General features: G+C 33.9%; 2 protein-coding genes, 1 long non-coding RNA gene and 1 pseudogene across 4 annotated transcripts in view; 1 reads left to right on the forward strand and 3 right to left on the reverse strand.

The window, feature by feature from the left end:
• Nucleotides 1–3,388: 3,388 nt before the first annotated feature.
• Nucleotides 3,389–17,143, reverse strand: LOC120079723 (LUC7 related protein). The gene is made up of 13 exons (XM_039034058.2): nt 16,750–17,143; nt 16,396–16,448; nt 14,197–14,365; nt 14,019–14,082; nt 11,778–11,857; nt 11,491–11,644; nt 11,154–11,215; nt 10,946–11,008; nt 7,390–7,448; nt 6,968–7,049; nt 5,571–5,617; nt 4,545–4,787; nt 3,389–3,778 (listed from the first exon to the last, which is right to left on the reverse strand). Exons 1-13 carry the CDS (start codon nt 16,894–16,896, stop codon nt 3,760–3,762), a joined length of 1,242 nt encoding a protein of 413 aa, XP_038889986.1. The 5' UTR covers nt 16,897–17,143; the 3' UTR covers nt 3,389–3,759.
• A 5,761-nt stretch (nt 17,144–22,904) lies between these two features.
• On the forward strand, nt 22,905–27,247 carry LOC120080108 (uncharacterized). Its single transcript, XR_016529945.1, has 4 exons — nt 22,905–23,023; nt 23,096–23,187; nt 23,262–26,944; nt 27,041–27,247. It is a non-coding gene; the product is annotated as an uncharacterized LOC120080108 (long non-coding RNA).
• Nucleotides 27,248–61,861: 34,614 nt separating this feature from the next.
• On the reverse strand, nt 61,862–62,585 carry LOC150035542 (agamous-like MADS-box protein AGL62; annotated as a pseudogene).
• Nucleotides 62,586–64,103: 1,518 nt separating this feature from the next.
• TCP-1 (T-complex protein 1 alpha subunit) overlaps nt 64,104–72,089 on the reverse strand; it is an 11,328-nt gene continuing 3,342 nt past the window's right edge. Inside the window, exons 9-19 of one of the 2 annotated variants that reach the window (XM_039034571.2) lie at nt 71,853–71,918; nt 68,810–69,027; nt 68,470–68,566; nt 68,014–68,100; nt 66,678–66,812; nt 66,220–66,324; nt 65,902–66,030; nt 65,724–65,827; nt 64,627–64,717; nt 64,446–64,529; nt 64,104–64,335 (exon numbers count right to left, since the gene is read on the reverse strand). In XM_039034571.2, the coding sequence (XP_038890499.1) occupies nt 64,446–64,529; nt 64,627–64,717; nt 65,724–65,827; nt 65,902–66,030; nt 66,220–66,324; nt 66,678–66,812; nt 68,014–68,100; nt 68,470–68,566; nt 68,810–69,027; nt 71,853–71,918 (1,116 nt within the window). In that variant the 3' untranslated portion in view covers nt 64,104–64,335. Of the gene's footprint in view, nt 64,530–64,626; nt 64,718–65,723; nt 65,828–65,901; nt 66,031–66,219; nt 66,325–66,677; nt 66,813–68,013; nt 68,101–68,469; nt 68,567–68,809; nt 69,028–71,852; nt 71,919–72,089 lie in introns of both variants that reach the window. The other variant, XM_039034570.2, reaches the window with a different exon arrangement.

Here is a 72,089-nt window from a genome sequence, read left to right on the forward strand (position 1 = left end):
GTAGATTTCAAACAGGTTATCTATTCACATGTGGAGGAACTGTTGTATCATGGCGGTCAATGAAACAGACCATAACAGCTCCTCAAATCATGTTGAAATTCTTGCAATCCACAAAACTAGTCGAGAATGTGTTTGGTTAAGATCAACGACTCAGCACATTTGTGGAACATGTGGCTTGTCTTCTAGTAAAAATCTTCTACCAATATTATATGGAGACAGTACAACATGCATATCCCAAATCAAAGGAGGATATATTAAAGGAGATAGAGCAAAGCATATTTCACCAAAGCTTTTTCTACACTCATGATCTTGAAGAAAATGGTGACATCACTGTACAACAAATTTGTTCGAATGATAACTTAATACACTTATTTGCAAAATTATTACCAACCACAACCTTTGAGAAATTAGTGCACAATATTGGAATGCAGCAACTCAGAGATCTCAAATGATGTTTTCATGAGGGGGAGTAAATATAATGTATTCTTTTTAAGAGTATTAGATTATACGAAATATGTAATTTTTTTTCCTTCACTAGGAGTTGAAGGTATTGCACTAAGAAAGACTCCTGTCGTTGCGTCAGGTCAGATTTTCACTGAAGTTATTTCTTTAAAAAGAGGAGCAAGCACCACTAGATCTTCAACAAGGTGGAAATTCTCATATTCTGTATGGAACTGAGCGGCAAGCAAGTGAATGTGATCTTGCCCTCCATCAGCCAGTGTGTGTGAGAGTGAAGGTCGGAAGGAGGAGTGTTATAAGCTTTGAATGGAAGCCCCGGTAAACGGCGGCAGTAACTCTAACTGTCCTAAGGTTCCCATGGGTTTTTTCTTAGTAAGGTTTTAACGAGACATATTTCATATATATATAATAGGTTTGAGGGAGTGTTATAAATATCACAAATTATGTGTAAAAAAGATACCCATTCTTAGTGTGAAAAAACCAAGTGTCACTCCCTATACACTTAATATATATATATATATATATATATATAACTATGTGTCTTGTAAATACTCACTCTTAGTATCCATGTAATCCACTTTCTATTTGCCAAATTGTCTATAAATAATGACATTTTGTAAATTTTGAAAGACAATACATTAGACAAAATCCATGAAAATTAGAGAAAATGGAGATTTTAGAGAAATTTCTTATTTCATATTTTGTCAATTTATTTTATTTTATTTATTTATATATTATGATTAATTTATTTAATATTTATTTATTTTCTTATTATATTATATTATATCATATTTATTCTAATATTATATTTTATTTGTATCTATGTTCCTATTGTGCTCCTCAAATTTGTAACAAAATGTATAATGTTGATACTAAAATTTAAATATACGTTGAACTTGTAGAACGAGAATAAATAGAAATGTTAGCGATAGAAATGCATAAATGTCGGTAGAAATGTACTGACACTTTTGAAAATCATAAAGCAAATAAACACAAATCCCAAAATTTAAAAATTAAACATAATTGAAAATAATAAAAATAAGACTTGTTTGATTAACAAACCTTTGAAAAGTTTAGCAGCGGCTTTGACAGAATTAAAAAAAAACAATTAATTACTAATTTTCTTTATAATGGTAATCACTAAAACAATGATAGATTATTAGATTATTAACAACCCAATCAAAGTCAGAACGGCCAATATTAAATTCGTGATCTTTTTTTCATGGCTGCTGATATTTTTATAATATTTTGTACAAATATACCAAGTTTGACTAACTATTTCCTTTTCAATTCATCATATGCTTGCTTGATTCCTAACCTATTTTTTATTTTAAGTTTTGTACCTTCAAAGGATTTCCCTATCTATTTGCAGCATGTGAGATTGATTGGAGATTACATCTTCATTGTTTATAGAACAAGAAATCGAATAAATCAAATCAAATCAAATCATACAATAGAGCAATGTGCTTGTCAAATGCATTATCTTTAGAAGGAAATGACAACACGAGCACAACTTCACAATATTTGACATGTACTCTCAATTTTGAACTTCAAATTCTCTTACTCCCCATTTGTTGTACTAAACGAATTCTAATTATCTATGTTTTTTTTAAGTTCAACAAGTGAGTAAAGCTGAAATCTCTCACCAAAATCAGAGGTATACGCTTTAGCTATTGAGCTATTATAGCATAAAGTTATTGCCATCATAGTTTGGCAAGAGATTTAAATGATACAAAATAATTAGAGCTTATTTTTAAATCTTGTTTTTAAATTTCATTTCCATTCACGAGTATTGTTCCCATGCAAGTAAAATAAAATAAAATGGAGGCATATTCTCATTTTTCAAATTCTATTTTACTAAGCAATGAAAAGGTCATTCGTATTGTTTTTTATTCACAAATTTACATTATAGAAATGAAAAATAATACCAAATGCCTTCAATTTTAAATGAAAAAAGGAAATCAATTTTGCTCAGATATGACCTCTAAATATGCCTACGATTCTCAGAATATAAAAATATGAAGTTATACCATCACAAAGCAGATGCATGGAATAAAAGGGTCCATTTGAATCGACTTTCTATGCACTTTGTTAAATGCTAAACATTAGTATTTTTAAACAGGAAGCCAATCCAATCCGAACAAGCAGAAAGCAAATGGTTATCAGATCCTCCAAAAAGTCTACAAATCCTTCTTTTTCTTTATTTTAGTTTTTCTGGTAGTATCTGAGAAGGGCAAAACCATACAGAATTGCATAAAATGACCACATTTTTCTCCCCAACAGTTAACTCGAAACGACTAACATCTTTCATTCAAAAGCGCAAAAGAGACCAATTAGATCCTTGGATGAAAAAAAAAAAAAAAACAGTACTCTTGCAAATAAAATTCAACTGAGAAATACGTAGTTCTTGTGGCTTGCAACAACAATCTACTGGTTTCAAAATTGTTTCAACTGAAGCACAGCTTAAATTTGATCTGTTTTCCCAAATTAAAACTTGGAAATGGAAACTTACAGCAACTGTGTGGCTAAACTTTCCAGCAACCAACGTTGGCAGTACCTGTTTCTTTTATTGCAACTCAATCTGTACCTTTCAATTCCATGCTTACTGCACATTACTTCAAAAACTCAAACTCAAACTGTACTACCCCCGTTCAATAAATTTTCTGTTTCTTTATTTCTAGTTCTCCATTTTCTAGAATAGAACTTGTGCAAATGAGTCAGATACCATTTCAAAACAAATTTATTCCAGAACTATAATAAACTATTTTTCCAAAACTTGGCAGTAACTTCCTAACAATTCTTCAAATTATGAGTCAGATACCATATAACAAGTTCAACACCGCCCCCCCCCCCCCCAAAAAAAAAAAGAAGATATATACACACACACTACATTTACTTCTGATAAACAAGAATGGAAAAGGGAGAACAATAAAGAAGAAAAAAATCGTTCATCAGGCCTGCCTATTGGTTTAATACATGAAACGGTGGTTGGTCAATAGTTATAGGTCAAATGTTATCAACTTACATCCTGTGATGAAGTCTCCAAAATGATATGAAAAATTGATGTATCCCATAAACCTTAGTTTATATGTGAAAAGAAGACCTCAAGGAAACTACTCTACTAACAGCTACATATAGAATTCCAGTAATCAGTACAACCATACCTCTCAAAAGTATTGTCAACATAACCTTCTGGCGGATTATAAAACATTAGAGAAGATACAGCCAACTGCACTCAAAATAGAGGAAGAAACACAGGACATGAACCTGTACTTTCACTTCCATTGGATCCACAACCGTTTAATACCGGTCCCGGCGCCTGCAACAAAAGAGTGATAATCCATAAGAATTGAGGGGGAAATGGTATAAAGGAAAGAGGGACAAACTGATTATATACTATACTAAAAAGAAGAGTAACGCATGATCTCCATGTGCTATTAAAAATTTAATTAAGAATAAATATAAATATTGAATATCTAATAAGAAATCCAACCAAATATTTAAATGGCTTCAAATCACACGTGTTGACAGGCAAGGAACTCACGGATTAAGCAGGTAGGAAAGAGCATCCAAGGTCATAATTCCTAAATATCCTCAGAAGCAATGAGAATGGAGTACAAAAATGGTAGCTCTAAAAAATGCAGAGGATGTTTTTAAGGCAAATGCAGAGTAGTTATTACTTACAACTTACCAATCCCTAGCAGAACTTACAAGGAAGATGCATATGTATTAAAGAGATCTTTAGACTCTACATTGCTATCATTTAACCATGAATATTCAGGCCAACTTACATGCACATCCACTATCTCCTAGATATTTGACCTTACAACATTGGGTATTGAAAAAACTTGACAGATGTAATCAATATGATTTCAACCCAAGGAGACTTTAATCACTGTGATACTATCTCAATTTCTGAAGGATGGAGAACTAATTACTCGAGACTGTTTAACTGCAAAATACATGCATTAAATGTTTATGAAGTATCAAGGAGTCATGTTTTGCTCAACGTGTGAAATATGAACAATGACCAAAGAAAGGACACAAGATACGTAGCACAAGTTGATATGGTCATTAAACAGTACTTGTGGCGATCATAGTCCCTTGCACGTTCTCGGTCTGTTGATCGTGAGCGTGAACGGCGACGACTTCTAGAATCATAAGAGCGATCTGGGTCTCTGTTGCGCTCTCGATCATAACGATCCCGATCATGATACCTATCACGATCCCTGCTCCTACGATCATTATCCCTTCCACGGTCACGACTATCACCACGATCACGGTCTCTACTAGGTTCTCTATCAGGTTCTCTACTACGCTCCTTTGATCTGAAAGAAAAACATCAAGATAATGAACATACCACTATAAAAGACAAATTATAAAAAATAAAATAAAAAAGAAGTTAACACCATTTTGGCCCTTGTAGTTTATGTTCCATTCCATTTTAGTCTCTATACCATCAATAATCCAATTTTAGTCTTTGTATTTCCAATAAATCTTAAAGTTACTCCCAATACTTTCCATAAAATCCTAAATTTAGTCCTCCAAAGTTAACTTGTATGAAATTTGATTAAATAATAATATTCATTTTCATGCAAGAAAAGATACTAAATAAATATATTTTTGCAATTTATAAAGGCTTCTTCTGTGTCATCTCTCCAAACCCTTCAAAGGAGTCTCAACTCAAGATATTTATCGTTGTTGGACTTCTTTTAGAACATCATTAAGCTTTCGCTTTCAGTTATTAGCTTTGCCCAGTAGTTAAGTAGTTGTCTAATGTTTTTCTTGTATGCAGTATTTTTGTTTCTTTTTGTAAACCTAAACTCTATCCTTGAGCATTAGTCTATTTTCATTTTCTTAAGGAAAAGTTTAGTTTCCTTTTCAAAAAAGAAAAACAAATGCTACCAGTGAATAAATTTTTTTGAGAAAAAAAAATAACCAATAAACTTATGGCATGAACTAATTTTAAGATTTATGGACAACATTTGAAAATTTAGAGACTAGACTAAAATTGAACATTGGAAAATTTAGACTAAAATAAAACAAAATAAAAAATATAGGACCAAAATGGTATTTTAACCACAAAAAGATTCAGGTGTATGAACAATTACCGTCGATCATCATGTCGATCAACTTTGCGGCTTTTGTTTCTTTCTTCCTAAAAAAAAGTGACAAGAAATGAAACTGAAACCACACATCATGGTAATTCAATGGCAAATAACATCATATCAACATCATTTCCCCTGTACTTTTTGTTTCTCACAGAATTTAATAAATAGGTATATAAAATAAAAGGATTAAGAAAAGAAACAAAGAAAGAAAGAAAACTCCATTACAACTCCACTACTCCAACGAGGCACTAATCTAATGGCCAATTGAAAAATGCATAAACCATCCTAGATTAATTAAACCCTGAAACTACAGGTTGCATAACAAATAGGTATATAAAATAAAAGGATTAAGAAAAGAAACAAAGAAAGAAAGAAAACTCCATTACAACTCCACTACTCCAATGAGGCACTAATCTAATGGCCAATTGAAAAATGCATAAACCATCCTAGATTAATTAAACCCTGAAACTACAGGTTGCATAACAATAAAATCCAAAACTACAAATTCTGTTGAGCTTACTGCCTGCGAAGGTTTTGTTGCCTGAGCAAGTTCTTCTCGACAATGGAATAATAACGTAGGCTGATTTTAGGGTCATGAATTTGACCCTCAGTTTTACTAACAGCTCTTACTTAGTTAGAGGTACTAGTTGGGAGGTTATTCTGTTACTTTTTTTCCTTTTTTTTAAAAAAAAAAAAGAAGAAGAAGAAGAAGAAGAAAAAGAAAAATATAGGAGAATTTTATTTTGCAGCTTTTTACATCATTCTGATAAAGATTTCTTAACGAAAAATTGTTTCTTACGGGAAAAAAATACATTTTTCAAAGACTAGTTCTCTTTTTATTGGCTCCAGGGGTTTACATTTTCCACCTTTAACACAGGCTAAGCCACTACCCACTAGTACTGTGAAAACACCAGCAATCATAAACTTGCACTTACTTTGTGGTTTGGGCACTCCACCAATGCCATTCAAGAAATAGACACCAGGGGAACTAATCACATCAAGTAAACCGTAAAATAATATCCAAGCTTGCTGAGGTTTGGCAATAAGGTCGCCTTCAGAGTAAAGTTTTACCATATCCATCACAAAAATGTGTCACAAAAGAAAAACCCATTTGTCTCTTAAGGAAAGGAAAACTCACAGATAAAGTAATAACTCAGAATCTCTATGGTAGAATTTGAAACCTATAGCAGCACCTGAACCCATTCACAGTACCAACTTAAATACACACCTCCAAAGACATTTGAGGACAGTACATAACACACCCAACACCTAAGTAACTAACCATCAACACATTTTCCAATAAAGAATGTCTTTTTTCTTTTTTTGTTTTCCTGCTAGAATGATGTACATAGAACCAAAAATGGGTAATAACATGAACATGAATAAAATCATCTAACCTGCAGTTCCGCTAGCTTTTCACGTATTTGCATGTAGCCAAGATGAAGCTTTCCTCCAAAATGATCTGCCAAACGACGATCACTGAAAGAAAAAGAAATTAAAATGGTCTAACACTCAAAAACAAAAATTCATGAATTTATATATATTCATTCTGAAACTCAGAAAAAAAATATAATGCATAGTTCCCCATAACATTCTAAGGAACAATAGCATGATCCACAAATATAAACAGAAATAACGCACAGTCTTTAGCTGGAAAAGTTATCCTCGTAAAACTGGGCCCAAGAGCCTGCTGGGGAAAAGGAGGTATAATTGTCGGGTCAAAACTGAGCACTTGGAAACCCCAAAAACTAACTTTACATTTTCCTTAGAAAGCTTAGATCATCAAAAGAACATGTATAATTTGTAGAGTCAAATTTACCTGTCATAAACGCTTAAAAATGCCCCACAGATGTCACACACGCGCAGCTTTTGATCCGTCTGGGTAAATCCAAAACAAGTGAGATTACATTACATATTGTATAAATAAATTTATATGCTTTGAATCATATTATAAATCTCATATAGATTCCATACTTATTGAAAATAGACTCCAAAGCCATATTATAAATCTCATATAGATTCCATAATTATTGAAAAATTTAAAAATCCCCATTATACTATTACGAGTTTCCAATCAGCATCCGTTGAAGGGCCATCAAATCCTCATATTCAAAATGAGCTTAATGACAAATGGTTTAGGAAAAAGGGAATGGGGTTATTGTCAAACTTGACATAGAAAAGGCATTTGACAAGGCCACTAGGGTTTTTTTTTTTTTTTTGTGGAGAAAATCTTGATCGCAAAGGGTTTTTGGCACCACTTGGATTATATGGATAAGGGCTATATCTCATCGAAAAAAAGTTCTATTATTATCCACGATAGGCCTAGGGTAGGCCAGAATCCGAGGTGACCCATTATCCCCTTTTCTTTTCATTGTGGTGGATGGTTTAGTAGGCTTATGTTCAAGGAGAAGAGGTGGTTTAATTAGGCTTTCAAGTGGTGAAGGGTCCCTTTTTATTTGTCACCTTCAATTTGCAGACAACATGATTCTTTTTTTAATCTCATGAGTTGGGTGCTCTCAAAATTTTGTTTGATGTTTCCCACCCATCAGTTAGGAAACTTCGGGTTTGGACCTAAATTGCCAAAAATTAGATGTCACCCAAGTGAAATTGGAGCCTTCTATGCTTTGCTCAGAGGTTTGGGTTAAAGGGTTGAAAAGTGGCCAAACACTTATTTGGGTTTCCTCTGAACAGACCTCATCAATCCATTTCTTTTTGGCCCCATCATTGAAAATTGGGGGGGGTGTTTGGATCTGTCACCGTGGACCTCATCCTCTATTGCAAAAGGGGTAGGTAGGGTTACTCTCCTCCGAGCTACCGTATCAAACCTCCCTACCCATTCCTTATCCTTTTTCCTGTTGCAAAACAAAGCTGCTTAATCCATGGGAAACATTTTTAGGAACTTTCTTGGGAGGGGTAATAGAGATGCCTCTCGCCTTCAAATTGTAAATAACTATGGAGACCTCAGCATTCACATTTTAAGGGATGGAAATGGGCTCTCTTCACCAAATGAATTTGGCAGTATAACATTGAAAAGACTGCTCTTTGGGGAGACTTATTGATGCAAAATACAGTCCTCAGATCTAAATGCTTATCCCGGAAGATCTTTTCGAATTCTGCCAATGGAAAATGGAAATTCATCTTGAAAAAGCATGATTCGGTGACTGATCATGATCGGATCAGAACTTCTTTAGGGAATGGGGCCTCTACATCTTTTTGGAAGGATCCCTCCATTTAGCTTGATCTTTACAAAAAGAAGGGGGTTTGAAGGATATATGGAGCACTGATCTTTGTTTCTGGGATTTAAAGCTTTGCAGAAATCTTAAACATGAGAAAATTCTGGACAGGATGAAGTTGGATGTTCACTCACCCTCGCATCTTACATGCCAAGAGCACAAATGGGTATGGTTGGCTGGAAATAACGGTGCTTTCTCCATGAAACCTCTTCTCCTTGATATGTATAAAGAGAGAGATTTATGTGATCCTATCCTTGCAAAGGCTATCTGGAACAACCATTATCCCAAAAAAGTCAAGTTTCTCCTTTGAGAGATGGATCATATAATGTGGCTGCACATTCAGTCTTCAAGAATGAAAGAAACCAAAGAATATTTGTGAACAAGAGGTGTAATTGGGAAGTTTTCTTGGATCGTGTTATTTGTTGCTTTATTTTGGTGTAAATCATCTCCTTATTTTATCTCCTATAACTTGGCTCTTCTTGAAAATTAGGAGAGTTTTTTCCTGATAAAGAACCAAACTTTCGTTATGAAAAATAAAAAATAAAAAATAAAAAAATAAAAATAAAAATAACACAAGGACATCCAAAAGAAACCCACAAGAGGCAGTCCCGCTTAAGGAAGGGACTCTGGTCAAGAAATATAAGTGCTAACATACTTTTGATAAGAATAAGTTCTAACATATACCTACAAAGAGATTGTGTCACTCACACCCAAAGAAAAATTCATAACTTAACAAGGGACAAGACATCACATGGACCCCCTCTCAATGCCTCAAAAGGTTTTATTGTTTCTTTCCCCCATAAACCCCACAAGATCCCGCAAACCCCCACTTGCCAAAAAAACCTCCCTTAATCTCGAAACAAAGGATGGCAGAGAAACTCCTCGATCATCTCCCCATGATCTTTGTACCTACTACCTAGCAACCTAAAAGTCAAACTCAACAAAAAAGTAGCTCCAAAGAAATTTAGGGAAATTGCAACTTCAAAGGATATGAACAAGGTTTTCCTTTGCTTTACAACAAAGAATACAACAAAACAGCCCTATCAAGGAGGAAAACTCCTCAAAAGCCCATTTAAAGTGCTAACTTTTCCACGGATAGTTTGCCAGATAAAGAATTTAACCTTCTTTGAAATTTTTCACCGTCTAAAAAGAGGACAAAACGAATGCACTAGAACAAAATGGGATCAACAGCAAACGAAAGAATGAGCTATAAGAAAAGCCCCTAGTAGGATTGAGCTCCACAGTCTAATCTTAGACTCCCCAACCAATGATAAAAGTGACACAAACCAAGTTAAAGAGGAAGAGCTCCTGAAAAGAACCAAGACATTACCTACCAAGTGATTTCTCATAGAGCTCAAGTGATATGAACAAAGAAATGTAAAGCAAATGGGTTTATCTCTACCCAATTATCCTCCCAAAAATATGTTGTCTTCCCATCACCCACAAAACAATGAACCATATGAGAAAAAGATGGACGCTCATTGGATACTTCTTTCCATAGGTTTTTGTAGGTGCCTTTGATCCCACCTGACATCAAAAGGATGAGAACCATGCTTGCTACAATCCTATACCACAATGTAGACAAATGGGAACCACCAAAGCCATTCAGCCAAAAGGACTTTGTTATAAGCCCTTAAATTCCCTAATTCAAGACTCCCAATGTTCACCAACTTTCCCACCACCTCCCGCTCACAAGATGGTCACCTTTCCCCACATCCCTTCCCACAGAAAGAATTAGCATCCCTCTTGCATGGACTCCAGGACCATTTATGGTATAAACCCAAATATGTGAATGTCGATTTTGTTAATTCAAGATGCAGTCCTTTATACCTCTCAAGGTATACTTCTCATTCCGGGAGCAGTCCATATATATTCATATATAAGAAACCAATGCATTGATGACATGAAAACCTATATCAATGCAAGAAAGTCCATCCTACTACCATTAATCAGGCACATCCATATTGAGATATGAATCACACCTAAGATGAAATAGCGTCAACAGTTCCACCACGGCATCCATAAATATTCTTTTCTTTTGCATTTCATATTTTAAATACTGAATTAGCTTTTAACTGGAAGATAAACATAACATGTTTCGCCAAAGAGATGAGGAGGATTCACAAGAAAAAGTTGACTCACAATTCGCACATCAGCAGCTGTATATTTGGATGAATCCATCACTGGCTCCTGCCTAGCAGGAAGCTGAACAAAATTGAACCAAAAATAACCACCATAAATAACAGTTTATTCCAGAAGTATAATTAGAAATTAGATTTTTTCAAAAATACATCCGTATAAGTAGAGAGCATTAATTTATACTATCACTGCTAAGGAATCAGGGACAAACCTTTTTAAGTGCTTCAGCTTCCTCCAGGGCTTTTTGAGCCTCATCAATCATTCCTTGCTCACCTGCAGCAGAACAATATGGAGATTAACACCTGTAATTAGCAAAACTACAAAAAATGAACTTCCGAAACTCCGATCCCTATGCAACAGAAACAAACTGAAAAATATGCTGACCAACTATTTAACTCTTACTCACAATCACATTTCAATAATTATCAACCCTTTCACGAAAAAAGAAACCATGATAAGATAAATAAAACCCAATAAAAACGATTTACCACATACTTTACAGAAAATAAATTCACAATACAACCTGGTGTTTGTTAAACAAGACTTACCGAGTTCCTCGGCCTTTTTCAACTTCTCATTTATCATCTCTTGTGTACGAGGATCAGGAGCTACAACAGGTAGAGGAGCTAGAGGAGGTGGGTTTGGCAGAGGTTGAGGCAAAGATGCCCTATCTTTGTTGAAAGCATCTAAAAGAAGCATGGACTGTTAAAAAATACACATTTATATGTTAGATAACTCACATTGAATATTGACAAAACACATACCATGGTTAAAATTATAAACATAGATATGAAAAGGTTCAACTATTTTTATCCAAAATTATTATATGATGTACCTGTTTGTCAGCACGTTTGGTCCTCAATTCTTCTACAACCTCCAAAACTCGAATTTTGAGATCTGTTTTGCCCTCAAGATCTGCAATATTTGATACCTCAACTTCTCAATAGGACTTACAAAAAATAAGGACATAAAACACAAAGCAATCAATTAAATTAAAAAACAACTTTAGAATCTCAAATACCTAATAAAGCCACACAAAAATAGGAAGGGAAGGAGAAAGAAGTTTCATCAGTCATTTTACAAGTTTTGCATGTGTGAGCAGCATAGTATTATGAACTGATATAACAAAAACAAACAATATCCTCAAACATAAGTCTTAATTTATATACGGTGAAGTATTGGAGAGTGTTCTTTACATATATTAAGAAAAAAAGGGGAAGATCGCTCATAACTATATCAGCCAATTTGAGAGGGTCGGGCACCTCCTCACATGCTAGTCCTTTCCAAAATAACCAATACCTTACCCACCATCCCGTATCCCCTTGGCTTTACTACATATAAGAAACATGCACAACTAACTAGCTTAGTCACCCAATTTCCCATTTTATCCCTCCTAGTGAACATACTTAAAATAGGAGGCTTAAAATTACCACTGAGCGCCAAAGAAACCTTGTAACAAAGTATTTTTTGAGTTGCTATGTTAATGGCAGTGCTAGGGCTCCATAATTTGCCACAAATTGTTGAAAGTAATCCATAAGACCCAAAAGCCTAGTAATTCATTGAGAGATATAGAAATGGTCCAATGTTTGACCATTCCCATTTTTCCCTATCAGATTCCACCCTAGAAGAAGGGCCTGTGACCCAAATAATTGATGTGGCCACAAGCAAAGCAAGACTTCCTCAAAATGGTAAAAAATAGAAATTTAAAAATGATAGTCCTTCATAACAGTCCAGAGATGTTTCAAATAGGCTTGCAAATCTAGACTATAGGACCAAAATATCACTAAATCCAGCACCACGAAAGTCACTGAATGGGTCAGTCTTTTCCTTCCATTTTTCCTAATGAAAGTGAAAAAAGTGTGAGAGGATATTGTAGATGTCTAGCATGGAGATGGACACAGCCTCTTCTAACGCTAGAGGACCACTAGAAGACACCTGAGACTAGAGCATCTTGTGAAAATAATTGTAAATAAGAGCAAAACACATAGTTCATTAGCATCTGAAAGGTCATCAGCAGGTTGGTGAGGCCAAAAAAGCATGACTAAGAACTCATAATTTCCCTCATGAGTTCAAAGAGTCATTTTGTGAACATCTTCTATGACTCTTATTTAATGGTCTCCCAACTTCAAGTCAAGCATGGAAAAGAGAGGGGATGCAAGCAGTTCATCCGATCCTATCAAAATAGGGATCTCTTTTTAGGATCATTTCTGCATTTAGAGCTCACTAATCAACACACTATTTACTAACACTCAGCCAAATGATCTCCATGTTCAACACTTTCTTGATGAGTTCCTCAATCTCAAATTTCTATGTGTAGGTAACAAATAAGGATGCATATGGCATAGTTCTATGTATAGGGTTTTCTTTTTGAAGTAATCACATAGCTACGTGGAAGAATTTCTTGCCATCCACTCTAGATATTTGGAAGTTATCACTTCCCTTTTTGTACATTTTATTTCATTCTTCTTCAATCTTTTTCTGTTGTTTGTCCGTTCACCGCCACCTCTCCCTCGTTGCAGCCTAAATTGTTAATAAGCTCTCTCTTTGTTGATGTTCTTTCTTCTTCTGTAAGCACTCTCTCTCTCCCTTGGTATCTCGTTCTCTCTCTCCAATTGTGATTAACGTTGGACTATTTCATGTGTTTTTAGTATTGATACTATTTGAAACTTGCTTATCTTTTATATATTGTTCTTTATTGAACTTCATTTCTTTCCATGTCAAATATGGATATTTGGCTACAAACAAAACATTCATGTTTGCTAGCATTGATCTACTAGATCTATATCTCCTTAGATAGACAGGTGAAAAAGATATATACAATCCCAGAACTCAAACATATCCACCTCTCTGGATGATTTTACATGCAGTTCTAATTGAAAAAGAAAAACATAATCCACCACTTGTAACAGAGAGAGAATTATGAAAGATTGGGGATCATTAACATTTTGACACAACTCTTATTATTTCCAATATAGTAAGCAATCCAGGTATGGAAAGAAAATAAATAGGTCTTGGTATTTAATAAAAGCTAGATAAAGAAAGCATCCAGTTCTTCCACCAATTGAAATTTAAATACCATATTGGTCGGCTTCTTTCAACTTCTCTTTAATTTCTTTTGATAACTCAAGTACCTCAGGTATCTGTAAGAACAATCAATTAAACAGATAAATAAAAAATATATATGAATCACCATAAATATATATATATATATATATATATATATATCTTCACTATATGCCCTAACAAGTAAGTACCTGGGTGACTTCAGAGACAGAAATTGCAATAGCTGCCTTTGCATCTTCCTCCTCAAGTCGTTTCAAGGCTCTAGCAATTTTTCTATCACACTCGATAATGAGACGATCTATAACATCCTCCAAGTCTCGGTCATAGTTATGAATCCCTTTAGCCTTTCCCTCTTCATATCTAAATGAAGTTAAAAGAACATTTGTGGAACAAAAGAAGTACAATCGAAATCTTCCAAATCCACTTAACTGCCTTAATCATTTATGTTATTAGGAATCCCTTAAACTAATTTAGATTTAGATAGATATAAACATACACATCTTGAGCAATGGTTTTTCTGATTTTATTAGTAAGAAATGGCCAAGGTACGTTCACAAATACAACAAATATTTGAACTCAGGACTTCTTACCATTCTAAAAGAACAATTCAATTCACTGTTTCTTGTTGAATGTTAGGTAATACATCATACACTTAAGTTTTCCCAATATAAATTTTTACAAGCTACACAATTTATTTTTCTTTTACAAGAAACTTGACGTAGAGAGAGATCCTCCACCAAAGAAAGCTTCAAGAGGGAGGATAATCAAAAATTAAATCATTGTACCTATGCCTCATAAAAAAATAAAAACAAAAATCATTGTAGCAACAACACCACCAAGAAGCATTTAGCTTGCAAGCTACACAATACGACACGTACTGTGTGAAATGGAAGGAAACGTATGGTTTAAAAGATTCAACTTAGTCCACAGATCCATGAATGATATGACAACATATTCTAAGATTCTATGATGAAGGAGAAGGAAATATTACCTTTGGTTGGCATACATCAGGGAAGTATGGTTTGAGTTTAAGCCCATGGATTAGCATTTCAAAGATTTGGAGTAAGTTTGGATCATTTGTTGCATTCAAGTTAGGTAATGGGAGGAACATTCATTTCCGGCTTGATGTTTGGTGTGCTGATTTTTCACTTAAATTGAGTTTCCCTCTACTATTTTGAATAGCTTCATTCCCAAGTGATAGAACATTTGATCACTGAGATTCAGAAACTCAATCATGGAACTTCCTCTTTCGAAGACAGCTAAAAGATGAAGAAACTTCAAATTTACAGCAGTTACTGAGCATCTTGGCTAACAAACATTTATCCCAATCACCTGATTTTAGTCGATGGTCATTGGATTCCTTGGGAAAATTTACAGTTGGCTCCTTATCCAAACACTTGATTGCATCTTCCCCTCTTGAAAAGGAGGTTTATCAGATTCTAGTGGAAATCTAAGAGTCCTAAGCGTATCAAATTTTGGTGTGGATGTCGATTTTGGAACTCAGAATTGTCCTCTACTATGCAACATAAGCTACAGGTGCACTAACTTTCTCCCTCTATTTGTCTATTATGTCTGATGAATAGTGAAGATCTACAACCGTTGTTTTTTGACTGATAGTTCTTACATTCATGTTGGTGGCAGTTTTTATCATATTTTGATCCATATTGGGTCTTCCGAAGCTCTTTTCGGGAGAATGTCACTCAGATCTTGGTTGGCCCTTTTATTATCCTTTAAATCTCAAATATTACGATCCAATGCAGTCAAGGATCTAATATCTAAGATTTGGTTCGAAAGCAGTCAGAGGATTTCCCATGAAAAATCGGTTGGGCTCCGCACGACTTTTTTCCCCATCATGGTGTTCTCAATCTAAGGCTTTCGCTAATTATTCCATTCAAGACATTTGTTTGAATTGAAATGCTTTCATTTATTCAATTTAATAATGTCTTTGTATTACTTGATTTGAATCCTTGATAATTTTGTATGTCTTGGTGTCTTGTATGTTGGAGCACTAGACTCTTTTCAGTATATCAATGCTTTTTATTTCAAAAAAATTTGAAAGTTCAATGAAGCAGCATCTATAAGCTGCAGGCAGGCATGACTTAATTACTCCGTTTGTTAGTAGGTTGAATGAAGCAAAATTGGGTAATAGATTACAGGCATGGAAAATTATAAATCTTTACAAAGAAAACACAGTGTAGAGTTGACTGAATGGGATGGGTCTCCTTCCGGAAACTTTTTATTCCACCAGTACAGAACTAAAATTTCAATTTGAAGCCCAATTATGATAGCAAATTAACCAGCTCCATGGCTCTAGCACGAAATATGACAAGAGTAATTCCAACAATGCTATTAAAAACAAACACAGTGGCCTGTAACTGCATCAAGGATACTCTTTCCTAAGTTGCAAGGAGTGGATCTTCGGACATGGACCCATATCCATTTTCTGAAACAGAAATGAATTTAATTAAAATATAATTAATAAAATGAAAAAAAGAAAGAAACCCCCAAGTCGTTGTGAGGAGAAATCAAATTCCTACAACAAAAAACAAAATATACTCGGCATTTTCCCCTCCATTTTCAGACGATTGATCACCCAGGTTTTTCCTAACAACTAAACCAACAAAAACTCAAGAACCAGCAAAGAAAAGCTCCAGAAAAGTTGCCGGGTGGTGTTCTGACTAAAAAAAGATGTGCCTAAACAAAAGAAGAGGTGGGAAATAAAGGAAAGATTGAATTGATCTAACCGTGAGTTGGAAGAGCTCGTGGGGACAAAGCCCAACTAAGAACATGCGGCACACATCGCGGTCGTAGTACTTGCGGCTCACTTCCTGGACGTCCCCATTTCGATTCGCACCCATTAGCTGGTCCAGTTGCCTTCTAAAAGCATCCATGATGGTCTCTCCGGAGCTCTCTCTCTCTCTCCAGGAAGCCTTCTCACCAAAGGGTGTCTCTGCTCTCTAGAGCGAGGCTATCGGATGCAAGTACAGAATTAGGGTTGGATTTGATTTGGGGTTTGGATTTCCGGGTCAAATCGTTTTCGGTTCTCCGGGTGGAAATGGATTGCCAAATTCTCTTTTCTGCCCTTTTTCAGTTTTGTAAAGAGTGCCTTCACTTTAATCTTGGGTGTAATCGTAATGCAAATTGTGAATGGATGAAAATGAAAATAACTCCTAGTCGTCCGAACGAGTCTAACTCAATTGATCTAGTATCCGTACTATCAACATAAAAATCGATTAGGTTTTATTAATATTAGAGCCAACTAAGAATTAATCTAGAACGATTGATTTTATAAATAAAAAAACTAATCCGATGTCCAATGAAGAATAAAACCAATAGATTGTTTTTTATTTCATTTAGTATACTATTGGTTTGGTTATCGATTCTTGGCCTTTTCTTTTTCTTCCTATTTTTCATTCTTATTTCCATTTTATTTTGAACTTGGCCTTTTTACTTTTTTTCAAATTAAAATAGGACATATTTCTTTATTTATAGATTGAAAGTGGACATTTTTTTTCCTTGACATATTTATGAATAACTAGTACAAGTACTATGTGAGTTGAGGTATGTTCATTTTAGCTTAATTTTTCATTTTCCTAACAAGTGTACATATATATGTACTATAATAATTAAAATTTTAGAAGAGACCTAAAATAATTAAAATGTTCTTTTTTGTTATTATTCTTATTGTTTCTTGCTCAATTTTTTGTTTTTACTTACTCATTCAAAATTTTATGTTTGAAAATTTTTAATGCCTAAATTGAATTTTTGATAAAATTGATCTCTTTAGTTTAGTTAAAGAATTAAAACTGAGAAATATTTTTAATTTTTGAAATTGAAAAGGAAATTAAGTTTATAGAAAAACCCACAATTGTGGGATTTTTCCACTTGTGAAACAACTCACCTTCCACTTCAATTTCCATGAAATCAAAGAAGGAGGAGCTACTCTTGTTGAGATAATCTATGTGCTTGAAAGTCTTGCACAAAACTCACTTATCTCAGCTAAAGATTAGAGATGCAAAAGTTCTGTTTTTCTGGAAAAAAAATTGGTGAAGAAATGTTCTTCACTTGGTTGCTGTAAAACCAGCTTCTCCATCCAAATTCATTCCTTAATTCAGCTTGTTTTGAGTCCCACAACTCAATTTTAGGTCTGAAAGTAGAAAAGATCTAGTGGAGTTTCAAGACCAAAAGAGGAGAAGATTGCAACTGAATTTGAAGATTCAAGAAGATCTTCACATGTATTTATGAAACCCTCTTTTCATTTGATGTAATTATGCATACATTTTGTGGTGATGGCACATGGCAATATGTGGTGGTAATGTGGGAGATGTGGTTGTGATGCATGGGTGATACGTGGAGGTGTGTGGGAATGATGGTATGAAGAAATTGATGTAAATGTGAAAATTAAATTTAATGTTTTTATTTGTTGGAAATTAAAATAATGATAATATTGGAATTATTAAAAGGAATAAACAAATAATTATTTTAATAAAAATATGGGAAGTCAAAATTGAGAAGATACTTACTTGAAATTGAAAATTGAAGATGATAGCGGTGATTCAAAGAGGAAGAATTTGGAGAAAATAAGAACTTTCATTGAAATTTTACAAGTTCTTCCTTTTCTCGGGAAAAGTATTCAAAAGAAATTTACATAAGACCCATCCAAAAAAACCTCTGCCTTGGCTACTTACTACACTATTTACATAAAACAAGCCAAATTATTATTTACATCATGGGTTATAGGACACGTCTTTACAAAATATGACACTTAAAATCTAAAATTACACCTGTACAATACTTTGACACTTTAAGACCTAAAATAACGCACGTATAATACTTTATCTTCATTTGCAACTTGAGAATTTTGTCTTCTACTGACTGGATTGGTGGATTAGGTTTTAGTGTAAATGTGATGCATAAAATTTGCATATTCATTTTCATCCTCTTCTTCTTGAAGGTTTGATATATTTTCTTCTTGCTGGTAGTGGATTGAGACGAAATTCGTTGAATGATAACATTGAGTTTTTCTTCATTTGATACTTGTGTTATTGCAACCATTAGTCTTGATTTTTTAGTCGAGAATTGTTGACTTTTTTTTGTAGGTTTGGCTGAATGAACTCTAAACTAGAGAACCAGTGTGCGGAAGCGGATCGTTCCAAACTCCATTGAGAAAGAACACATACATTTACAGTTATTCAAAAATAGTTATGCACAAAGACTAAAATTACAACATGTTTCTTAAAGAACAAATAAGGGAATCGAGTATAATACCATTGAAGAACTCTTTCTTCACGTATTTCCCTTAATCAGTCTCCAACGCGTCCAAAGAAGAACTCAAACGCAACGATCAGAACTCGATCTCAACGATCAACTGAAAGATCCTTGATCTCAACAAGTGAAACTCGATCCTCAATCTCAACAAGTGAAACTCGATCCTTGATCCTCGAACACTAGCGAGTAAACAAGACGCCACCACAAGAGTTACCTTGGTATTCTCGGTAAGAGAATCTAGGAGTTGTGGGTTTTGTATGACTTTGGATAGAGGGAAGGAGGAAGTAAACGATCGAGTATACGACAGAAGAAGGAAGTCCATCGTATAGACTTGATACTTGATCGTTTAGTCTTTGTAAATTATCGTTTAGTGAAACATCTTTTACTCGATAGTGTTTTTCTTTTGTGAGAATGATTCAACCGAATGATCTTTGAATCTTATTGAAAAACAATTTTTTCTTTCTATCTCACAGTTACCATAAACTGTAAATAACCTCCCACTCAAGCGGTTATTGAAAAAAAGAATAATTAATTGTCACATAATTAATATATTATAAATAAATATAATAACTAACTCATCATATTATATTTATAACCTATAGTTTTAATATTACATTATATGCAATAAATAAACCATAATTCGTTTTCTATTTTATGGTATTTAATATAAATCACATTTATATTAATTCTTCCAATAATATATCAAATACATCATATCAATTATATCACATATAATTGAATCAATTTAATTATACCATATATAATCAAATTTCCTCTTGTTAATTTGAACACTTCAAACTAACCCAAGATCTGATTCTCAATTTGAACTCAGTGAGCTACCAAGGGGACCTTATGGACCTGTAGCTTGAAGCTCCAACGGTACCTGAATAACTGACTAAACTCTTTAATCACGATATCTACCATTTGTTAACTGCCAGACACTCCACTAAAGACCGACAGTTACACTTTTCACGCTATATATATATATATATATATATATATATATATATATATATATATGTATCCATTAAATATGACCAATCAACAGTGCGATGACCCTTCACAAATCACTTGTAAGTACAACTGGGCCAATTTACCGTTTTATCCCTATAGTTACATCTAACTCCTAAGTATCACTAATTTCTCTAATGAACAATAAGTCATAGTCCCACTATGACTGAGTCCTCTCTTCCCAGGAGAGGGTGTGGTCACTATATGTTCAAGACACAATATCAGCCCTTAAAGAACTAATTTATTTACTTACCCCTGCTTCGGGGAATGAGTGAATTCCGTCTCGTGTAGCTGAGTTCCTAACTCCCCAATCAGATGAATCCCCAAAATGGTAGGCTTGTTGAGTTGACAATCTGGCCACTCTCACCCATACAAATCAAATGACCGCTCTCATGAGTAGGAGTTCCCAACTTACTCAGGATTAAGGTCATGTCACCTATGGTAATTCTAATGAAATGTAAGTCTCAATTATCAATGACGTTATATAAAGAGACTAATCATTTTGTGGTTCGGTCTTATATAAACTCTTTGTATAGGATACCTCGCTTGCATGTCTCCACATAAATGATTAGGATTAGACCGTTTATAGCACTTTATAACCCTTGTAACATCTACAAAGCGGGTTGTATCCGTAATGTCACCAGGATAAGGTATCCCTCCTTATCCATTTACTACAGACCATTAAAGTTATTAATTTAAACAAGATACACCTGTATGTCTCTACATACTTGTTTAAATTTACATAAAATAACCTCGAATCTTAGTTTATTGGATTGAGCAAATGCTTATAAAATAACACTTATTTTATTAATAACAATATGTTTACAGAGTTTACAAACTACGAGACTATCAGGAGATTTAGGACACCATTCTCAATATTGGCTTCATGTTGTGGGGATAGATGGAGAACCATTTATCCACCACATTTTTTTTAAGCAATAGTTGTGTTGAATTTGTCCCACCACTTGACTTTGTATGTTTGGAAAAGGCGGGAGATTCCATTCGATTTTGTGATTGTGTAATTCCAGCAAAAGATCCATGCCAGATGAAAATAATTTGAAAAACGTCGAGTTAAGTCAATAGAATTTGAGAAAATATTATCTAAAAAGTATTTAAAACATTCAAATTGTATGGTAGGATGGCCTCATCAAGACCAAATATATCCTACCAATCATTAAATCATAATGAAAAATTTTGAATAAATGTTTCATCAAACATTATGAACCAGAAATTATTAAAACTTTTTAACCAAACACACATTGTAAAATGTATGAATAAATTTATGGAAGAAATTGATGAGAAAAACTTTTTTTGGTATAAATACTTTGGTTTCATTTGGTTGGAGTTAGAATACGAAGAATCTTGACTTTTGAAAAGGCAATTCTGTTAGAGTCATCTTTGTTTTTGTTACGAGTGATTTCAATTGGCGGTACCAATAAGAACAAATTCATAGAATAGACAAGTTTTTTGTGGATGATTTGGAAATGGAAATTTGACGAAAATGTTTTTTGGATTGTTTCATGATTTCTAGCTTAAGAGTTGTAATATATGAAGTTTGAGTTTTATTATGGTAAGAGGTAGATGAAGATGATCGACAATTAAAGATTTTGTTTGGGGGTATAACTTTTGAATTTTGAGAGTTTGAGTTTATGATGACTTGGACGTAAGTGGTTGGAGGAGAGGATGATTCCTCGATTTTGATAGGAGAAGAGTTGATTGTCAAGGCAAAGACCATGAAGGGATGGAAGATCCCAAAATTTGAAATTTATTTGATAATGGTATTGTTTGAGGATTTTTCCCTTTTCGATCCTCCATTGCTTGTGATAGTTCTCCTTTGAGAAATTCAAATGCTTGAGAGTACGAGGTTTTGGTTTGCAGAGGTGTTGATCGTTGTCGTTGTTCTTGATCACGATCATTCTTTTATTCTTTCTTACTAGTAGAATTCATTCATTCTTTTCTTTCTGTCTTTCACTCTTTCCTTGAAGAATTCTCTCGTGAGGTAATAAGGAATGAAGTTTGTACTTCCTTTTATAGTTTCAATTTTGAAGTCAAGATAGTATTGCTTTTCCATCTGACAAAAATTTGTCAAGAAACTAGATTTTTAATATATCAAAATGCTTTTATCGATTAAATCACTTTGAAAATAATTGAAAAATGAGATTATTCAGGAATGCACATTGAATGATAAGATTACGCATTGAGTTTCTGGTAGTAGATCCATAGTAAAAAAAGTGTTTGTGATTGTTCCATTATTTGTACATAAAAAATTGATAAAATCTCCTTTTTTTTATGGTTGAATAATTTGTCGTAGATCTTAGCTAGATACCGGAATGATATCTAACTTCGACCATTAATAGACTATTTGAGAATGCCATCATTAGCTAGATACCGGAATGATATCTAACTTCGACCATTAATAGACTATTTGAGAATGCCATCATATCTTATATCTGATGCATATATTTCTACGATGGATAATGGATGATGCGTGTGAATTGAGGATGGATAAATATGAAAGACTTTTGACTAGATCTTTTATGGCCACTACAACAAAGGTTTGATAAGATAACTTTAGTTAAGAGCCTTTTTACAAAAGGTTATTAAAAATCTTAAAGTTTTAGGCGGTAATATTATTTTGGCGCTTATTTTTAATGAAAAAAAAAGGAATTAAAATTCCCCCTCAAATCTTCACACGACCCAAATCTCGGCACGCGAAGGTTTTATCTTGCGTACTCCTAGGTCAGTGTTCTTCCTTCTATCTAAACCCTCTCTTTTCCTCTCTTCTTCACACTTTATTTTGAAAATTTGTAGGGCAATCGAAGGTTATGCTCTCCCGATTTTTTATCCTAATTTGGATTTTGTGGATTTTTGTAATCTTAAGTTGAATTTTGTGGCAAGCGAAGGTTTTCTCCTCTCTCGATTTCTTCTTCACACTTTCTTTTGTATTATCTTGACTTCCTTAGTTTCATCTTTTCAGTTTTCTGAAAAGTTTTAGGGTTCTTGATTTTGTTGATGTTGGGGATCTCGACCGATTGTTTCAATCTGAGGCAAGGTGGCACGGAGGCGCTTGGCTAAAGGCAAGGTGGTGCGGAGGTGCTCGACTATTTCAATCTAGCATTGAGACGGAGAAATTGCAAAATTAAAGAGTTCGCCAAAAATTTATAGGGTATGTTATAAATTTTTTAGGGTTTTGATCTAGCCAAATTGATGATGAACAAGTTGTGAAAGAAGTATACGAGAACTTGTGGTACGTTTCTTTATGATCTCCTGAGCTCAAATGGTTATTTCGTCATGCACTTCGCGTTATTTGTATCATCTCTGGCGATGCTCTAAATGCGGTTGGTGGGATACACAAGAATGCGATGGAAGCAACTAAAATCAAATAGAATCAATTAGCACTCTAATTACATTTAATTTGAGTTCTAAAGCATGTTTTTATAGAAAATCACAAGTAAATTTCAAGTTTAACATATCTTTGATGAAATTTTCTTGATCCAAGTTGATCTTCACACGATTTCAGCCAATTTGATAGGAAATTCATTAAGAGATCTTTTCTACCATTCTCAGTCTTGAATTTAAGTGGTAGAACTCAGATTTGAGTGAATTTGTGAAGGTGTTTTGTGAGTTTGAAGAGAGAAGAATAGAAAATTAGCAGAACCTTGTTTCCAACCAAAAATCTCAACCATCTCTATCCCTTCATTTTTCAGAGAGTTTTAATCACTTGCAGCATGCAAGCATTTCAGCTTCCCCAAGATGCCAGCAGCTTATACAATCAATTAGTGGAATTGTGTCTTTTTACATAAGGAACACCTCATGCTTGGAGAAAATATGGGAAAAACCCATTTTCTCCATTTTTTCAAATTTTCAATTTCAATTAATTCCAAATTAATTAAAACCTGATTTAATCCGTTTATAATTTAATCAAATCAAAATTCAATTTCTCAAATTGAATTAAAATTAGAATTAATTTGAATTTATAATTAATAAAACATATTTATTTAATTAATTAATTTAATATCAAATATTAAATTAATCATACATCTAATTTTCAACATGAATCTTATTTATGTAATTAATATTTAAATATTATAAACTCTCAATTTTGTTTGATTTCGATAAATTAAATGTTAATTATATCGAATAAAATAATACAAACCCTAATTTAAATTTAAACTTATTCAAACTCAAACTCTAATCTCAATTTGAACATATTCAAATTGAAATTAAATTTGAGCAATTCAAATTGATATCATTTCAAGTTCACTTAATTTATTAATTCAAGGTGTTCATGTTTCCAACGATTTAAGATTAATCGGCTAAAACTCTTTAGTCCAAATTAATCAGTATTTGTTAACTATCAAGTCACACTATTATAGCTCGATAGTTGCATTCCTCTCACTATAGATATATTTGTGTCCACATGATTTAACCATAATCAGTAAGTCGACCTTTCACAGATTGTTTGTAATAATGACTGGGTCAATATGATGTTTGACCCTCAATATTACGTCTCATTCCTTAAGTTCTTACTGATCCAATTTGGTTTATGATCCAATTACTAACTGGATCCCTCTCGAGTCAATGGGAGAGTGGAGCCTCTTATTCAAGACCTGGATTCAGTACTTAAGAGAACAACCTTTCTCCTATCCCTAAATCGGGTAGGCGTGAATTTCGTCTTGCACCCTATGTTCCTAGCTATTTACTCGGTCTTACCCTGAAAAAGAAGGCTTATTGAGTCGGTGTTGTTGAGCCAACTCTCACCTATGTAAATCTAAGGATAATCCTGAATAAACAGGAGTTCATAGTTAGCTCAGGATTAAGATCGAGTTACTTAAGTCATCTAAATGAAATAGTCAGTCTTAAATAGTAAACAGCATTATAGAGTAACAGTGACTTATGCAAACTCATTGCATAGGACGCTCCCACTCCTCATGTCAATACATGAACGAATTAGGATCACTTCATTTGTAGTACCTTTACAACAACTTGTAAACGTTACAGAGTTGGTCGCATCTAATAGTGTTGCCAGAATAAGACACCCAACCTTATTCATATACTATAGACCATTTTGGTTATTTACTCGAACTTGATCCATCTTTATGTCTCTACATAAAGTTGAAGTATTCATGTAATATCCATGAATCTTAGTTTATTGGATTTAGACGGTATGAATACAATTTAAAGATTCAATAACTTTATTGAAGAAATGTTGAATAACATCTTTATTGATGATAGAATGTGTTTAACTTTACAAACTATGAATTTTAGGACATACAACCCAATAGAGGGATGACTTTTAACATATTTAAGGAGTTTTAGTGTTGCTAATATCAAAAGATTGCAACAAAATCTCGCCAAGGTGTGTAGCTCCTCCAAAATTTAAGTGATTCTACTACTAATACCTCTATAGTGTTATTGCTTGCTTTGTCAACGTGTTTGGTATGAATAATATTTTATGCATTACTTCTACCTATTACTTATTGGGCATGCAGTATATAAGGAGGAGGATCACGTATCATTCTTGTGCTTAGTGTTTACATCTTGAATGCTCTTTGGTTCCTCAACTGAGATATACTAGTCAATATGGTTAATTGATTCTTTCCAAATAGAATTTTCCTATCATACTTCTACATGTCATTTTTCATCATTTGGTGCTATTTCTACTGCAGACTTTACCATCTAAAAAATTATGGGTCCAACTTTCTTTTTGGTGTTCTTAGGGATACATACCCTCTTTGCAGCTCAAATCCAAGTGTTTTTTTACCTTTTAATTAGAGTTTATTTGCGGCAAGGAATGATTGGGCATGTTGTAAACACTTTTTCTTCCATGCTCATCCCACTTTATTCTCCACTTTCAAATTTCACTTGTATTCTTATCAACTGTGGGGTATCTGTTCATTGAATTTTTCTTGGTTAATCTTGAATACTAGCAGGTTTTAGCACTATTTTGGTGAATATTAAGGTTTTCAAACCCTTTTGGGTTCGTTATTGTTGGTTTAAATTGAATTTCTAACTCTCATATTCTTGAATTATATGCTAAAAGAATGGAGACATTACTTGGTGAATTCTCGTATTCTTTCTTGTACACGCACATAGGAGATAGAAAATGATCGTTAATTTTCAAATCAACTACACAAGGAAGGAGATAATTAAGAGTAAGTAAAATCAATATGGAAAAGGGTAAGTCGATGGCACATTAATTTTTCCAACGGTCCTTTCCATAGTTGATAAGTTAAAGATGCAACTCAAATGGCTGCATGGTTAATCTGTCAAATGTAGGTCAATCTTGCTGAGATCATGCTTGGTGATATGTTGACTTTTCCTTGATTTTCTCTTGTTGATATGTGGTTGTATATTGGTGTGGTGAGTTGGCATTACTCGGTGATGTGGTGGATGATTTGGAGTTGTTGTTATGCTATGGGGAAGAGTCAATCACTACAACAAATGCTTGATGACATAGCTTTAATTGTGAGGTTCTTTTTATGAAGTTAATGATTAGCTATGTGTGAGATCATTGAATCTGTAGTACATTGTGTTTCGTTATACAGAAGTTTTTACGAAATCGACAATTAAAGAACACAAAAAGGAACGTAGAGATAGAGAAGATCGACAATTTGAGAGAATGTTTTCAGAAAATTACATCAAAACGATGCCTCTAAGGTTAGAGAGTTTATATAACGCACCACTCTAAACCTTAGGGTCAAAATCGTAGATAACTATAAATAAATAAATATGCTGAATACGAAATCTGAATAGGTTGGTTGTTCGAGACCCCCGTATTTGATTGTTTGAAGTGCCAACAAACAGATTCAAGGCATTTCAACAGAAGCTTTACGTTGGGGCGTACTTTTTCCACATTCCAACTTCGAGTCTTCTGCAGACGAAGCTGTGCTTGTCACTGGTAAGAATTTCATGTGTATTACTTTTCCTTTCACCTAAATAATTAAGCATCGTTTCTCTGAGTAATCAAGTGTCGTTACTTTTCTTTTCACCTTACTTATTCCTATAGCTTGGGTGGATCGATAAAGTTGTTATGCTTAAGATTTTGGTGCTTATGAGATTTTTCTTTTCCTTTAGACCAAAGCTGAGTAGCATGATTTGTGCTGAAATAACCATGCTTCTTATTTATTTATCTATTCATCTTTATTTATGTTTGTTAATTAGCATTTTTCTTATCTTAACAAAGTTTATGTTTTCTAACTTTGCTCATTATGAAAGAGTTGCTAACATTCTCTTTTGTGCTTCTATAGCTGTTGAGTTTTGCTAACATTCTCTTTTGTGCCTCTATAGCTGTTGAGTTTTTCTTTCTCTTTGTGGATTAACGTCATTTTATTTCCGATATAAGCGTGAGATTAGTACAAAGGAATTATAAAATTTTGTATATGACTTGTGGGTCATAACATATTTAATTCATGGTGGAAAAAGTTTCTTAATGTTATTGCATTAGATATTTTGATGTTTACAAGTTTATAAGTTACTTAGGATTGATCTTTTGACACTTTATTTGGAAAAAGATGCAGGTTGTTCTCTTCGAAGTTTATAACATTTTAAGTTTATTTGAAAAGCATATGACAAACCTCTTTAAGATCCTATTATATAAGATAAATTTTCCAATTGAATTAGGTTTCTATTGTATTTCTCTCAATTTTGATAAGCTTATTTGTAATTATTGCATCGATTATAATAAACGCCTAGCGCTCTAAATAAAAGCTTATATCAACCATATATATCTAAGCGGAAAAAACGAAAATTTCTACTCTCGTTGTGTTGACAATAAAAACTTTATCGATTTGACTATCATTCACTATGTTCTTCTTCTTTTTGCCTACTTTATAGAATCATCTTAAATTTGGAAACGATATTTTATTTGTACCATTGGTATTGTTGTACAAATTTATGGTTTCATTGATAGATTTCCTTCTTGTTTTCCATATGGAGTCATAAGGGTTAGAGTGGGATGTTGTCTTCATAATTAAGGTAATTAAAACTCGAAAGATATGGTGTCTTTTAAGTTCATTGCCCTGTTATTTCACTCCATTTATTCTATTCACAGATTGTTATTATACAAAATTCTAAGGATTTACATAGTTGCTCTGTCAATTTGAACATGTAGCCATTGCAAGTATATGTTGAAATAAGCTTGCACTCATTGATATTTGTGTGTAGTAGTATATAGCACCTCTTCCTAGTGATGTTATAATCCTAGGAAAATATTTTCAGCTACACTTTGTCCATGATCCTTTATGGTAGAAAGACTTTTATATCATAGTTTCTTTGGGAAGGGCTCTGTCAACCCTTTTGCCTTCAAGGTTGTTCAGCTTTCATATTTCTCTATACTATCTCCATTGCTCTAAAATAATAATAATAAAAAACAAAAAATGTTGAAGTACATTTGAAAATTGAAAGCAAAAATTACCTTAGAAGAGATCTTAATACAACCACCATGTCTTCAACTAGGGTCAATGAAAATATGAAATAACTAAGGCATAATGGGTTTAAGCCATAATGTCTAAGTTTTAACGTTCTACGAGTTAGCTTAGCAACTAAATGTGGTAGGGTCTAATGATTGTCCCACTAGAATTGTCAATGTATGTGTAGACTAGCTCGAATAGGTCCTTAGTATAGTCTCTCTGTTTAGCATATCTAGAAGTTGTGTTCCTTTTTGCTTTTTGAGTTCCTCCTTCTTTTGAGGTATTTGGCCCCATTTTTTGTAACTTTAGCTTATGGTACATTAATATGGCTAATAAACCTGAAGAGATGTCTCACATTTTATCTCTTTGAATTGGTGTATTTTGTGGAACACTAATCGGTGAAAAGGGAACCAATATCATCTTTTCGCGTTAATAGGCCTATACTTCAGTTTGTTGATTCTTGCAAGCTATGAAGCACAGATACTTCATGTGAGGCAAAGAATCAGTATCAGACACGTATTGGATACTGATACTTCCAGATACTTCTCAGATACGTATCTGACACGCGATTTGACGTATCTATTTCTATGAGTACTTTTCTTTAAAAGAAAAAAGACAAGTAACATCTAATCTTTCCCAATTTAAAATTAGGCAACCTATTTAAAAAACTCACTACTCGAGTTCAAAACTAAAAGAAAAAAAATAAATAACGGACCAAATCCTAGACTAGAATCATCTAATCTCCATCTTCACATTTGAGTCCCTACAAAATCCATCAAAATATAAACCATTTGGATATCTTCAACAATAAGTTCTTCGTTTATCTTCATACTCTTTTCTCTAATCTTTTTTTTCTTCTTCTTCTTCTGGACAATATGAGTCACTTTTCTATTCCATTTTATTAACTATTGTACTTCAACATCTTAAATGTTGCTTTTTTGTATTGTATTTTAGTGTTTGTATTCTATTGTATGCTATTGTTATTAACTTGTATGCTAAATTTATCTATATCCTATACTTTTTTAAAGAAAAATAATGTATTTTCAACGTATCAGTATCCTCATTTTTTTAGAAATATATATATATATATAAATGATGCATCCTTAGATATATCGGTATTTTAGTTTTTTTAGAAATTGACGAATCGTCGTATCCGATCGTATCCGTATCGTGTAGCCGTATCTGTATCTGTGCTTCTTAGCTTACAAGTAATTCAAGATGGTATGGGTAAATGTTATGTGGTGATCATTTCATATGCAAAGAAGCTCGTGTGATTTGGACTTGACCCGTCGTCGAAAATGTGGTTGTAGAAGATTTGGTTGGAGAGTAACTTTAGAACTTTTCGAAGCTTAGTGAGTTAATTAATTAACTTCTTTGTCTCTTAAGTACATTGCCTTGTTATTTCACTCCATTTATTCTATTCATAGATTGCTATTATACAAAATTCTAAGGATTTTCAGAGTTGCTTTGTCAATTTGAACATGTAGCCATTGCAAGTATATGCTGAAATAAGCTTACACTCACCGATATTTCATGTTATCATATGCTGAAATAAGTTATGTTATCATAACTTTTAGGACTACATAAAATGGACTAACTTTGGTTACAGTCCTTTATATAGTTCTTCAATAAACATACAAAGCAAGCATTAATCTAATATTGTCATAAAATGAAATTCTAGTGATTAATTATAATTTTTTTTAAGTAATGAAACAACATAGATATAGATACAATAATAAAAGTCTAAAGACCTGTAGTAATATTTTACATATTGGATTGGATTAAATAGAGAAAATCAAATCCGTTTCTAAATTACGAATACTTATGGCATGTTTTTGAGCGATTCTAGAAAGGTTAAAATCACTTTTATCATTTTTAGAATCACTTGATACATGTTTTTAATCATTTCAAATCAAATTTAATCATGTGAAAAATGTATTTAAAAATGTAAAATAATTAAAATCACACCTTTTCATGTTCAAACTTCGAAATCACTCTCAAACACATGTTTAAGGACTAAAAATCAATTTAATGTTTAGTTACACATCTTAAAACATAATTTTCATATTACTAAATTGATTTCAAACTATTTTTTAAATTCCACATTCCCATTCCACTTATTTAGCATTTTTCTTGATGGTGTGGAGGCATGGAGAAATATTATAATTGATAGATAAAGCAAGTCGTGTTGATGGATCCTTGTAGTAATCTATCTTTTATTTTTCATACATTATTTTCTTGCAATTGGATTGAATTTATTTTTCTCTTTACATCTTTCATTATTTTCCTTTGAAGCTTTTATTATTGCTAACATTTGAAAAATGTTTGCTAAAGATTGGATACATGCATCTACACAGGTACAAAAGATTGAAAGTTAAAAGTATTGGTGTAATAAACAATAATTTGTCAAGTCTGAACATTAAAATTTTTATTTTATTGTTTAGAGCCACCGATGAGTATATGAAAGGCATTAGATTTTGTAGAAAAAGTGAAGAAGGATGCAGGAGATGTGGAAATAATTATGTGTCCTCGCAAAGATCGGAGGAACATGAATCATCGTACATTTGATGTTGTTTATGAGCATTTAGTCATTAAAAGAATGGACCCGATATATAAAATTTGGTATCATCATGGTAAGTAAGTTTTTGCAAGGGACGAACTTGAGGACGTATATAAGTTTGATACATTTAACATGTACAGATCTGTATATGAAAAAGAATAAGTGGATAATGGTGATCCTTGCTCATCAAGTATTGATAATGAACTTAATAAAAAAAAAAAATGGAAGATGCAAAGACCCTATCCAGAGAGTACAAAATTCACAAAGATGTCAGCTTGCCTTATATAAACTAAAAGCTATGAGTGGTTGGTCAGATAAAAGTTTCAATGACTTGTTGGAACTATTGCATGATATGCTACCTTTAAACAATGTTATCCCAAGATCCATTTATGATGTTGGGAAAATTTTCAAGACATTTGATTTGGGATATCAAAAGATTCACGTATGTATAAATGATTGTTACCTATTTCGAAAGGAAAATGAGAACTTAAAAACATCCCACATTTTGATTCGTCTATATGGTTGATGGATGCTCGTACTAAACAAATTAGACAAGATGTGTCTGCTAAAGTTTTAAGATATTTTCCTATCATATCAAGGTTGAAGCGAATGTTTAATACCTACGAAATTCCTAAGAACTTCTTATGGCATTCAAACCATAAAAGTAGTGATGGTAAGATGCGACATCCAGTTGATTCAATAATATATGAAGTAATCAATAGGAAATGACCATATTTTTCTATGGACCCATGTAATTTAAGTTTTGGGCTTGCGACTGACGGTTTTAAACCATTTTCTAACTTGAGTAGCAGGTATAGTTGTTGGCCAGTAATGCCTGCTACATACAATTTACCTCCATGGTTAGCATAAAAAAGGAAAATATAATGTTGACGTTACTAATTCTAGGCCCCAAACAACCTAGTAATGATATTGATATCTTTTTGCAACCTCTTGTTGAAGATTTACAAGAATTATGGGCAGGAGTATCATATTATAACATAGTTAGCAAAACATCTTTTAGTTTAAGAGTCGTTCTCATGTGGACTATTAATGATTTTTTCAGCATATGGAAATCTTGGTGGGTGCACAACAAAAGGTAAAACTGCATGTCATACATATGGAGATGAAACTGTTGCAGTTTGTTTAAAAAATAGTAGAAAATTTTCCTACATGAGGCATCAACATTTTCTACCATCTCCTCATCTGTATAGAAGAAAGAAGGTTTGATGGAAAAGTAGAATAAGGTATGTCACCTAAGTTTATGAGTGGTAAGAAGGTTTATTTACGTCTTACGAAGTTAAAAAATAGTTGGGAAAAGTATAACAAGAGAAAGCGAAATTAAAAGTAAATGAAATGTGGAAAAAAGATTAATCTTCTTTGACTTACCTTATTGGAAGGTAAATCATCTCCCTAATCTACTATGCCATATTATACTTATGTTTAAGGATTATGAGAAAGTAAACATTCCTTCAACATAACTAACTATTATTCTTTTAGTCTTGAAATAGGAGCTAGTGTTATGCCATAATATTGATGTCATGCATGTCGAAAAGAATGTTTACAAGAGCATTGTGGGGACTTTATTAGGCATTGACAAGAAAACTAAAGATGGAGTGAATCCACGAAAAGACTTGGAGGTAATGAGTATAAGAGTTGACTTAAATCTACAACAAAGAGGAAATCAAATATACCTTTCTACAACCCTACATACATTTTTTAAATCTGAGAAACAATCTTTTTTGTAAAATATTGTACAAGATTATGGGATTGAAATCTCATGATTTTCATGTATTAATGCAACAATTTCTACCTATGGCATTCAATGGATTGCTACCAAAAGGGCTAAGAAATATAATAAAGAGATTGTGTTTGATCTTCAATAAACTTTGTCAACGTATGATTGATAGAGAGCAATTGATAGAGATTGAAAAAGAAGTTGTTGAAATATTGTGCCTTCTTGAAATATTTTTTTCCTCCTTCATTTTTCGACATAATGACACACTTGATTGTTCATTTGGGACGTAAAGCTCGATTATGTGGACCCGTTCAATTTCGTTGGATGTATCCATTTGAAAGGTAGTGTATTATAAATAACTGCAAAGTAATGTCATTATGTAATTATGATCAACTTATTGACTTAGAACATGAAGGTGCTCAAAGGATATGTTAGGAATCGAGCATGACTAGAAGGATGTATTGATGAATGTATCAACTTTTCTAATAGATTTTTTAAAGAGCCACTAGAAGTTTTTCAAAAAGAACATCGCAATAAAGACTTGATTAGTGATTTCATTCTTGAAGGTTGTCTAATATAGGTAGGACATCAATTGCAATGGATGATGATGATTTAATGAATGCACATTGATATGTGTTATGTAACATTGCTGAAATAGAACCATATGTAGAGTAAGTTGTATTTCAATATGAAGTATTAGTCCCTTCATTTTTACTGTAGAATAAACATTGAACTAAGTATCTCTATAGGATGCATATGAATGAGTTACTTGTCTCAAATAGAAGACTTGCAAAAGATAATGGCTTATTGTGGAAACTACACTCCGACCAATTCCCTTCATGGTTAAAATCAAAGGTGTGTTATTGGTCATTATGCTTTAGTTGATTAGCTTGACAAGAATAAGTGTTGACATAAAAAAAATTAACCAGACTATTTGGATTTGATAGCTTGAATTTGATTCATCAACCACTAAAGATTCAAAGTTAGTAAGATGACTTGCAAATGGTCCTAGAAAATATGTGATGACTTACATGGGTTTTATTATTAATGGTCAAAGATTCCACGTAAAGAGCATTGAAAGATTGACTCAAAATAGTGGTATCTTTATTCAAGCAAATACATTATGTAGATCAAGTTCTAGAGATGAAGCTCAAGTTATTGATAAGGTCACTTATTATGGTGTGTTGACCCAAATTATTATATTAGACTATTATGTACACAAAATTCCCATTTTTAGGTGTGATTGGGTGAATGTTCCAAATGGTGCGAAAGTTGATGATGGTTTTGTTGGAATTGGTGTCCTAATTCTTTCGGAGTCTCGTTGTTTTGTAAAGATACACATTGTTTAATGAATAAAATAAGTGTTATTTAATTCTGGCATTTACTCATATCCAATAAACAAAGCTCCTTGGTTATCTTATGTGAACTTAAGCATGTATATGTGATATACAAGTGGATCATGCCTTAAGTGATAACCTAAATCGGTATGTAGTATAAGAATTAAGGTGGGATACCCGATCCTGGTGACAATACGGATACGGCCTGCTTTGTAGAGGTTTGCAAGTGTTGTAAACTACTACAGATGGTAGATCCTGACCATTCGTATGGAGAAGTGAAGGGGGTGTCCTATACAAAGAGTTTGTATAAGACCTGGACCACGAGATGACTAGACTCTGTATATAACGCCGTTAATACTAGAGACTTGCATCTCACCTAACGATCATAGGTGACACGACCTCAATCTTGAGTGTTTTGTGAACTCTTGCCTTTGAGGACGGTCCTTTGATTAGTATGGGTGAAAGTGGCCAGATTGCCAACTTAACATTCCTACCTTTATAGGGACTTATCTGATCTGGGAGCTGAGAACTCAATCCACAAGATGGAATTCACTCCTTTCCCATAGCAAGGATAAGTAGAGAGATTGCTCCCTTAAGGGCTGATTCCGTGGCTTGAACATAGTGGCCACAACTTCTCTTTGGAAGAGAAGACTCAATCATAGTAGGACTATGATTTATGTTCATTAGAGGGATTAGTGGTACTTAAGAAGACAGATGTAACTACAGGGGCATAACAGTTATTGACCCAGCTATACTTACGAGCGATCTGTGAAGGGTTGTCGCAATGCTGATTGGTTAAGATGGACACATAATATATCTGTGGTAAGGAGAGCTCAACTATCGGTCTTTAGTGGAGTGCCTGATAGACTGACAGTTAACGGATGGTGGATCCCTGTCTAAAGAGTTTAGTTAGTTATTCACGTACTGTTGGAGCTTTGAGCTACAGGTCCATGAGGTCTCCTTGGTAGCTCAATTAATTCAGTTGGATTAGTTCTTGATGTTGATTTGAAATGTTCAAATTGACAAGAGGTATTTTGATTATATATGATATAATCGGTATGATGTATAAGATACATCTAGTGGAGGATTGATGTAAATGAGATTTACATTAAGTACCATGGAATAGAAAAAGAACTATGGTTTATATGTTTCATGAGATGAAATATTAAAACTATAGGTTATAAATATAGTATGATAAGTTGGTTATTTATAATGATATTAATTATTGGATAATTAATTCTTTTTCTTTTAAATAACCAAAGTAGTGGGTGGTTATTGGATCATGGTAACCGTGAGTTTAAAAGGAAAGTAGTTTCCTATTTTGAAAAGAAGTTTTTACAAAAGTTTGAAAAGGTTTTTGAGTTTTCTCTCGGCATATAGAAACTCACAGTGGTCGTCAAGTAAATACAGATTTACTAAACGGCGGTTGGGTGAGCTAAACGATTATGCAGTATTTACTAAACGATCGCAAAGCTTTGCTAGACGATCGTTGGCCCAAGGTAAACGATCTTGTAGTGTCTATAGGCGACAGACCGAGCTAGACGATGAGCTAAACGATCGCATAGCTTTTTCTAGATGATCGCATAGCTTTATCTAAACGATTGGGCATTGACCTATACGATAGGTCTCTACCATCTCCCACTTGCCCAGTCGTGTACGTGATCATTATTTCCTCCGTTCGTCTGCCTCACACCAAGTCCGAATAGAGCCCACCCTCTGGATTCTCACACCGAGAATACCAAGGTCGCCTTGTTAGTGGTGTCAGACTCAACTTGACACCGTCGAGGTTTTTTGGAGGCCATTCGTGATGCTGTGGAGGCCGTTCGTGTTGTGGAGGAGTTTGTAACTGAGGAGATCGTTGAGGATGAGCGCGAAGTGTTCGTGTGGTGTTCATGCTGTGTTGCAGTTGTGTAGATCAAGCGTTTGTGATTGCTGATTGTTCGAGCGGTCGCGCAACGGAGCGTGGAGACACATCCAACTATGTGCGTAAAGTTTTACTTTCTATTCATGTGTATTATTCATGCTGTAATTTCTGTATGAATCACATAACTGCTTGTTTGAAGTCGATTGTAAATGTTATGTTCATTCATGATTATAATTTGGAATAGTCTTGTTCTGCTGCTCAGGATTAAGATCGAGTTATCTAGGTCATCTAGGTGAAATAGTAAGTCTTAAACAGTAAATAGTGTTATAAAGTAAGAGTGACTTATTTCTTGGTCCTGATCTTATGCAAACTCATTGTATAGGACGCCACCACTCCTCATGCCATAACATGTACGAATTCGGATCACATCGTATGTAGCACTTTACAACTTTTTGTAATAACACAGAGTAGGCCGCATCCAATGGTGTTACCAGAATAAGGTACCCAACCTCATTCATGTACCATAGATCATTTTGACTATTTACTCGAAACCGATCCACTCTTATATCTCCACATAAAGTTCAAGTACTCATACAATAGTCATGGGTTTTAGTTTATTGGATTTAGACTTACAATTTATAAGATCAATAACAAGTATATTGATAATAGAAAATGTTTATCATTTTACAAACTGCGAGTTTTAGGACATAAAACCTAACAATACTCCCACTTGGACTAAAACTCCAATAGATCAATATATACAAATGTATACAATGTTGAGTATACATGGAGAGAATAAAATGTACAACTACAATAAACTAAGGCACTACAATACCCATAAATACTCCCGCTTGCCCTAGTGATACAAAACCCATAGACCTAGTCCTACTAGGTGACCCTCGAACACTTTAACCGAGAGGGTCTTCCTAAATGGATCAGCTAAGTTGTCTTAGGAAGCAATCTGAATGACAATGACGTATCCTCTGTGTACAATCTCCCTGATGAGATGGTACTTCCGTTCAATATGCTTTCCTATTTTATGGCTTCGTGGTTCCTTTGAATTTACAACTGCTCCACTATTGTCACAATAGAGAATGACAGGCAGGTGCATGTTAGAAACTACTTCCAGATCTGTCAGGAACTTTCTGAGCCATACTGTTTCTTTTGCTGCTTCGCTTGCAGCTACATACTCATCTTCTATTGTGGAGTTCGCAATACAACTTTGCTTGATGCTTCTCCACACAATTTCTTTTCCGTTCAGAGTGAATACTGACCCCGAAGTTGATTTCCTTGAATCAATATCGGTCTGAAAGTTGGAATCGGTGTATCCAGTAAGGATCATATTCTTAGGACCATACACGAGCATAATCTCTCGTTCTCCGAAGATACTTGAGAATGTTTTTAACAGCAGTCCAATGGTCATGATCAGGATTGGATTGAAATCTACTGACAATTCTTACGACATAGCATATGTCGGGACGAGTACACAATATAGCATACATCAAAGTCCCAACTGCAGATGCATATGGAATTCGATTCATCTCCTTAACCTCTTGAGGTGTCTTAGGACTCTACTCCTTAAACAAGTGAATTCCATGCCCGAAAGGTAAAGATCCTTTCTTGGAATTTTGCATTTTATACCTAGACAACATCTTGTATATATAAGATGCTTGAGATAATGTCAATGTTCTATTCTTGCGATTCTGAACTATTTGGATTCCAAGAACATATTGTGCTTCTCCCAAATCTTACATTTGGAATTGTGAAGCCAACCATTTCTTAACATCAGCTAGATATTCTACCTCATTCCCAATGAGTAGAATATCATCAACATACAACACCAGAACAGCGACAGTTTTGTTGACAATTTTATTGTAGACACAGGGTTCGTCAATATTTTGTTCAAAACCATAAGATTTGATCGCAACGTCAAATCTCATATTCCAGGATCTAGAAGCTTGTTTTAATCCATAAATGGATTTATTAAGCTTGCAAACTTTTTGCTCTTGACCCTGCTGTATAAACCCTTCTGGTTAAGACATATAGATACTCTCTTCAAGATAGCCATTCAAAAAAGCTATCTTGACATTCATTTGCTATATTTCATAATTATAAAATGTGGCTATGGACAAGAGTATTCTAATAGACTTTATCATGGCAACTGGAGAGAAAGTTTCTTCAAAATATAACCACTCTCTTTGGGTAAACCCTTTTGCCACAAGTCTAGCTTTGTAGGTCTGTACCTTACTAGCTTAGTCTTGTTTTCTCTTGTAGATCCATTTGCAACCGATGGGTTTTACCTTCCGGTTAATCTACAAGATCCCAGGCAGAATTGAAATACATAGGTTCCATTTCAAGATCCATGCCTTTAATCCATTGGTCTTTGTCCACATCCTTCATTGTTTGATTAAAAGACAACGGATCCTCTAAACCATCATCTGGTATGATGACTTGAGTTTCAATTAAACTCGTGTACCGGTTAGGTCGTTGCACAACCCTCCCACTATGACAGGCATTCTCAACTCTTGAGAAGGATGTGAAGTATCAATTTCATCAACAACTCTTGTTGATGGATCTGCTCTATCAACAACTCTTGTTGAAGGGTCTGCTCGATCAATAACTCTTGTTGATACACTTTTCATTTCTCTGGACATTTCTTCTATTACTAGCTTATTGCGAGGTTAATGGTTCTTTATATAATCTTCCTCCAGGAAGGTTGCATTTGTCGATACAAACACTTTATCTTCCTAAGGATCATAAAATAAACCACTTTTTGTTTCTTTTGGGTAGCCTACAAATAGACATAATTTTGAACGGTGTTCCAGCTTTTTAGGATTTTGCACTAACACATGTGCTGGACAACCCTCTAAAGTGTCGTAAATTTCCTTTACATCCCATCCAAAGTTCATAAGGCGTTTCAGAAACACTTTTCGAGGGAACTATTCAAAATATACACCACAGTCTCAACTGCGTGTTCCCAAAAAGAATTTGGTAACTAAGCGTAACTCATCATGGAACGAACCATGTCGAACAAGGTTCTGTTTCTCCTCTCTGCCACACCGTTCTGCTGGGGTGTGCCAGGGGCTGTGAGTTGAGACTGAATTCTATGTTCTATCAAATAATTATGGAATTCTATGTCCATATACTCACCACCTCAATCCGATCATAGTGTTTTAATCTTTTTACCTAATTGGTTATGAACCTCGGCCTTATACTCTTTGAACTTTTCAAAAGATTAAGACTTTTGGTGCATTAGGTAAATATCCCCATACCTTGAATAATCATTTATAAAACTGATAAAATATTCAAACCCTCCTTCTGCTCTAACATTTCGAGGCCCACAATAGTCTGAGTGAATCAGCTCTAAGGGTTCTTTGGCTCTAAGACATTTTCCAGAAAAAGATCTTTTTGTCATTTTACCCTCAAGACAGGACTCACATGGTGGTAATGAACTGTCTTCCAACTTATTTAGATGACCGTTCTTAACCAATTTCTCAATCCTGTTGAGATTTATGTGTCCCAGTTTCAAGTGCCAAAGATAGGCATTTGGAGAAATCTTCCTTTTCTTATGAGTTCCAGCAGTTTTAAACATCTCTAAGTTCAAAACAGCTTTGACCTCAGTTGATTTTAACATGTACAAGTTATTTCCTAATTTTGTAGAGCAAATCTGTTTATTTCCCATTTTGATGAACACTTCACCATTTTCGAAATAAACTTTAAAATTTTGTTCTAGCAAACAGGAGACTGAAATTAGATTCCTTTTCATATAGCTATCGCTTAGTTCTATCGCATAGAACCAAACAATCGCTTAACACTATCATCTAGCACTACATGTCATCGTTTTAGTATCCGTCGTAGCTAAACGATCGCTTAGCTCCATCGTATAGAACATCATCGCATCGTTTAGCATCGTAGATAAATGATTTGTTTAGTTCCATCGCATAGAAACTTCAACGCATCACTTAGCACTTCGTCTATACACTTAGCTCCGCATCTAGACAATCCCTCAGTGCTATCGCGTAGCACTTCATTGCATGGCTTATAGTGCATCATTACTAAACAATCACATAGTACCATCATATAGTAAATTCAACGTATCGTTTAGTTCCCACGCCAAAGCTAAATGATCGCTTAATGCTACCGTATAGCAAATTGAACGCATCGTTTAGCTCCCGCAAGTACACAATCGTCTAGCGTTCAACATCATAACAACCAACGTCCATTGCTATACGATTGTCTAGCTTTTCTTCATATCGTGTAGCATTTAAAGCTAGACGATCGTTTAGCAACTGGAACCACAACGATGATAAGAACAGAGGCTGATTTTCTGGAACTGCAACTCGACCTCTTCGCTTGTTTCCTCGCTTTACAGCTTAATTTCAACTCTAATGACTCCAAATAAATTATAAACTCTTGGGAACACATTAAAGCTCATCAAGCAAGAGTCAATTACAAATTTAAATGAGAGATTAAAGAGAATTAAATAGCCAAAACTCAGAAAATCATATCAGTGCATCAGTTTCATATTTCTCATATAAAACACCCACCAAACCAAAATTAAACCGAATTGAATGCTTATTTGATGCTCTGATACCAATTATAGTATTGTATCAATTGTAACGGAAGCTCAAGGATCATCTAAGCATTTAAATTCACTAATTTTTGGCAAAATATAAAACATGCTTTTGCAGACAAATGGGTTTCAAGACATACCTCTTGTAGAACTTCTTCAAAGCTCCATCTCCAGCTGTTATCTTCTCCATATCTTGTTGTAGACCACCTCAAGATCTTCCACACTATTCTCTTGGTACTCTAGATTGAGTTGTGGGACTAAAAAATAAGCTTGAATCAAGGGATGAAGGAGAAAAGCTCACTGCAGTAACCTTTGTTGAAGAACCATTCTTCAAACCGAATTTTCTCTCAAAATTCTGTAGATTGCATGCCCGATTTTCATTCCAATCTCTTCATTATATTGTAGATCAACATGAAAAGAGAAGAGCTGCATGAGTTGCAGCTCATGCTTGGAGAAGACAAGGCAAATATATTGCTATATGTGTGAGCTAGTTAAATGATGGATAATGGAAAAAACCATTTTTCCATTTTGTGTTTTTGTTTTCTTTTCCTTTGTCAATTTTATCTAAAAATCAAATTTTGATTTAAAAAATCTATTTGATTTTAAAAATGAAAAATTAATTAATTTCATAAATTAATTATTAAATAAAACTTAATTAATTTAATATCAAATATTAAATTAATTTAAACACATATCCATCTTTATATATTTAAATATATAAATTCTCCTATTCCGTTTAATTCTAAAATTAAACATAATTATATCTCATATAATCACTAATTCCCTTAATTCTAATTTGAACATTTCAAATTAACTTATCACATTATTCTAGAGCTAGTCTGTTACGAGCTAGTAGGGGGATCTCGCCGACCTACAAATCATGGGCTCCAACGATCTGAGATTAATTGGCAAATCTCATTAGACCAAATTAATCCCAATTCGTTAACTAATGGGTCACTTCACTAAAGCTCATAGTTGTACTCCCCTCACTGTAGATATATTATGTCCACATGATTTAACCATAATCAGCAAGTCGACCATTCACAGGTGGTTCGTAATGATGGCTGAGTCAAATATCTGTTTTACCCCTGAGATTACGTCTTATTCCTCAAGTCCCTATTGATCCTCTAATGAATAATTGGTTTGTGATCCAATCACCAAACCAAACTCTCTCAGCCCAATGAAAGGGTGAGGCCCCTTGTTCAAGACCTGGATGCAGTACTTGAGAGAGCAACCTTTCTCCTATCCCTAAATCGGGTAGGTGTGAACTCCTTCCTGCACCCTATGTCCCCAGCTATCTATTCGGTCTTACCCTTGAAATAGGAGTCTTATTGAGTCGGCGATGTTGAGCCAACACTCAACTATGCAAATCTAAGGGCAATCCTGAATAAACAGGAGTTCATAGTTAGCTCAAAATTAAGATCGAGTTACCTAGGTCATCTAGGTGAAATAATCAGTCTTAAACAGTAAACAACGTTATAAAGTAATAGTGACTTATTTCTTGGTCCTGATCTTATGCAAACTCATTGCATAGGACGCCCCCACTCCTCATGTCGTAACATGTACGAATTAGGATCACATCGTATGTAGCACTTTACAACTCTTTGTAATAACTACAGAGTAGGCCACATCCAATGATGTTACCAGAATAAGATACCCAACCCATTCATGTACCATAGAACATTTTGACTATTTACTCGAACTCGATCCACTCTTATGTCTCCACATAAAGTTCAAGTACTTATACAATAGTCATAGGTCTTAGTTTATTGGATTTAGACTTTCATACAATTTATGAGATCAATAACAAGTATATTAATAATGGAAAATGTTTATCATTTTACAAACTGCAAGGTTTAGGACATAAAACCAAACATGAATAGGATGTCAAACTTTACTGTTATTTTGTTGATGGCTCAACAATCAACACACATCCTCCATTTTCCATCTTTCTTGGGTACCAAATGATAAAAATCGAACAAGGACTTATGCTTTCTCGAACATAATCTTTATCCACGAGTTCTTCCACTTACCTTTAAACTTCATTGGCCTCGGTTGCATTGGTCCTATAGGAAGCCATATTTGAAAGAGTTACCCCAGGTATGAAGTCAATTTTGTGCTCAATCCCTCTTAAAAAAGGTAGATCTGTAGATGCAACTTCATGTGGAAAAATGTCTTTAAATTCCTACAAAAGAGATTTAAAAGCACTAATTGGAGTTAGATTTAGTTATTGCATTCCTTTGCACACAAGTACAAAATTTGGTGCTTTGGATTAAAACATATTTCTCAGTTATTCTTTCTCACAACCAAACTCACATTCTTTTTTTTTTTTCCTCAAAATCACTCTTTTTCTCTCTTGATTTTCACTTACCTTTTGCCCCTCACTTTTCTCTCTTTTCTTTTCTCCTTTAATTTAGTTTCTTCTCTCCTCTATTGATCCTCAAATTATTTTCTTTTCTTTTCTAATTTCACTTGATCGTGTTGTACTTCACATGGAGACAATGGAAGCAAAGTAAACTTCTTCCTATTCAAAGTAAATGTATACTTGTTCAGCAATCCATCATATGTGACTTCTCTATCATATTGCCAAGGTTGGCCTAATAACATATCACCCGCATGCATAAATACTACATTGCCAAAGGACCTCATCCTTATATCTTCCTAAAGTAAAAGAAATAAAAACTTGGTAGTTTACCTTCAATTCTCCTTTGTTTGGAAACCATTGAAGTTGATATGGTTTTGAATGTGGATGAATAGTGAATTAGTCTTTTTTACAAGAAAACTACTTACTACATTTGTGCAACTTCCACTATCAATCACCAAGCCACATGATGTTCCTTCAATCAATCATCTTGTGTGAAATAAGTTCTCCCTTTGATCTTTAATTTTTTCTTCCTTGATTTGTACATTAAGTACTCTTCTTGCAACTAAGAATATGAAGTTACCTTCTTCAATATGTCCATCATCATATGCTTTAGATTCTTCCTCAAGTTGCGCATCTTGTTCATCACATTCATCTTTCGAATCTAGTATCCCATTTCTCATCACTATGACTTTCTTATTGACAAAATCTTTGATCATGTGTCCAAGCCCCTTGCACTCCCAACATTGAATAGAACTAGATTTCTCCCTAACCTCCTTTGAAGCTTCATTCTTTTTAGTATTGGTACTCTCGGCCTCCACACTATTGGGAGCCATAAACTTCCCTTTTTCCTCACCTCTATTCATAAAACCATCCTTGTTCCAAACATTAGAATTTGAAAATGTATTAGCTTTAGAATTATATCGCTTGGAATGTTCCTTTTTTTCTCTCAATTATTCTTCAATTTTGATTGCATAATGACACATGTCTTCCAAGTAAAGTTGTGGATACTTATCAACAGGATAAGCGATTTCTCGATTCAAACCTTTAAAGAATCTAGACATGGTGTCTTCTTCTTCTTGAATATTTGCTCTTTCCATCAAAGTTTCCATCTCTTGATAATATTCAGCCACACTTTTTGTTCCCTACCTCAAAGGTTGCAATTTAGTTTTTAAATCTCTTTCATAATGTTTTGGAACTTACCTCTTTCTCATGGCTTCTTTAAGTTCTTCCCAAGTGTCAATGAGATCCTTCTCTTTCCTCCTTTCGAATTTGAGATGTTAATACCAATTTCTTGCATGGTTAGTGAATTTGACAAAGACAAGTCTCATCTTCTTATTCTCACAAAATGTGTTGCAATCAAACACATATTTTATCTTCCTTTCCCATTCCAAGTATGCCTCTGCATCTGTCATTTCATAAAATGGTGGAATTTTGAGCTTGACTCTGCTATCCCTATTTTCATGGATTCTTTCTCCTCTTCTGGGTTGCATAAAATTATTTCTTCATCTTCCTTTCATGTTTCCTCTTCCTCCAACTTGTCTTTCTTTTTCCACTAAATCAATCACTCCCTTATTTTTTTTATAAGGCTCGTTCTTCTCTTCATTGTCGTGCCTTCCTTTCTTGCTTATCTTCCCCCATCATTTCCATCATGCCTTGAATCGCTTGAAAAATAGTCATATTAGTATCTTGTACTTATGGTACTCCTTCACTCTATGACATTTTAAAGTTAGTAATAGAATGACCTCACCACATTTCTTATTCACTCAAGGACACTCGTGTTTATCACTCAAGGGTAGACTTTTTGCACTAGGTCAAAGATGTAAGGGCTTAAATTTTTTGTGCAATCTCACTAAAAGTTTGATGAAAACCAATTCAAATGAACAACTCTCACAAAGTTAGACTAGAGTAACTCAATCTTTAGTATCAACAACTAGAAAATTTGAACAAAGTAAAATGTAATGACAAGAAACTTTTCATATACTTTGGATCCTTGAAAAAAGAATTGGTTATTGTATTTTTTTCTTTTTATTTTTGTTGTTGATTTTTTCTCTTTTTTTTTTTTTTTAATCTTGAATTTGTTTTTCTTATTTTTTATGCTACTTTTTTTTAATGATCCAAGAGCAAATATGAAGAAAATTTCAAGCCAAGTTGTAATATGTCTTGTATTACATAAAAAAAAAGGAGAAACAAAAAACGAATTAAAACAAAGTAAAAATATTTTTCAACTCTAGAGCCAACCATGAATGATGGCCAAATTCTCTAATACCAAATGTTAAGCGCCCGCAATGTTTGTTGGATGCAAAAATAGAGGCCCTTCTAGGATCCTTGTAACCACTCATAAAAAAAGTTGGATACAAAGCTAGAGGTGTTTCTAGGATCCTTGCAAACACTCACAAAGAAAACCAACTTAGATCAATCTTAGAATCTATGATGGTCACTCTTAGATCCAAAGACAATTTCTAGAATTAGCTTGATCAAAACTAATCCAATGAATTGATTTAAACATCAAATCTAAAGCAAGATTTGAAAGAAAAGACAACACCAAAGGATTGAATGCACAAGCTTTTTTATATTGATAATCTGAGTTTTCAAAAACATTACAAGTCATTTTAAAGGCCAAATGGTCGTGCATAGGATGGAAACTCAAAAGTCATTCAAATACAATTAAATGCAAATTGTTAGAAAATAACACCTAGGAATTTGAAACGTAATTGCATACTAATTTAGAAGTCAAAATGCAAAACTAAAAATGTAGAATGTCTTCAAAATGTCTTAAATAACTTCTCTAGAATGCGGCAAGGCTAATTTGCATATTTGACAAGGTTGGACATCACATTTTCCTATGCAATGCACATTAGGCAGCATTTTCTTCACAAAATCTGCACGCATTTTTAGACCATTGTGCCATCTTCCAAACTATAGGAATTTTCCCATGTCATTTTCATGTCATTCTCTTCTTGACTCATTTAACTGACATTATATAAAAATTTTGGCTCTAAATTATTTGTTACTTTTGGTGAATTTGCTAGCTTTTGAAGGTGTAGTGTGAAAGACTCTTGAATCTTCTTTGCCTTACTTCTTGTAGTTGCTTTCACGGGTATATGTAATGCATCTGTAGTGTGAAAGACTCTTGAATCTTTTTTGCCTTGCTTCTTGTAGTTGCTCTCACGGGTACATTTAATGGTTCAATGGTTGAATTCACATCAATATGATGATTAATAGACTATTTAAATTGTGCGGTATTTGTAATTTTTTTACATTACGTTATATCTGTTAATACTTTGGGCTTGATAGCTATTTGCAACTGTCCCAAAACAAAATTTTGGAAGAAAAAAGAAAATACCAAAAATAAGAACTAGATTTATAATAAACCAAACCAAATAAAAATCAATCCATTAGTTATATTCTTCATTGGACATCAGTTTGTGATCCTTTCTTTGAAAAACTTATTGTTTTGTTTGGTTCTTGGTTGGCCCCAAAACCAACTATCACCCCTATTTTCAAGGATACACTTGCTTTTATTTCCTTCACACACATCTCAGTTCCACAACCAACCCTCCTTGAGTAGTAGTTGTATAGATCGAAAATTATAAATTTTATTTGATGGGTTCGGAGAGGGCTTCGACATGTCTCCTTCTTCGCTAACGTCACAATGCATAATTTGCTTTTAACCTGTAGAAATGGAGTGTCGAACAAATTGATTGTTATGTAGTGGAATGATAACAATTTTTTAAAGCAAATTATGGCACGGCCTGATGTTAAATTATTTTTTGTTGGTTTCTCTCTAAGGTTAACACAACACCTTTCTCAAATGTGTACTCATCGTAGAAGGATTAGAATCATGTGGAAGCTTTACTCAAACCAGAAGAATGGGAAAACAGAAAGAAATGCAGCAAAAAAAAAACAAAAGTCCCATTTTGAAGAACTCAAAAATCCATTTTTTAAAAAGATAAACAAAAGAAAAATGCTAATTATATGAGAAGTTACTTCAATATAATTGATTAGTCATTCCCAACAACTAACAATAATTAGAACCATTTAACTGATTCAAGAATATCGGCTCATCGCCCACTCCCACCTCCTTGTTTTATTTTTCTAACATTTTTTTTCTAATCTTAGATTTTTAGGTCTGAAATCAAATATATTAGACTAATAACTCTTTAGATTTACTCCTATTTATGATAATCAATTGGTGCTTTTATGGTAACATATTAGAATGGCCTTTATTTTGTGACTGATGCTTTAGAAGGTGTCTCTTTTACTGAATTATATTGATTTAGGCATTAAAAGGATGAACTATGAGCATTTGACACTTAATTATATTGGTGTTGATTGTACTTAGTTTGTCTTTTGATATAGATCACAATAGCTGCATTAAAAATCATCTTGGTCAATAACATGATGTTTTTCTCTCCTTTCTGAGATTACTTCTATCCTTTTTTGTTTTTCTTTTAATCTCCAAATTGAACAAAACTACCTTGATATTGTCTTTTTTTTTGGTGAATGAATGAATGCAATATTTTCTTTCTCCTGGGATAAAATCTTTTGTTTGGTCTGGAAATGTGTCCTGGCTATATATCAAAGTTAACTACGAGATAGCAATTAGGTAACTAACCATCATGGATTGACCTAGTGATAAATAGGGGACATGACCTTATGAGAGATCACGAGTTTAATTCATGGTGGCCACCTATCTAAGATTTAATATCTTACGAGTTTTCTTGGTACCCAATGTTGTAAGATTAGACCAGTTATCCTGTGAGATAAGTCGAGGTGCGTGTAAACGGACTTCGCCACTAACGTATTAAAAAAAACTACCAGATGTAATTATGATACATTTTCATTCGAATGACCCGCTAGCATCCAAGAAAAGGTCCCTTACCTCGAGGCTTATATTAGTGATTTATTTTTCCTATCTTGAAGGGGAGATACACAATGTATATAAGGATGAAAACTCAAGAAATTATAATGAGAAGAAATCGATAAATTTAAAATTCAAGGTCACGTCTGATAACTATTTAGCTTTTTTATAAAAAGAAAATTAAATCTATAAATATTCTTTTTTAAATTAAGTTTATAAACATCATTTTCACCTCTAAATTTCTGGCATGTTATCTACTTTTTACCAATATTTTCAAAAATCAAGTCATGTTTTGAAAACTAATGCCTATTTTGATAATTGTTTGATTTTTTGTTTTAATTTTTTTAAAAATTAAGCCTCTAAATACCACTTCTATCTCTAAATGGGCGTAACGTAAGATGAATGAAAATAAGATTTCAAACACATAAAAATAAAACTAACAGGGGAGGTACATTTTCAAATATGGTAGAGGTATAAATATGGATAATAATTTTATGACATTTTCCATTTTGGTCTTCTAAAATAACAAGAATTATTATCACATAAGTAAAGAAGGGAAATGAGTACATACAAAATAACTCAAATTTAATGAAAAACTGCTTCTATCAATTTGATTATCTCATTCATTTTGATTACATTAATCTTTACATTTAAAGAAATTATACACACATGAAAAATTATGTATTAAAAAATGAAATTCTAATGGATGGACGAAATTGATTTACTTATGAAAGATTACAATATATATTGAAAAAGTTAAAAAAAATTAAGATTTTAACTGATACGATCTAGAGTATAAATTAGATTTTCTTTTTTAATCAAGTATTGTCAATAATACAATAGAAAATTAAAATGATCACATATTAATATTACAAAAAGTTAAGTAGGATAACTACACTTAGATCACATTTACGTATGTATAACGAAAATCTGATTCAATCATAATGAGGTTTCTTTAAAAAATAAACACAGATTTAAATTTTAAAAAATGTATAATTTAAACAATAGAAAAGTAATTCAAATTTCAATTTAGGAAACACAATTTTTTTAAAAGGAAAAATGAAAATGCCTAATCTTCATATAAATACATTAAGAAAAATAATAACTTTCAAACAAAATCTATGATTATTTGATTTAAGAAAATATACTATTTAATTTATTTTTATGTTAAATATTTGTAACAAACAAATCTAAAAAGCAAACATGGAAGAAAAAAAATTCTTTCACACAATATAGGGCGCCCTTATTTAGGGGTCCAATCGAAATGTGGCCTCATTTTTATAAACAAAAGAAATTTGACCATTTACAAATATAATCACATTGTGAATTTACCACTTTAACCCTTTTTTCTTCTTCCTCCTTCCTCTTCTTTTGGGGCATTTTTTTTTCTTTTTCTTCTTCTTCTTCTTTTATTTCCTTTTCATTTCCAACGATTTCTTTTGTTTACGCTACCCTTTGGACAATGTTCCTTTTTTTCCTTCTCCAGTGATTTCGGTTTATGTCACCCTCTTTTTCATTTTTTTTCTCTTTATTCTTCGTTATGTAGTTTTTTCTCGAAAAAAAGAGTTGCAAGTGTGCCTGATGAAGAACAAGACGAATGAGAGAAGAGGGAGAGTGAGAACGAGAGCAGGATGGGGAGCGAAAGCAGGGAGTGAGAAGCATGAGCGAGAAAATGAAAGGAAGAATCTGAATAAAAGAAAAGAAAAATGGTAAGAAATTTGTTGTTGTGTCTTATGAGGATCAAGACAAAGGAGCAGAGAGCAGGAATGAGGAGCTAGAAATAGGCTTTCGCATGCATTTTGAGATCAAATGGTATTTTGACATGTGAATGATGTCAATGGAAGGCCAAATTTAAAGCATTTTTTAAAATGGGGTCAAATTACGAGTGGGCCCCTAAATAGGGGCCATCTGTAAATTCCCCCAAATTCCCTGTCCCTTGCTTGAGACGTTTGTGCCTCAGATATGTTGTCGTCGGTTAGCCTCGAACCAGTTGTCCTGCAGTGATTCTTTTTAGAGGTCTTCACCGACCGGCACTGCTTCTTGGACGGCTCTCTTCGTCGCCGCCCTGCAGTTCGCTATCACTCGTGTTCTCACCACTCACCAAAGTTTGCGGTTAGGTAAGTTTTAGGGGTTTTGTTAAATTCTCTTGAATGGTCTTGAATGTCCACATAGTTTTAGGTTAATTTGATATAAACCTATTATGTTTGGACTTTAAATCCAAGTTTTAGAATCGAGAGCAAGTTGTCCAGCATTAACGAGGCGTTTTTCGGCAAGATCTTGGTAAGATTGAGGTGAGTTTTATGAGCTTATTGTAGAATTTTGGTTTAGGAGTTGATGACTGGTGAGAGGAAAATGTATTATGGTGAGAGGCAAATGTATTCTTCTTTTGATATGTGATGATTTCTATGCATTGATGGTCATGCATTGAACTGAAGAGTATGCAATATGCGTTAATCATGTATGTGATGATCATGCGTTCCTGTCACAAGTTTTCTTGCTCTCTTACTAAGTAAAACGAGAACGCAAGTTTCTCGGGATGATCTGAGGTCGAACACAAGGACTTGTAACTAAATGATATTTGTGAAGTAATGCGTTTGAGGCGGTGAATGTAAATAAAAAGAAAGAAGTTAAATTGCTATGCACTACTCCTACTCCTAACTAAACAGATTGAGCAATGGAAGTTTGACTATGAGAATTGGTAGAGATGCGGCAACTGTGAATCATGTAATAGGATTCATGGAGAAGTAGAATTGTGGATGGGGTAAATTCACCACATCATTAAGCTTGGTCGCAAGAGTAATCCCAGCTCGCCACACTAACGCATCGCATACCTCTCGGTGGTCAGCCACATGCTTATATCTCTATAACGCATAGTTGCGTTGAGCATAAGATTGTTTCTCTCTAGGAACACTGATTATGTTGCTTAGTGAGTTCCACTACTTATGTAAAGCTCGAACCCTAACTATTTTAAGTAAGAGAAAGTAATGAGACGTCTCTTAATGAGTTGAATGAAGCCATGACTTAGGAAGGATAAAAGGTGGAAGCATGAAGAAATAAGCTCGTGTAAGCTAAGTGTAAACCCCAAATTCTAAATTCCTAAACAAGTATGTTACGCCAAAGGAATGATATATTAAATATCATATAAGTGAAAATACATGCAAATTATAGAGATTTTGAAGAAAGAGAAGGAAATGTCTTGAATGGAGAAAAATAATCATTGTCTGGATGAAGGCATTAAGAGAGGGTGATGTGGCAATTCATTCCTTGATTTCAGGAAGCGGCAAAGAGATTAAAAGGGAAGAGAATCTTCAAAGGCATGGTTTCGACACTTGAGAAGGTATCCTTCCAACCAAATGTTTATGACTAGTTTTACTTAAAACGAGGTACCGAAGGACTTTTGAGAAGGTATCCGGCAAAATTGATACTGAACGACATATGAGTAGGTATCTTAGTAGCTCGATACTGAAGGACGTTTGAGAAGGTATCTGAGCAGAAGTACTTGAGGATACTGAAGGACAATGAGAAGGTATCTTAGTCAGGTATATAAAGTACGACTGTACTTAGTTATAACCACATGCACGTAGGTAATACGACATCGAGGGATTAAGCAAAAGAGTTCTCCCCGACTAAGGTTGACGTTGAGGGTTAGAACTATTAGTTCACTCTCAACTAAGGATAAAGGTAGTCATATATTCTTTTAGGCTAGAAGAATAGTTTGAAATTTCTAATGCTTGTGAATGTTCATCAACGCTTGATGTTTGTTAATGTATGAGTTTTCCAAGTATGTTTTTCATGTCTAACGCATGTTAGTGGTTGTACAAGCTAGTTTAATATGTTTTAATCCAACTTATTTCACAAAATATAAAGCATGCGTTAGGGTTAAAGCTAAGGTTGAATGAAACTTGACGTACTATGTTTTAAATACCTAAATTTGCCAAAGTACATGCGTTGGTATTTCTAAACATAATGAGTAGGGATACTGGTAGGGAAGGTATCTGAGTAGATGTATCTAATGTGTTGACAGTACGTAACAAACTCCGTGTGTATGTAGGCAAGTCTGAATGAGAGACCGAGGTATAGGTCTTTTGACTGGTAATAGACGGTGGGAGCTAGAGCAGTGTATGCTCGCTCTCAACCAGGATGTAATGATGATTATTGATGTGTAAAAGTTGTTATCAACGTTTATGTCTTAGAGATGTTGCTTGAGATGCCAACGGTATATTTAAAGAGATTGACGTAGGGATCTCTTCCAGCCATAGTTTAATGTGAACAGGTTGAAGTAGAGGTCTCATCTGGCCATGGCTTGACGTTGGGAATTAGAGCAATGAATGTTCTTTCTCAACTAAGATTCAGGTTTCAGATACATTGGTTTAAAAGGCTTTAAGTACATGTTTGCTTGGTATACTTTAAGTTCCAGCATTATGATTTCAAGTTTTCAGTTTAAGCATGAGATTTACATTTTATTAAGTCACTCACTGGACTTCTAGCTCATGTTTTCAAATGCTTTCTTTTCCAGATAGCGGTCAGTCCCCAAAAGACTTTTCTGTTGCTGCTTTGCCACTCAAAGAAACAGGTTGAAGGAAGCGTATTTGAAGACCGGTATTAGCTAGTATACATGTGTCTGTCTAGTGATTGGTATTCTTGATGGGACTCACTAGGTTGTAATATCCATGTATAATCAATGCTGCGGAACCTTGTAATATAAATGTATTAATTTCTGAGTTTATATGTATGTATTCAGGGTTTGAGTATTAATTAATAAGTAAAATAGGCAGTAAGTGCCAACTGAAAGGTTGGTAACTGCTACAGTCACTATTCCGTCCAGGTTAGGAGGGTAATCTGGTATGGGGTTTAACAACTTACCCTCTCGGGCAGTTGTTTATAGCTACTCAGCTCATAGACAAGCATTGTGATAGCCTCACACTTAAGCAAAAAGGATTGACTCACTATACTCGCGCAATGCACCTCTCGGTGGTTTGCTACATACGTCATATCTCTATGCCACATGATTGAGTATGCGATAATTCTTGCAATTAACACTTAACTAAACGATGGACGTAAACAATGATAAAGAAGAAGAAGATGATGAAGATGATGCTGAAGAAACTAAAGAAATGCATTGATTACAAAATGTATTAATGTCTTAAGCCAAAATGTAATACAATACAGAGATAGGAAGAAGGGTGGCAATCTCTTGCTTCCATTAGTTGTACATCAAGGCTACCAGTGGTGCCATGGATGGGTGATGGAGAAGTCTCTCTCAACCTCTATCTCCAGTGAAGCTCCGGTCGTCACTCGAAAAGGGCTGTGGAAGTGAAAAACTCTCAAAGAATGTCTTGCTCATGCTTTCATTTGTGATCACAAGAATCTGCCTAAGGCAGAGACTCGGATGGATTGAAATTGGCTCCAAGGCTCTATTTATAGAGCTCAAATGCCGACAATATTGGTAGTCCCGCTCTAAATCATTGCCACTTCTGACATGGTAGGTGAAATTTCAGCATCATCTTATCTTTTTTATACTCCCAAGGTATGCGTTCATGATCGTTTCTTCTGAAGTATCAATGAATTTCGCCCACCTTGCGATCAAGCTTCTATCACGGTTATCACTCTGTAGCTGCAGTATTCCATACGACAAACTAGTCTTCATGAAGATTAACGCATGCGATCAACTTTACGATGGTCTGGAATCAACGCATGCGATCGATTCCTGAAATGGCTACAAAAATAGACATTTTGACGCAAAATAACACGTGATATAGGGTTAGCGAGGATTTTCAGTGTTGGTCAATGCAAGATCACTTTTCCACGTGAATTCTTAGTATTATCAATGCATATTCTGCTCATCAGCCCTCATACTTCTAAGTAAAAGGCTACAATAGCTTGTATTTCTACAAGCTATCACACCCCCAAATTAAAATCATGTTTGTCCTCAAGCATGTTTTATACTAAGTAAATTAAAAAATTTCCCTATGACTCTTCCTTTGTGTTGACCAGCTTCTCAGAATATAATACATTTGTACCTCTAACCTTGATAGTAGCACTCTCCTCAAACTTTGCCACTTCTTCTAAGAAATATTTTCTAAGTTTAATTATGGCAAACCTTGGCTCAAAAACCTTTTACTCATCGCAAACAACTTTGCTTATAGCTTTTTACAATGCAATCGTTTAATATGATTCAAAGCTTTGCGATTCATTATTAGATTGAGGCGTTGAACCTTGTTACGCTCTTCGTTTTGGCTTGCCCCCACAGGTTTCATGCGGGCATCCAACTTCGGTTGCATGCCTAATTCAACTCAACTCTTGTTTTAGCTAATTTTAGTTTGCGCCAGACAGAGGAGTTGTTATCATGCGTTGATTCTGGTCACCTACTTTCTTTTTGGCTTATCTGCATGGGTGTCATGTGAAGTATCCAACTATGGATAAGTGCCTTTAACAACTTTAACTCTTATCAGCTTGGGTCTCCCCTTTGCGCTGACAGTGGAGTTTTTATTATGATTATTTTTTTTTTAAAGGATCATCGCAATGTTTAAAATTGTCGCATTTGCTGGGACCACTGCCACCCCCAAATTTAGAGAGTGGCAGGGTCCTTGCCAAGAAGCTAAAAACAAACTCATTCAGAAATGCGGTAAAAGAGGTTTGAGCAGATGTTTGCACATAATAAATCTTAAAACTGCCAAACTTTGAATAAGCTACTAAAGCGAGGTGAGCCATGTGATGTTTAGTTAATGGATGTAGTGAATTTACATAAGTATCATCATGGATGCTAATCTATCAACACAAAAGAAAGTAAGCAAACAAATTTAAAAAGGATAACGTATAAAAGATAATAAGAAAAGAAACAAACGAGCAGAATATCAATTGCGTCAATACTTAGAACTCATGTGGAGGAAATAGCCATGTGTTAAATGATGGAGAGAATTCTTTTTTCGAAACAACATAATGAGAGGAGATTATTATCGCATCTACAAGGAGCGAACGCAACACCACATCCAAGAAAAACAGCCACATATCCAAAATAACAATAGTCAAATAAATAAAATAAAGAAGTTAACTAGGAAAGCAAAGTAAAGATAGAGTAGAAGACGTCCATGGAGAAATTGGAGTGAAGTTACCGCTAGGACTCTTGCATGCAGGAGATGGAATTCGACTGCTTGGGTCAAGGAACTCATTGTCTCGACCATCAGAGCTTCCAGCATTCATTGATCGCATGGTGGTTACCATGCTCCTAAGACTGCTTTCAACTCATGCGACAGATAGCCTTTCGATCTCAGGGTCAATATCGAATCCGGGCGCAACACCTTCACTCAAATATTGTTTGCAACTTGATCGCACAAGCCACAATACGCTTAAGATCAACAGGGTGCCTATGAAAACACAAAACTTAACAAACTAGTAGCTGCAAAATCCCCGGTAACGGCGCAAAAAACTTGGTGAGAGGAAAAGGCATTCTTCTTTTGATATGCGTTGATGGTCATGCATTGAACTGAAAAGTTTGCAATATGCGTTAATCGTGTATGCGATGACCATAAGTTCCTGTCATAAGTTTTCTTGCTCTCTCGCCAAGTATAACGAGAATGCAAGTTTCTCGAGATGATCCGAGGTCAAACACAGGGACTTGTAGCTAAATGATGTTTGTGAAGTAATGCATTTGAGGCGGTGAATGTAAATAAAAAGAAAGAAGTTAAATTGCTATGTGTTACTCCTACTCCTAACTAAACAGATTGAGCAATGGAAGTTTGATTATGAGAATTGATAGAGATGCGGCAACTGTGAATCGTGTAATAAAATGCATGGAGAAGTAAAACTGTGGAAGGGGTAAATTCACCGCTTCATTAAGCTTGGTCACGAGAGTAATCCCAACTTGCCACACTAACGCATCGCAAACATCTCGGTGGTTAGCCACATGTTTATATCTCTATAAAGCATGGTTGTATTAAGCATAAGATTGTTCCTATCTCTAGGAACACTGCTTACGTTGCTTAGTGAGTTCCACCACTTACCCTCTCAGGCAGTTGGTTATAGCTACTCAGCTCATAGACAAGCATTGCGATAGCCTTACACTTAAGCAAAGAGGATTGACTCACTATACTCGCGCAACGCACCTCTCGGTGGTTTGCTATATGTGTCATATCTCTATACCGCATGATTGAGTATGTGATAATTCTTGCAATCAACACTTAACTAAACGATGGATGTAAACAATGATAAAGAAGAAGAAGATGATGAAGATGGTGCTGAAGGAACTAAAGAAATGCATTAATTGTAAAATGTATTAATGTCTTAAGCCAAAATGTAATACAATACAGAGATAAGAAGAAGGGTGGCAATCTCTTTCTTCCATCAGATATACGTCAAGGCTGTCGGTGGTGCCACGGATGGGTGGTGGAGAAGTCTCTCTCGAGCTCTATCTCTGGCAAAGCTCTAGTCGTCACTCGAAAAGGGCTGTAAAAGTGAAGAACTCTCAAAGAATTTCTTGCTCACGCTCTCATCTGTGATCACAAGAATCTTCCTAAGGCAGAGACATCGATGGATTGAAGTTGCTCCAAGGCTCTATTTATAGAGTTCAAACGCTGACAACATTAGTAGTCCCACTTTGAATCATTGCCACTTCTGACGCAGTAGGTAAAATGTTAGCATCATCTTATCTTTTTTATACTCTTAAGGTATGCGTCCAAGATCGTTTCTCTGAAGTATCAATGCTTTCCATCCACCTTGCGATCAATCTTCTATCACGGTTATCACTCTGTAGCTGTAGCATTCCATGCGACAAACTAGCCTTCATGAAGATTAACGCATGCGATCAACTTTATGATGGTCTGGGATCAACGCATGCAATCGATTCCTGAAATGGCTACAAAAATAGACATTTTGATGTAGAATAACGCATGATATAGGGTTAGCGAGGATTTTTAGTACTGGTCGACGCAAGCTCACTTTTCCACGAGAATTCTTAGTATTATCAATGCATATTCTGCTCATTAGCCCTCATAATTCTAAGTAAAAGGCTACAATAGCTTGTATTTCTACAAGCTATCAATGACCCATAAAGTTTATGGGCTACATTCACTTTACCCATGTTGACTTGGACTTAGATTGGAATTTTGAGGGAAATTAACGTGTTTTCCAATAGAGATAAGATCAATTTTTGGGTGTCACTAGTACGTGCTTGGTTTGGAGGATTGGAAGTGCGTGGTTCAAATCAAGAAAAAAATTTGTGGAGATTGTTGTCTTGATAATATTTTTTAACTTCATTTCAAGATAAATAATCTTAATATTGGTTCACCCTTGAGCCAGGAAACTCATATAAAATGATGTTATTTGATTTATCTAGATGACGTTGAGTAGCATGATATGAATAGAACTATTTATGAGCATGATGTTATTTGCATATACTTGTATGATCATGATGTGGGACCAGTTAGAAGTATGTTGCATGTTAAGTAAGTATGTGTCGATTTTCCCTCCTAACACTGCTATGTTATCGGATATCAACGGGTTCCCTACTATGTTGTCGGGTACTGACATGTTTCTTGCTATGTTTGTGTGCCTTCGGGTCACCAGATGTGTGTTAGGATGGGTTAAATCGTTCACTAGATGGCCACATCCATGATTAGTAGAGGATACATGCATAGTAGATGTTCCATTTTTATCAGATATTTACATGTCCCGCTAGTATGTAACATTTATTTGACATAAATGCAAAGTCTGATGGAATACACAAGCATGCAACGGAAGCAAACAAAATCAATAAGTACTCTAATTACATTTAATTTGAGTTCTAAAGCATGCATTTTCAGAAAAACACAAGAAGGTTTCAAAATGAACTTACCTTTGATGATTTCTTCCAACTCCAAGTTGCTCTTCACATTAATCCAACTCCAAATCAACCGTGAACCATCAAGAGATCTTCTCTACTATTCTCAGCCTTGAATTTGAGTGGTGGAACTCATATTTGAGTGAATTTGTGAAGATATTATGTGGGTTTGAAGAGGAAGAAGAAGAAGTAGCAGAAAAACAATTTTTCCAACAAAAAAAATTCTTTTTTCTTCTTCAATTCAGGAGCTTTTAATCAATTGCAGCATGCAAAAGCCTCAGGTTTTTCAAGATGCCAGCAATTGCTTCCCATTTGAAGTGGGAATTGTGTGATTATGCATGATGAACACCTCATGCTTGGAGGTGAAAGTGGGAAAAACCCACTTTGGGGCTCCAATTTCCAATTTTTCCTTTTTAGACCTCATTATTAAGTAAACCTAAATCATTCAATTTTCCAAATTGAATTTAAAATTGGAAATTAATTAATTTAATTTAATATCAAATATTAAATTAATCACATACCTAATGTTAAATATAAATCCTATTTATGTAAATAATATTTAAATCAACATTTAAATATTATAAACTCTCCAATTTAATTTCAACAAATTAAACGTTAATTATATCAAATATAATTATATAAACCTTAATTTGAAATGAACTTATTCAAATTCAAACCCTAATTTCAATTTGAAAATTCAAATTGATATCATTCCAAATTCACTTAATTTAATAATTCAAGGTGTTCATGTTTTACGAGCTAGTAGAAGAACCTTATGAACCTACAGATTATGAACTCCAACGATTAAGATTAATTGGCTAAAACTCTTTAGACCGAATTAATCAATATTCGTCAACTATCGAGTCACACCACTATAGCTTGATAGTTGCACTCTCCTCACTGTAGATATATTTGTGTTCACATAATATAACCATAACCAGTAAGTTGACCCTTCACAAGTTGTTCGTAACAACAGCTGGGTCAATAAGTTTTACCCCCGATGTTACGTCTTGTTCCTTAAATTCCTACCGATCCTCTAATGAACAATTGGTTTATAATCCAATCACTAAACTGGATCCTTCTCTAGCCAATGAGAGGGTGGACCCCTTGTTCAAAATCTGGATTCAGTTACTTAAGAGAACAATCTTTCTCCTATCCCTAAATTGGGTAGGCGTGAATTCCGTCTTGCATCCAAGTTCCCTAGCTATCTACCCAGTCTTACCCCTGAAATGGGAGGCTTATTAAGTAAGCGACGTTGAGTCAACCTTCACCTATGCAAATCTAAGAATAATCCCGAATAAACAGGATTTCATAGTTAGCTTAGGATTAAGATCGAGTTACCTAGGTCATCTAAGCGAAATAATCAATCTTAAACGGTAAACAACATTATAAAGTAAGAGTGACTTATTTCTTGGTCCGATCTTATGCAAACTCATTTGCATAGGACGCCCCCACTCCTCATATCAATACATGAACGAATCTAGATAACTTCATTTGTAGTATTTTTACAATAACTTGTAATAGCTACAGAGTAGGCCACATCCAATAGTGTTACCAGAATAAGATACCCAACCTTAACCATATACTATACACCATTTTGGCTTATTTACTCGAACTTGATCCATCTTTATGTCTCTACATAAAGTTCAAGTATTCATATAATAGTCATAGATCTTAGTTTATTGGATTTAGACTTTATGAATGCAATTAATAGATTCAATAACAACTTTATTGAAGAAATATTGAATAACATCTTTATTGATAATATAATGTGTTTAACTATACAAACTGCGAGTTTTAGGACACACAACCCAACATAGTTTGACCCCGGTAGTAAGGTTACTTACTGAATATTTTTATACTCGTCATTTCTTATGATTTTTTTTTTCAAGTAAGGATAAAGATAAACCAACGAATGACAAAAAGAATTCATAACCGTACCATTGGAATCAAATTGATGTTTCCACACAAGTTATCATGTTTTTAGATATTGAATTTTTAAATGTCTAAACTTAGGGTTCCACAACTTTCACTATTAAACTCTTTATGAAATTTTTCAATTTTGGTTTATGTTATATTTTAGGATACTCCGAAGTAAGATTTTATGTTATTTGAACTCATATTTTGTTGAAATTCTTTACTTTATAGAACAATTGGATTCTTTTTGCTTTAGTTGTCAAAAGTTTACTTTCAAATTCATACATACATGAGGTAATGATCCTATTAGCAATCTTAAAAAGTCAAGTCGTTACAATTATTCGTAATAAGGTCCGGGTAAAAGGCAGATTGAGAAGGGTGGATAATCTCTTTTAGTACTCCTTTCATTCATTCTTAATGCCAAAGACTTAGCTCTTTTATGTGTATGAAGCAATAGTTGTGATCATACTAACACTCCACAGTTTGAAATATATTATACAAATATTTTTCCACCCTGACCAATTTTTATTTAAAAAGACTTTTTTTTTTTTTGAGGTCTTGGTTGGATATTTTCTCATTGGTAGAGAAACATGTCTTTCTCAATTAGGAGAATATGAGTAATTAGTTTACGAAAAACATTTAATTACATCCTAACTATACATTTCTTTGTACATCTTATTAATTTGTGCAATCATAATTTGTTATAGGATAAATTCTTCTTATTTATTTTTTAAAGTATCCTATTTATTATTTGTATTTGCGAGTTTGGATACATAAAGATTCTTGTATCTTGAAATTTACTTAAGTATTACACTTTGTTAACTGTTTTTTTTACACTTTGTTGATTGTTTTTTTAACACTTTGTTAATTGGTTTTTTACACTTTGTTAATATATATATATTTTTTAATGAAGGGTATGATGATGGTAATTTATCTTTCCCAAAAAAAAAAAGATACTGTCCCTTTCCTGTTAAAGTTGTTTTATATTTTAAAACAGAAAATGATAAAATGTTTTCTTTTTAAGGTTGTTTTCATTTTTTTTTTAAAAGAGAGAGAGAGATTATTTTAAATATCTAAAAAGTTGGTACTTCACTATAAAGCTGAGCTTTAATATAATTTTTAATATAAAAATGATTATTTCTTTAGTTAATGGGTTATTTAATTGAAGGCGTTATTAATTAATATCAACGGTTTATTTTAAATATAAACTGAGATTTGTCCAACATGAGGGTAACTCAACTGTATTCAACTATATTGTACTATCGAGCTCGAGGTCAGAGGTTTGATTCTCTCACCTTACACTTTAATTACAATATCTTTGCACAAAAAAAAAAAACTAAGATTTCTTTTTTTTTTTCTTTGTAATATAAGAATATTGAATTATCTAATTGAAGAATATAAATGAGAAAAAAAAATACTAGTTTCGTCTTCTACTTATAAAGATTTTGAGTTTAATTTTCATTTGGTTCCTAAAATTAAAAATACTATATATTTACTATTAAGTTTTGAATTTTATTTTTTTAGTGGTAAGATTCAATAATTTTACACTTCTACTTCTATGTTTTTACAAATGCTTGTTCACTTTATTCTTTGATGATAACTTTTCGTTTTAATTAATCTAAAATAACAATGATGTGAAAATATTTAATTGAGATTAATAGTGATGAGAAGTGAAAACTAATTTAACTCTTTTGAAGTAATATAATGAACATCAATAAAGTGATTACTAATAAAAAAAAATCAAGATTAAAAATATAGATCTTGAACTTATGAATCAAAATAAAATAAAATTAATCGAGAGTAAAACTATAATATTTTTAAATTAAGAACTAAATGAAAATTAAACTCATAAACTCAATTTAAGTGATAATATTTTAAAAATTAAGGACTAATGGATGTTTAAATCGCATCTACTATTTTATAGGTATAGATAGATAATAAATATATTAGATTTGAACATTTGAATTTTAAATGTTTAAGATAATTAATATAGGTGGGATAAACACGGCAAGAGATCCATCAAATTTAACATTATTTAATTTATTATTATATTAATTAATTATTTACCCAATGAAAATAAAAAGAAATGAATACCAAAATCGATTCAAAGTGAGGAGAAAATTTGTAATGAAGCCAAGTGTGAGTGAATCACTAACTACCCATTTACTTTAATTATTATTATTATATCAATTTTCCATAAGAAATTGACATTAAAACAAATTAGAAAAAATCCTAACCCCAAATCTCCGGTTCCCCATCCATCTCCATCGCGACAGAGTGATTTCCAGCAAGGTTAAACGACGGTAGACATTGGTTGTTTCCGGTGGCAAAATGAATCAACGACGTCGGCGGCCATTGGAGGCGTCCGGTGAGGTCAGTCGATGGAGATACTGGAGGATCTGTCATTCTCATCGCTGGAAATTGCTCCAATCTCTCGGCCACATTTGCTCCCAGTTAGAGCGATGAAAAACGGAATCGCTTCAACTCGTGGATTCTCATACATTCCAGCGAGTCGTCCCACCCAAATCGGTCGCTATTCCTCGATCTCTACGCCGCGCTCCTCTTCTCAGTCTCAAACTCGGCTTCCGCTTCGGAGAAACCACGATTCAATTCCGCCGACTTGGGCGGAACAAAATTTCCGGTGAGAAAGCCATCAAGGAGAGTGTCAACATTGGGATGGCCGAAGGTATAAATTTTGGCGCGGGAAGAGAAAATGAGAATCGCAATCTCAGCGCCACAAAGAACGGAAAGCTCGGCAGCCTTGTTGAAAAGGCCGGCGCGGCGTTTTGAGAAGGTAACTTGTTGTGTACTCTTGTTCTCAAGCTTTTTATCTCAATCTTCCGACGCCCTATAAATTTCTTCATCATCTGGAAAGTCAGATTTCCGGCTGCCGGTCCGACCAATTATATATATAGGCGCTCGGCTACATTAATTAAATCAAATATTATGATTATATAAATGGTGATTTTTATTAAGCTATTTTAATTTAGGAGAAAAAACTTATTTTAATTAAGGAGCCTATTTATACATCGTTAACCCTTTTGCTTTTGGCATGTAATTAAAGACCCAAATTACTATTTGATACATTTAATTTATTCTTCTTGTTGGTTAAAAAAAACCCAATTATTATATAGGAAAATATATTATTTGATTTATTTTTAAATTACATATTTGTAACAAACAAATCCAAAATGGCAATTTTTTAATCATTATCTACAATAGGACGAAAACAACATAGGGCCATTTATTTACGACTCAACCACATCAATTGGAAGGGTAAGTGATGACATATAAGAACAAAATCTAGAAAATCATTACACTATTCATAAAAAAAAGAGTGAGTCCAAATTTTCAATGATATGGGGATTACAATGTCGTTATAGAGCCTATGGTTCACTACAATTATAGAATATTGATATATAACAAACAAAATTAGATGAATCCTACCATTTATATTGCTATTGATTGATTACATTTAGGTCATGTTTACCAAACGGTAATAAAAATTGGTGTAATCGAACTAAAATATCACTAATATATGAATCATAATAGACTTAAATCTCAAATACAATTGGATTACTTTTTATCACGTTTCGTCTAAAATATTTTACTATTATCATTATTGTTTGACCCTAACGATAACGATAACAATAAATATAACAAATTCATAATTTTCATACTATTACATTAACATCTATAACAATAAAGATGATAGGTTTATGTAATTTCCAACCACAATCGAATTAAACATCTTTAATTTCTCAATCAAATTACATGATTTGATTCAAACGAATTTCACATCTCATTACCGATTATAGAAAGCAAGTAAACAACAAAAATAATCAACCAAGCCCTAGTTTTTTATATTATCATTGATGGATTACTTTTGAGGTTATAGGGTTATTTTGAAAAGAAAAACATATCATGGGAGATTAATAAACTGTATTGAGTAAACAATTGACACAATACAACTACAAAAATGTTAGCTACCCTTAGCATTCAACTAGTTAATGCATGTAATCAACTAAGAGGTCAGGTCCGTATCCCCTACCCCACTAGTTGCTGAACTTAAAATATATATATTTTTAAAAAATACATTTAAATGGTGCTCTCAAATACTTTCTTTAGTTAAACTTAAAGATAGGCTCCATTGCATAAAGAGCTTTTAAAGACTTGAGAATAAGTTTTAGCAAAGGCAAGAATGAGTCATGAATGCAATACAAGGATCAAGGATGTGAGGTGAACAAACAATATGATCAAAATTGTTCTCAACTAGCAATATTTTCTCACCCTATGCTTAAAGATGATAAACAAATACAATAAAACATTTCAATACTAAAATGGCACTGCATCAAATGCACTGTTCTAAAATAGTCCCATAATAACAATAAAAAAAAACATATTATATTAACAGACTCCGAAGTCCCAAAAACCAGTGCTAAAAATTACAGAACACATTTCTAAATAAGGTGAGATTGTCAAATAAAAATCTTCTCTCAAACAAAGCCGGACAAAATTTCTCCAAAAAGACCCGCTGGCATCAGAAGGTGCAGCAGATCAAAGCTCTCGGCATCGTCGACATGAAAACACAGTTGATAGAAATACACACTTCACCTGGATACAAATCTACTTTATAATAAACTCAAGCCAGTAATAAGCAGGCTCACTACCTATGAAGAATATCGATGTCATTAGTCTTCTATCCAGAATTATGAAAAACCAACCTATTCCTCGTTTTGTGTTTCATCCTTGTAAAGTTTGATCATATCATCAATACGAAGAATTGTAATCGCTGCTTCAGTTGCAAACTGGGAGAAAATTGAGGAAAACAAATTATGAAGGTTGAAAAAAAGGAGGGGGAAAAAAAGAACAAAATGGACATTAGCAATGTCAGAAGTTGTTTACCTGAATTATCTTTACTTTGCTCATGGCAGGCTCAATAACACCAGCTTCCAAGTTATTGCGGATGGTTCCATTGGTTAGATCTAGTCCCATGCTGCTCAAAGAATGGAATTATTAAACATAATTCTAACAGGTTAACGCCAAAACAAGCCACTGTAATCCCAACTCAAACGGAAACCCCAAAAGTGAGGATGAGTTATAGTTGCCCCCCTAACTCATATTTGGTGGGCATTTTTATCCAGTTAAATAAAAATTGACCGTAATGTCTCATTTACATACTCATTGTGTAAAGTTGTAAACGAAAGTGCACTATAAATCAAGATAAAATGTCTACTATTTTAGTAAAGCCTCCACCGACCAATAAACAAAAAAATGGATGTTAAACAGACAAAAAAAAAAAAACAAAACAAAAACAATTGTAACACATTAAATAATCTCAAACCCTCGCATGCCAAGTCTCTCAAATCCGTTCATAAACCTCCTCTCAGCAGAATCCCAGCTATTGAAGCCATTTCACGAGGGCTAGAATTTTGATGTCCAAATTATCTCATCTCCAAACGGACCTTTCTAAACTTTGGACACAGCAGTCAATTAAGTAATGATACCACTCTACTTTCTTCTCAGCTCCTCCACCTCAAAGAAAATCCCTCGTAATGCAAAAAATATGGGGGAAAAAAGGGGAAAAAATCATTTAGAGAGCCAGCATATTAACCATTTTGCTCAACCCCACATAATATAAATTTTAAGCTGCAGACCCCATAAAAAGCCGTTGAATTAGTGAAGTTGCACAGCTGAAAATTTAAATCATTAAGTAGCTCTAATACATAACACATATTTAGATACATATTTAGACACATATAAGAAAGAGGAAAAGAAAAAAGGTATCTCTAACTAGTCTGTGACCTACTTTTTCAGAAACTGATGTGTCACAGACTCACCGTAACTGCAACATATAATATTTGTATCCATGCTTCTTGGGCCTTTATCAATAATGAATAAAAACATGATGCATATTCAAGGTGCAAGCTAAAAAAGGTTCCTCCAAAAGAAGGAAAAATTAGCAGGAAAAATAGAGTATACTAAGGCAATAATTATAGTACCTGGAGAGATGCTTCTTATCTGCCTTTGTTTGTGCTGTGTGGTGGTAAGCCCGTAGTTTGGCAACTAACTCGGTAGCATCCTTAGCAGCATTAACAGCAAGTACCTACACAAAGAACATGCAAGTGACATTGATGAAGTCCCAAAACATTTCCAAAATTTGCACCATTGTCATTATACCTTTGGAATAATTAACAAAGATTCAGCAAACTCAGCAATTGCCAACTGCTCACGGGAGCCTAGAGTTGTTGCAAGGTATTCTAAATACACCGACAATGCAGATTCAACTGCACCACCACCTGCTACCACCTGTATGATCAACACATTCAACGACAAATAGGTAATTGGAAACTGACTCATGAATAAATGAGTTTCTGATTCTTGTTGCCAATCTATCACCCAATTATCCATGTTCAATTTAAATGTTCCAAAAATCATGTGCCATCGGCTGCTACTGGTTGGTAGAAATTGAAATGAGAACAGCACAAATTGTATTACCGTATTGGACTCGAGAGTCCTCTTGACGATAGATAATGCATCATGCAAAGACCTCTCCATCTCATCGAGCATATAGTCATTTGCGCCTCTAAGGATCAAAGAGACCTAGAGAATAATAATTTTTAAGAAATTAGATTATATCACCATGTCATTCCTTTAAAAAACAGAAATTTTTTTTAATTAAAAAAAGACCTACAGATTTTTTTTTATGAAGAAACAATTACATTCCACCAAATATATAATTTCCCATTGTTCAGCATTCATAAAAAAAAATTATCTGTTTTCAAGACCTTTTTCAAGTTAGATAATTAAACCACAGGTAATAATGTGAATAATGTATCAATATCAGAACTAATACAGAAAAGTTCCACACTATCTACCCTAAGAATTTGCAATTTAAAACAATTAGATCTAGAAATTAGCTTCACAACAGCTTGAGCTAGGTCAAAGTCACTGACCGCACTAGTAGTTTTAGAACCCTTTATCATAACGACATCATCATCAGCAATTCTTTCCTCTACGACCTCATCAGCATATCCAAGAAGTGATGGCTCGAAGGTTTCCTCCCCCTCCATGTCAGCAAATGTCGAAACCTGCAGGCCCATGAGCAGGAAGGATAACAATTAATAATAAAAATAATAATAATAGTTGCTTTCTCGCTCTAAATAAAAGATATTGCCATAAGATATTAGACACTGTAAAACAAAAGTTGAGGAGCAGTAGCTTAGATAAAAAGAGGCTCAGAAGATTCATTTCGCTGAAATGAAGCTCACAGAGGACTCAGTCCACACAAGAAAACAAATAATTAAATGCCCTCTGGCTTTACGAGAACAAGATTTTCTTTTTTTCGTTTGAGTGGGGAATAATATATATTGCCACAAAATAAAAGGGACAAGATGTCCAGAACTAACCGGCATATGGGATAAAAAAACACTCAAAGCAGTTAATAGAGAGGAGAGAGAGACCAAGCTTTCATTAAGATGAAAGATCAAGACCACGAGCTAGACTAAAAAGAAAGCCAAACCAAAAGAGATCCCACAAGAAACAATACAATAACATAAATGGTGTCAGGAAACTCCTAAATGGTTTTTTTTAAGGTAAGAAGCAAGAATATTCTGTACATAATGAAGTGCATTATTTAATTAATATATCCTCCATAGAAAATGTAATTACAAAAGGAAGAAAATTATCCAGTTGGTGCAAATTGAAAAAGGGGCGTAATCCCTGGTATTATTGTTTAGAAAGTGAAGCAATATCAAAAGAAATACCATATCTACACCCTTTTAAAATCTCACTCCAAAACTCCAAAATATTACCAACGCTCTATACCACCCATATGATACTAACCTTGATGTTAGAATGTAACTATAAACATGAAGGGGCACAATATGATTCTAACCTTCTTCTCAAAGACAAGACAACTGAGGGCTACAAGCCTACTAACTCTATTGAATGTGCAACTTCCTAAACCAGTCCAAAATGCTAATACCAACTTCCCCAAAACACTAAAGAAAGTGAAAGGCACAAAAAGGTGACCTTAGCATGCAAAGAGAATCATGTAGAAACTTTAGTACTTTAAGTATATGTAACGGAAAGAAAACGAAAATAGAATTCTTTTATTTAAAAATCTGCTCTAAGCACAAGCGCAACCATGACAATGTGCTCCATATAACAGTGAAGACAATATATGAAAGCCTCAACCAATCTTTGGGAACACCATCTACAATGAAACAAACTGGCAGATTAGATTAAAATGGATAAATGATCCAAAAGGAAAGGTAACTATTAACGTACCATGGTTGCTCCAGTAGCCTTGGCGACATGGCGCATGTCCTCCTTTTTTACTCGCCTAACAGCAATAGCACCCGCCTCCACAAAATACTGACATTAGAGAAACAAAAATGATTAGACAATAACATCCTTGGAAAAAATTAACAAATATAATAACAATTTTTAAAATTTTTCTGTACATCAATGACATTGTATACAAATACAACAGAACACATAATCCTCATACAATCAGAAAAGAAAAATAGGAAAAAATATTTACACTAGATATGCAGGAATGCATTTCATTTATCTTGATGGGAGCAGGTTTATAATCAACAATATAAATGAGATGCACTACATTTAAACAAATGTCAGCTACATTAACAGACATCCAAAAATAATCCAAGAAAAGTAGTAGACACTAATTAGTAGGGTATAGCAGAGAGCAGTTAAATGAGAACAAAAATTAAAGAAGCTTGCCTTGAGTGCCATGTCATCAATCCCTTTCGTGGTGAGAACAACATTTGCTCCAGCTTTCAAAAGCTTTTCGATGCGTTCTTTCATCATATCAGACTCCCTATGAACAAAATGTGCAATAATTGCCAAACAAGGTTAAACAATATGAGAATTATAAATTTGATTAATCAAGAACACAATTACACAACTACTTAAAAGTTTCCTTGAAGAAAAGACGTTATAACATGTAAAATTTCCAAATTGTAATGGCAGTGAAGAGAATCTTTAGGAATTAACAATTATAGTTCAACTCAATATAATTTTTGGGCACAAGAAGCTCGAAAGAAATTCGAATGTCCATTACCTCTGACGAATTTTCTCAAGTTCCCTTGGATCAGTGACAAGAACTTGTACACCCAGCTGCATTTTTGTCTTTTGGAGATTGAAGTCGAGGCAAGCAATCCTGGCAGGTGCAACTCTAATTGGCATCCCTTGAGCTGCTCGACCTGTATCTAGAGCATAACCATTCAATAGATAGCTCTCTTTTGCACTTTTTCCATGAGCTTTCAAAATGTTGATTCCCTGAAACACAGAAAAAAAAAAACTACTAAATTCTAGTTCAAAAAATCCTTATCAACTTCTACTCTTTTTCAAGAAATGTAGCTTTACTCATGAAAACATGTACTTCAATTTAGAAGTTTATTTAATCAACATCCAATAATCTCTTAGTTCCACATCACCTTAGAAGATTTTTCAATCAATGAAATCTTTCTTCACCCCCCCCCCCCCCCACCCCCCCCCCCCCCCCCCCCCCAAAAAAAAAAAAGTTCCACATCACTTTTGTCGTAAATGAGAAGACATGAAGGTTAAGAGTGGGTTGAGTAATAATGTTCCATGTGAACCTAGAGGCAACAGGGGAGAGAGCATTAAAACTGTCTGAAAAAATGCTTATAAGTTCATCAATCAGTTTTAAGAAAACAACTCTGATTTTTATCCAATAAGGACCATCAAAATAGGCTCACACTCACAGTATTGCCCTTCTTGGACACAAAACCTTAAACATGTACTGTCTTGACCATATGTAAAGTCAAGGGCCATAAAGGCCCAATGGTTCTCATTAGTCAGTACAGAGTAAAAGCCAAAGAGGAGGGGATCCCAAGCTAGAAACCTTGAAATAAATTAAATCCACAAATTCCTCTTCAAAAAAAAAATCTCATAAGAAAATCCTCAAAGAACGGAAAACATATGAGTCAATCCAAGTCTCAGTAGCCTTCTGTCTAAAGGAATTGAATGTATTTTTCTTTTTCTTTTAGTGATGTAGAGTTGAGGAGATTCGAACGATCTTTTAGTTGAGAATATGTGTCCCAGCTAGTTGAGTTATGCTTAAAGTAACAAGATCCAAAAGCATTTTTTTTAGATAAGAAACATTTGATTTAATAAATAAAATAAGAGGAAACCCCAAGCACCTAAGGGCGATTACTGAACATATTTCCAATTGGAAACTAAATAAGAAAGAGTCCCTAAGAAGCATAAACAGTGATACGTGACACGACTATGACAAGGCATCGAAACCGACACGTCAATTTTCAAAAAAGTAGGACAAGACACATTGGAGACATGTTTATTTTTATTTTTTTTTTACAAAAATAAATAAGGACAATTCTGATTTTTATCCAATAAGGACCATTAAAATAGGCTCACACTCACAGTGTTGCCCTTCTTGGACACAAAACCTCAAACACGTGCTCTCTTGACCATATGTAGAGTCAAGGGCCATAAAGGCCCAATGGTTCTCACTAGTCAGTACAGAGTAAAAGCCAAAGAGGATGAGGATCCCAAGCTAGAAACCTTGAAATAAACTAAACCCACAAAATCCTCTTCAAAAAAAAAAAAAATTCTCATAAGAAAATACTCAAAGAATGGAAAACATATGAGTCAATCCAAGGTCTCAATAGCCTTCTGTCTAAAGGAGTCTAATGTAATTTTTTTTCTTTGAGTGAAAAGAAATGTAGAGTTGAGGAGATTAACATATTTCCAATTGGAAACTAAATAAGAAAGAGTCCCTAAAAAGCACAAACATTGATACATGACACGACTATGACAGGACATTGAAACCGACACGTCAATTTTCAAAAAAGTAGGTCACGGAGATACATTTATTTTTCTTTTTTACAAAAATAAATGTGTGCATATTTTGACATATTGTGAAATATGCACTCATATTTAACAAAAGGGAAAAAAATAGAAGTGGGGAAAAAAGAAAGATAAAAATCGAAGGAAAAATAACAAAAATGGGAAAAGAAAAAAAACACTAAGAGAAGTCACAGAAGTTGTCGGCAAGACCCCACGTCCTGAAGTTGAAGTCGCCGCTGTCAATAAAGTTAGAAAGAAAAATTGGGGGTAGCAAAGTGGGTTGTTTTTTATTTTATTTTTGAAAAATGCAGACTGTGGATTAAGTGACTAAGTCTTGAGGGTGAAATGTTTTAGCGTGGAGAATGCGTGTAAAAACCGTAGAATTGTTTTTTAAAGAAGTGTTGAACAGTGATGGGCTTAAAATGCCCCTTCAATGGCTTGCCAATAGTGGGTCTTGTTACATTTTAATTTTTTTTCTTTTTGCAGATGGTGTGTCCAAGGCATGTCCTGACAAGTCGGAAAGCAAAAAAAATAATAATAAAATGATAAACGGGCCAGCTGGCATGTCAGGGTTCAGTCAGTGTCCGACACATGTCCGACACCGACACTTGGCCATTCTAGGAGTATATGTGCTTTATAGAGAGACTATAATTCTTAAAAGGGTGTTAGTTTTGCACCAATAGAAAGTGGTAGACAACCAATTCCATGAAGCTATCAAAAATGGAAAAGGAGTCCCAAAAAAAACATTTATTACACTCGCCCCATAAAGTCCAACAGAAAGCTCGCATAACGGCCAACCAAACCATCTTCTTTGTACCATGAAAGAATGGCCCACCAAAGGAGATGCAAGGATGACAAACATATTATTTGAGCAAGCTATAGACCAACCAAAAGTTTTCAAAACAATAATCCAGAATCAAGAAGCAAAAGAACAAAGCATAAATAGATCAACAGGGGACTCAACGTGGTCTTGAGTCTCTTGACACATGAAACACCAGGATGGAGAGATAGACATATAGAGCATACGACGTTAAAAATGATCAGCTATATTAACAGCACCAAGACTAAGTTTCCATGAGAAAATTTTGATTTTCTTAGGGCAATTATCCATCCAAAAGTAAGTTGGACGAAATAATTAATAAACATTTGTCTGTGACATAGGAATTCATCTTTGTTACCTAACTTAAACTTAAAAACAATCTAGAAAAGGAAATAAGCAAATACTTAGGATTTCCGAAAGCCAGATTGGAAAAATAAACCCAAAAGTCACAAACCTTAATTGGGTATTTAATTTCTCCCCTTGCATTGGTCATCTTGACTGCTTGCACCGCATCTACAACCTAGAGACCCAAAGACATTACTTAGAGCAATCAAATAAAGATCAGAAGACATTGTCATTATTCCATTATCTTAGCAAGTAGAAGGTAAAAGCTAATCTGATAATGTATAACACTTAGCAAAGCAACCGTGAATGAACATTAGCAAATGAACTACAGGCAACATTATTTTAC

The sequence above is a fragment of the Benincasa hispida genome, chromosome 6, assembly GCF_027475165.1.
Source record: "Benincasa hispida cultivar pf3 chromosome 6, pf3_genome.v1.1, whole genome shotgun sequence".
NCBI lineage: Eukaryota > Viridiplantae > Streptophyta > Magnoliopsida > Cucurbitales > Cucurbitaceae > Benincasa > Benincasa hispida.

Bases quoted from the DNA above. Each gene is read 5' to 3' on its own strand.
- LOC120079723 (XM_039034058.2), bottom strand. From the start codon at position 16,896: ATGGATGCTTTTAGAAGGCAACTGGACCAGCTAATGGGTGCGAATCGA. The intron at 14,366-16,395 runs GTATCCTTGATG...AACTTCATTTAG, and splicing joins TCCTTGCAACTTAGGAAAGA to ATATGAAGAGGGAAAGGCTA. The intron at 4,788-5,570 runs GTAATTGTTCAT...TTTTTCTTTCAG, and splicing joins GATCGACATGATGATCGACG to ATCAAAGGAGCGTAGTAGAG.